Here is a 72,089-nt window from a genome sequence, read left to right as displayed (position 1 = left end):
GAGTACACGACAACTAAATTTAAACTATATATTTAATGCAGGCATGTTCTATCACTTATCTAGTATGTGTTAGTTGATAGGCTTATTGAACTAATGCTTATTAGTGTTGATTTGTTTTTTTAATGTGTTGATTGCTATTAATTGAAATAGATATATTGCAGAGGGTGGCCTAACTGGGGAGCGCAAGCGATGGGTGCCTCGAAGAGGTAAAACACCTCTAGATGCCAGGAGGAGTTGAAGTTGTACAATAAAAAGCTTATAAAGATGTTGCAGAATGAAGGACTTGCAGCTTTAGGGGATGGTGTATCTGAATCTGATTATATTAGAGTGCTGCAGAGGCTAAAGAAACTCATAAAGGGGCTCTGTTGTGGCTCTATTGGTGCAAAAATAAGCTTAATTTTTTTTATAAAAAAAATGAAATCTACATCGGTTCTCCAGAGAACCGATGTAGATTTGAGAACAAATCTACATCGGTTCTCTGGAGAACCGATGTAGATTTATGCTTAAATCTACATCGGTTTTTCAGAACCGATGTAAAAATGTATATATTTTCTACGTCGCTTTATTCTACATCGGTTTTAGAACCGATGTAAATACCTTTAAAGAACCGATGTAAAATATGCGTATTGTAGTAGTGAAGCAAGAAATTAAGGCAAATTTAGAAAGCTAGCACACAAAGGATAACCTATCAAAGGCACTAGAATGGATTACAAAATCAAAGCAAAGATTAGAAACAAAAATAAGACACAAAATATGGGGCTGGACAGAAAATTTTAGAGGCAAAACTTCACCAAAACCGAGAGCTAGTTACACTAGGTTTTTCACTCCTTTTGGCTTTTTCTTTTGCTATTTTCTTTCTTTTCTTTTTGCAATATATTTTTCACTTCTTTTTCTTTCAATCATCAGGATTTTAAATGCCTTTTAACAAATATAGGTCTCAGTTTTAGGCTAATAAAACTGCTACCAAAATATTTTCACAAAACAAGAGGTGTTCACATGCATATTCTAACTAGTGCTTCCAATTTTGTAGTATTTTTAGGTCAAATTTTTATGCACTATTTTCTTTTGTTTTTCTCATGCATTAAGAACACATACACCTCTGTTTTGTCTCTGTTTTAATGTTTTAAAAATTGAACTAGGTTTCAGCCACACACAAGAGTCAAAGAAACCTAATAGCAAATTAGTGTTTAACAATTTTTTTTTACAAAACTTTTAGCAAGACATAATAGAAACCTAACTCTAAGAAATTTGCTAGAACTAATAGCAAATAATGAACTCAAACATGTAACACAAAAGCACATATAGGTAAGGCTCAGATTTAATAAGAAAATGGCACAACACACAATGATTGAAGAATAACACAAAAATTAGGGCAAACAAGCTAGACTAGGATTTATCAACATTCAAAGGACTACACATGACTTCTAAGACAAAAAAAATGATTCAAAAATAAAACTAATGCAATGTGAATGATGTCCAATCACGGACACATGTTATAGAATGGAGAGACTCAATCAAAAACAAAACGCACAAGTATAGGAACCTAGGCACACAACAAAACCGGTTTGATTCAAGGATTAGAAGAACAAGTAAATGTGAATCAAACAATTATCATGTGACATTTTGGATCCATCAAAACATCTATAAAATCTAGATCCATTCAGAAAAAACAAGAAGACATGTAATAGAAGGAAGATACAACACAGATTCACACAAAAAAGTTAGAACACAAAACCTCAAGAGCACTAGGCTCTGATACAAAAAATGATGGAGCTACTTGGAGAAGAATGTTGATTCTTCAAGTTCTCCATGCAAGGACCGAAGAACTCTTGAGGAAACCTTTAAAAGAAGCTTGAATCTCCACGAAGGAACCTTCAATGGAGGTTGAAGCAAGGAAGGGATTCGGTTACTCCTTAGCTTGTTCTAGAAGCTTGAGGAACCAAGGTAAAGGTTGAAGAACCTTTGGTGAGAACCTTAGAGAGAAAATTCTCTTCAGTTTTGGAGAGACTCTTGAGAGAGAAATCTGAAGTTTATTTCTCAAAATGTTCAAAAGTGAATACAAGAGTAGAAATTACAAATATATAGGGAGAGGTAGCTTGTAGTGTAAGCTAACCTTAACCATGGTTCACTAGGAACCATGGTAAGGTTTAGTCTAACCATCCATGGTTTCTAAAACTTGTAGGAGAAGCTAACCTTGACCATGGTTCACTTAAGAACCATGGTAAGGTTAGCCTAACCTACCAAGGTTTAGAAGCTTGGAAGGCAAGCTTCAAAGCTTGAAGGAGAAGCTTCACAATTTCGGCCAAGAACAAAGAGATGAGCTAGGCGGCCAAGTCTCAAAATGCTCACTTGATTTATTTCAAAAATATTTGATTTGGTTTAGTTAGGTTCATCATATGATGATGAGACCTAGCTAAATCAAATCTATGAAAAATTAGGAGCAAAATGAGTCTAATATGCAAAATTTTGCCTAGGCCCAGTTCTGGCCCAATTGCTAGTCACACCCTCAAGCATTGCTAAATGCCACCCCTTTTTCCCTATTGAAAAATAAATAAAATGAATGTATCAACAAAGGAGGTTAAATGGAGTCTAAGTTCCCAAGTAACCTACCCTAGAAACATTATATATTGACTAATAAAATGTAATAAAGTGCCTCACAAATACAAAGGCAAAATAAGCCTATACAAAGAGACTACTATATGTACAAACATATCAAAAGGTCTTTAAGATCATCTCATTCCTCTTGGTTCTTGTAAGATATCACCTCTTCGATTCCTTGGCCTTAGCCATAGTCTATCACAGTCGAGGATTTACACTTCATCACGACCCCATGGCCCTTCTCGGTATGGGGCATGGATATCTTAGGGCCCTTCCTGCCGACAAAAGGTTAAGTCAAATTCTTGATAGTGGTCGTGGATCACTTCACAAAGTGGATCGAAGCAGAAGCGATTGCCGTTATCTCAGCAAATAATGTACAGAAGTTCTTCTGGAAGAATGTCATCACCCGATTCAGGGTGCCCCACGCTCTCATCACTGACAACGGCCTCCAATTCACAGATCGTCGTTTCAATGAGTTCCTTGACGGACTTCAAATCAAACATAGAATGACATTGGTAGAACACCCCCAGTCCAGCGGTCAAGCTGAATCGGCAAATAAGATCATCCTAAGAGAGCTAAAGAGACGGTTGGGGCAAGCTAAAGGATAATGGCCCGACCACCTGCCAGAAATCTTTTGGGCTTACAAATGCACTCCAGAAAGCTCTACCAAAGAAACGCCCTTCCGACTTACATATGGGACGGACGCCATGATACCAGTCGAGATAAGGGAACCATCTCTAAGGCGGAAACAATTTGAAGAGGAAACCAACGCTGAAGCGCTCAACGTGGAACTTGACTTGATCGAAGAAGCACGAGAACGGGAACTCATCAACATGGAGGCATGCAGATTAAGGGTATCTCGCAAACACCAAACCAAAATCAGGCCGAGAGAGTACCACCAAGGCGACCTTGTGTGGAGAGTTGCCGGAGAAGCAAGGAAGAACAGGGCCCAAGGCAAGTTGGCCGCCAATTGGGACGGCCCCTTTCGAATACTACACAATCTCCATAATGGGGCCTACAAACTCGAAGAGCTCAATGGAAAGATCATCCCACGAACTTGGAATGTCACACACTTGAAGCACTACTTTAGTTAACAACCATTATGTTATTGTTTGGTGCACTCTTTTCCTTTCCCAGGTTTTATCCTCATAAAAATGTGAAAGAGGTTTTACTGAGGAAAGGTTTTTAACGAGGCACCACGTCAATGAAACAAACCCTTTTGAAGGAATGTCTTACATTTGCTCTCAAATTAATCTTAAAAGACTAACAAATTAAATCCCTCCCGAGTACCCCTACTCGGCCAAGGTCGAACAACTTAATCCCTCCCGAGTACCTATTACTCGGCCAAGGTTGAACAACTTAATCCCTCACGAGTACCTACTACTCGGCCAAGGTTGAACCACTTAATCCCTCCCGAGTACCTACTACTCGGCCAAGGTTGAACCACTTAATCCTTCCCAAGTACCTACTACTCGGCCATGGTTGAACAACTTAATCCGTCCCGAGTACCTACTACTCGGCCAAGGTTGAACAACTTAATCCCTCCCGAGTACCTACTACTCGGCCAAGGTTGAACCACTTAATCCCTCCCGAGCACCTACTATTCGGCCAAGGTTGAACACGTAACCCCTACCGAGTACTCCTACTCGGCCAAGGGTGAAGTATCAAGTCCCTCCTGAGTACCCCACTCGACCAAAGATGAAGTATCAAGTCCCTCCCAAGTACCCCACTCGGCCAAGGATGAAGTATCAAGTCCCTCCCGAGTACCCCACTCAGCCAAGGATGAAGTATCGAGTCCCTCCCGAGTACCCTACTCGGCCAAGGGTGAAGTATCGAGTCCCTGCCGAGTACCCCACTCGGCCAAGGGTGAAGTATCAAGTCCCTTCCGAATACCCTCACTCGGCCGAGGATAAATTATCAAGTCCTCCCGAGTACCCCACTCAGACAAGGATGAATTGTTAAGTCTCCACCCGGCCAACGATAACAAACTTAAACCCAAGTATCCTAAACTGACCAAGAATGGCAAACTTCAAACCCTAAACTCGTTTGGCCAATATAGAACCGGGATGGCTCGGTCACCTAACAAACCAACTGATAGAACATACAGGTAATCAAATGCAAAGCAGAAGACAAATATGGAGTCCGAATATGTCAAGAAAACACTTCATTATAAGGCTCTAACGGCCGAAATGACACTAATGGCCGAGGGTACAATTCATTCTCGGCTCTAATGGCCCAAAAAATACAAACCAAAAAGTATACCCTACATCTATACATCATCATCAAAACAGATGTACGATCAAAAAACAAAAAAATGCATGACCCCTCAGTCGGCACTGGTAGTCCGATCATCCCCGCCTTGCGTCTCGTCATCATTGTTCACAGTAGCGCCGGGATCTTCAGGGGCCGCTGACCGGGGTGGAGCCACTTCATCCGGCTCTACATCAGGAGCGTCGGCAAAATCCATATACACCCCTTGAAAGAAATCTTTGCTCAACTCAAATGAAAAATTCTGAGGAAAGGTGCCGAAGTGGGTAGCCTGCCAGACTGCATGCATAAAACCAGCTTCGTGTTCCTTGATGATCTTGTTCTCATAGTCGGTCTGGAAGGTAGTCAACGAAGCCTCGACATCGATTTTAATTTTAGCCTTGCGAGCCAAGACTTCCTGCATCTCCTGCACCCTCATCCTCTCGGCACCCTCGGCCGCTAGGGCTTGGCCTTCCATCTCGCCGAGAGCTTCCTTCAAACGATCCACCTCGGCTTCCAAATTCAACTTCTCGTTTGAAGTCACCTCGTGCGCCTCCACCGATTCCTGGAAGGCCGCCTTCGTTTCTTCCAAGCTTTTCCGAAGGTTGTGGATGTCGGCCATGGGTTCCAAGGGAAGTTTTCGAAGGATAGCCGTGGCCCGCACCTACAATTCACAAGCCATGGCCCATTGAGCCGAGGGGGCAGCAGAATCTAGCATGCGATGCCCTGTTCGGATAGGAGGTCCGAAGACATCATCCGTGAAGGGCGAATCTCCTCGGAAAGGAAATCCCTTGCCACAATGGCCGATGGAACAGCCAAATCTGACGACCCCTCAACACGCCGATGTTTAGGCCGAGCTGCTTCAGAAGCCGTTGCATCGACCTTTCTTTTTCCCTTGTTCTTCTTTTTCTTGTTGTTGTTGGGGTCGGACATTTCGATGACTTGGGGAGGGGGCTGCGACTCGGTAACAATGGGAACTTGGTCGATGGCAATGCTTCGGTGATCATCGGCCGAGGTCCCGGCAGGAGCCCGGTTTCGAAGAGCCTGGCGGTAAGAGAGGCCGAGTCATTGCTGAGCCATCCAACCTGCAAACAAAAAATAGTCACACATCAACTTAACATAAACGCCGAACGAAGAAAGCAAAAACATACCATATAATTCAAAACGGAGCCGAGGTGATTTCGGCAAAACAACGAGAAACTGGGCGGGAATCCCCCGGGGTAGAATTTTTAAGTAGTCTAGGGCCGACAACTCCGCCTCGGTCAGCATCTCGACCGGATACTCTTCATACTTCCGAGGTATCTGGGTCCAATAAAAAGGAAATAAGGGTTGCCCAGCCGAATCATAGAAGTAGTTGCGACCAGCAACAGGCTCTATGATAACTTTCAAGAAGCTGGCCTTGAAACCCTTAAAGGACGGGGTAAAAGGTTTCAGAAGGGGTCGGTCTGGGTGCCTAACTAAGGATAACCACTTAACCGTTTTATGGGAAGGACGCGTGCAAAAGAAATGTAAAAATAGGCCGACACTAGGCTCGATGTAATGATATTTACAAAGAACACCGAAAGCTTGCATGGCTGCCCACCCATTTGGGTGTAATTGCGTCGGCGCAACATTAAGCACACGCAACACGCCCATTTGAAAATTGTCAAAAGGCATAGACAGGCCGAGCTCTTTGAAGAGGCACTCATACACATAGAAAAAATCACCCTGGTCCTCTCGCTTCGCGAGGAAGACCAAGTCGGACCCCCCAGGGCCCTCGGCCGGCAACAACGCAACATAACCGGATAAGGATCGCTATCTTCCCACCGGGCTAATTGGCAAACCCCCAAGAGGCGTTCCACGACATCCCTTTCATAAAAAACGCGAGAAGTATGCCGCAACCTCACCATCCACCCACTCATATCCCGGTATCTCACAAGACGGGAACTTTTGCCTATAATCCCGGGGATCCATCTCAGTTTCAGGAAGGTCCGAGCCGGACGAATCCCCCGAGGAACCCCCACTAGAAACCCCCGCTTGCTTGGACGAACCCTCGGATAACTCTACGTCGACGTTGGGTGCCGACCCACTCGTTTCAGCCGAAGCCCCTGAAGACAAAACTACCTCAGCCATTAAATAGGAATTGACCGAACAAGCTAAACCTACCTTGACGAGTACTCGGATTAAGCCCGGGAAAGGGATGTCGGGGTAGAGAATAAATGATAATACGGGCGCGAGGGAGACCCACACCCCACTCCCATATATATATGCAAGCATAGGGGAACATGAAACACCCCTCATAAAGGCCTTGGGAAACGAAATGCCATGCCTGTACGATAGGGCACACATCCCTAAGACGGCGCAACATGCAATGGTCACATCAGGGGGGACACGACTCCCGAGAACTTCTTACTTGAACGACCGACCACACCCCTCGGCACCTCAAACCCCTTCGTCTTCAATCCTTTGGCTTGGGGGGGCAGTGTACTGTACTGAGAATAACCCCTTCGGCCAGTACAGAGGCCGAACACCCAATCGACCTAGAAAAGGGGCCAAGAAAGCGTACTACCCTGAGAACACCCCTTCGGCCAGTACAAAGGTCGAACACCCATTCGGCCTAAAAAGGGGCCGTGAACCCTTCCAGCCAGAAACAATCGATAAACCACGATACATGACCAAAAACTCTAGTGAGGGACCGACCGTGTATACGGCCAAGGGAAAGGCCGAAAACCTATTCGGAAAGTGGGCATGCCGAACACCTATTCGGCAAGTGGGTCATCCAAACACCCATTCGACCAATAAGGAGGCCGAACACCTGTTTAGCCAGTAAGAAAGACGAGCACCCATTTAGTCACAAATCTGAATGACAGGTCAGCATGCAATCATGGAAAACCTTCTGACTAATCAACGATTAAAGATTAATCAAAAGACAATAAGCTCCAATTACCCATATCCCAAGACAGAAGGCCCATCAGGCCCAAACAAGCCCAAACATGTCATTATAAATACATGGGTGATGGGACAGGAACAATTATGATTTATCTAGTATAAAAGTCTTTATTGCTCTGTACCGAACACTTACTTGAGCGTTGGAGTTCCTTTGCAGGTACCCTCCCCACCCTTTGGAGATAGTATTCGGTTGGCACCGAAGACTTAGAAGACTACGAAGAAGGAGTGACAAGAGGAGTGTTTCTAAGCAGGAACATTTTATATCATGGATTTAAGTCTAATTCTTTTTGAATAGTAGATAATTCTGATACCTTCTTAATATAGTAAATTTGAACATAATTAAATTTTATAAAATAAAAATTATTTTTATTTATATATATATTTTTTAATTGTTTCATAGTCTAATCAATATAACACTCAAACTTTTTCGAATATATAAACTTATATAGTACCACGTTACTTAGTTCCACGAGTATTCTTTAATTTTCAAAATTTTGAACTCGTTTCTTAAATTTAGAAAACAAATATTCGAAGAGATAGTCTTAATAACACAGTTACGGATATATATATATATATATATATATATGTAGTTATAATTACACTGGTGTAACTTTATTAAGTATTACATCACTTAATAACTTTATATTAAATGTGAATTTTATAAATCCAACCGTTAGATTGAAAGTCCATATCATTTTATATGTGTATATCAAATTTTGTTAAAATTGAACAACATCTTGAAGGTAATTAAAGTGTTCATCTTTTAGTGTATTTTGAAATGAATATATTACGTCAATTTTCTTTTATAAGAATGAAGTATCAAATCATCTTGGATTAATATAAAATTTTGTATATATGATCTAAGAGTAAAGAACTTTCAATCTAACCGTTGGATTTACAAAATTCATATTTAATATAGAATTATTGAGTGATGTAATACTTAGTAAAAGTTACACCGGTATTATATAATATATATATATATATATATATAATAATAATAATGTTCACATATATAATTTAATATATTAAAAAAATAATTTTTGATAAAATAAAATTTGCAACATGCATATTTATCTTTTGTATTTTTTATTTATTGTATACATTGATTAAAAAATCAAAATAGTAAAGATTTTAAGATTTATGTTTTATTTAAAATTTTTATTATAAAATATGTTTTTAAATAAATTATCATCTAAAAGTTTATATCGGATATTAAAAACATGTTTATATCATAAATAAATTAAACTTGATTTTTATAAAGTTTAACATATTTATTTTATGTTTTTATTAGTGTTAAATTATTATAAAGTAGGTCTTTAGGGTTGTAGTTTAATCAAATATTTAAAAAATGTCTATGATAGATAAATAAGTTATATTTAAGACATATTTTTAACAAAATTTTGACCCATACCTACTAAATTATATTATAATCTAATTTGACCTAGTTTATTTTCACCCCTAATCATAATCGTAAATATAAAAGCTTATAGAAAATAATTATGATATATATTTATATTTTTAAAAGTTATGTATAAAATTTTTAATACTACGTTAGATTTTTATTTTGATTTTATTATTATAATTCTTATTTTTATTTTAAAAAATTCTTATTCTAATCTTTTTATTTTAAAGAAGTTTGATATTTGTAACGACCCGTCTGGCCGTCACACTACAGAACGCCACAAATAAGTAGAATATGCATATCAAGGAATATATAATATATATATATATATAACCAGCCTGGAGCTCAACAAGTCAAAGCACAACTAAACTAACAAAATGCTACACCAAGTAGCCTACACAAAATCAGCTCCTACCACCACCTGCAGCCTTGCTACTACTCTCCTGCCTATCCCTGCTCTGCTCCCATACATAGTATGATCATCGCAGTCCAAACCACATGGAAACATGCAAGGGTAAGCTAGTGAAAATAACCAACATATAGTATATATAAGCAACCTTCAACTTAACAGCACCATCATCAGGTTCAACATGCAATACATAATAACACACAACTCAATCACAGCTTCACAGCACAACAACACATATACAACTCACATCAACATCAATTAAACACATCAACAGCTTATGCGTCGTCACGCATTTTGACTCGTAGATCTCCTACAACATGGGTGAGTAGTTTAAGTGGCTAGGTCCTACAAAACCGACAGCAAAGAACCTTTTTGGGCTTGCTAGGTAAATAGCAAATTTGGATGCCAATCCATAGCACGATAATGATTTCTCAGACTTTGTCACTTAAATAAGGAAGTATAGTGCTATGTCAGGATAGAACAACTGGATTTCAGGCCTACCATGACATTAGCTAGCTGAACTAAGCCTCCTATGGAATTAGCCTACCGACTATCCTCCAAATACTACAACCCTCCGATACTCAGTTAGGAACTAAGTTCCGGACTTCGTACTTTACTCGATCGGCCACTTGTAATAAGTATAGCTCGACCTGACCCTTATACAGTGGTCGCTTTGTACACGTGTGGCTCGACCTTGCCCACGCACGGGACCAACTAAGTCCTAGAGGAGAACAACACAACGTCCACTCCAAGGGACAACTTCTCAAGGAGGGTTTTCAACAATTTGGGCTCTCTGAGCACCACAGCTTCTCAATCCTCACAATGGGATGAGAAACTTCGAAAACATCTCCCATAGTCCTAGTGATCAATAGCTCATCATCACAGCTTAATCAGCTTACAACTCAACAACACAGCTCAGTTCAACAACTTAAACAGAATGATCAACTTACAACACAGCTCAACTCAATGACTTAAACAACATGATCAACTTACAACATAGCTCAACTCAACAACTTAATCATCATAAAATAACATCTTCTCATCATATACAAAATTCAACATTTTATGAGTCATAGAGTAAAACACTTCCATTCCCGACGCAATTAAACTCGCGCCCGGCCTGAACCCAACCCAAGAGCTCTAAAGCTCTTAAATGCCCGACATATCATCATTACGCCCGGCGCATTAGGAGGCAGAGACTTCCAGGAGTCTCTCAAGCCCGATGTACCAAACTCGCGCTCGGTGCAAATAAGGCAAAGACCTCACCAGGGTCTCACGCCCGGCGCATTCATTCTGCGCCTAGCGCCACCCCAAGCAGAGACTCCCACGGAGTCTCTACGCCCGACGAGATCAAATCACACCTGGTGCCATATCAGTAACTCAAAATTTTGAGCCACTATCTGATATTACGCCCAACGCGGTTCTCCCCACGCCCGACGTCATTCATCCAAAGACTTTCATTCCCAACCTCGCCCGACGCAACCAATGTAGCGCCCGACGTGCTTGGACAATGGAGTTCTCTAATGAACACACGCCCGGCGCCAAGAATTACGCCTAACGCAAATTCAAACAACAACCCTCACAACTTCGAAATTTTAAACAAAAACTTGCAAATCAGCCAGCTCAAACACATGCAATCCACGAAATGAACTACATTTACATCATACGACTCAAAAAGAAGCTCTATTTCAACATGCAACCATCAAACACATCAAAATCACCATTTTTCCCAATTTTCCCGAAACCCCGAAAATGAGAATTTCTTCAAAATCAATCAACCATTCTCAACATTCTTACTCCCAATGAGTTCTAGAATTCCTACACAGCAAACAAGTTTACAATCTAACTTCCCTTACCCTGAAAAAGAATAATTCGAGCTCCGGGGAAGAGAAAGAAAAGAAGAAGAACAAGGAGGTTCACACTTCCGACTAGCCCCTCATGTCTTTACTCAACACCTTCAACCACAACAATCACCACAAGGAAGCTTAAGAATTTTGAAACCAAGGAATAGGAAGTGAGGAGAAAAGGAGAGTGTTAAGGGGAAGGAGGAAGAAGAAGCATGTCTTACAACCTCCCCAACAACAGGAATTTTCGTCCCTAAAAATAGAGTTACTTGGGAATAAGGAAGGATATTGCTCTCTACACTGTTGTTCAACTTCCCAAGTAGCCTCACCAATAGCTGGATCCCAAAGAACCTTCACTAAGCCAATAGACTTTCCTCTCAACTCCTACAACTTGTAATCAATTACAGCTACAGGCGACTTCTTATAAGTCAGGTTCTCCTTTACTTGAACTTTATCCAACTCAACTACATGACTTGGGTCATGGGCATACTTCCTCAATTGGGAAACATGAAACACATTGTGTAGGTTGGAAAGAAACGGTGGCAAAGCCAACTGATATGCGATCGGATCTACACGATGGATGATTTGATAGGGGCCAACAAACTTAGGTGTCAACTTTTTAGCCCTTAACGCCCTTCCCACACCAGAGGTTGGGGTCACCTTCAGAAACACATGTTCCCCTTCATCAAACTCCAAAGGCTTTCATTTTTATCAGCATAAGATTTTTGCCTACTCTAAGCAGTCTTCATTCTCTCCTGAATCAACTTCACTTTCTTAGTAGTCTGTAGGATTAACTCTGGCCCCACAACCACTGATTCACCATCTTTATACCAACACAAAGGAGTCCTACACCTCCTACCATACAAGGCTTCAAACGGTTTCATCCCAATACTAGCATGAAAGCTATTGTTGTACGTGAACTCCACCAGTGATAAGACTTCCTCCTAACTCCCCAAGGTTTAACACACAAGCCCTCAACAAATCCTCTAAGGACTGGATTTTCCTCTCTGACTGACCATCCGTCTGTGGATGATAAGCAAAACTCAACCTCAGTTTCATGCTTGAGGCTTGATGTAAACTTTGCCAAAATCTGGAAGTGAACCTTGGATCTCTGTCTGAAATAATACTAGAAGGCACCCCGTGCAACCGTATTATTTCCCTCACATACAACTGAGTCAACTTCTCCAAGGACCACTTGATATTGACAGGCAAGAAATGTGCGCACTTGGTTAATCTTAATAATAACCCAAATAGCATCACTATTCCTAGCCGACCTAGGCAATCCTATAATGAAATCCATAGTGATACTATCCCACTTCCACTCTGGAATCTCCATCATCTATAACAAACCACTTGGCTTCTAGTACTCCACTTTTGCCTTCTGATAGGTCAAACAGGCCGTCACATATTCAGCAATGTCTCTTTTCATACCAGACCACCAGAAAGTTTTCTTGAGGTCTTGGTACATCTTAGTCATACCAGGATGTATGCTAAGTCTACTCTTGTAGCTTTCCTCCAAAATAGCTTTCTTCAACTCAGAATCATGAGATAGGCAAATTCTGCCCTTAAACATTAAAATTCTGTCTCCACCCAATTCAAAACCATCTGCCTTCTCGGTTCCCAACAACCCAAAAATTTTCACCAACTCCGGATCTTGCAATTGTTTCAACCCAACTTGCTTCAAGAACTCACTAGTTATGGTAGTCATCCCACAACTAATGTGATCTTGAGCTAACTCCACATAGAGATTCAAATCCCTGAATTCCTCCACCAGTTCCAACTCTTTTACCATCAAACCAGACATGTGGATGGATTTCCTACTAAGAGCATCTGCCACTACATTGGCCTTCCCTGGGTGATACATCAACTGAAAGTCATAATCCTTCAGAAAATTCCATCCACCGTCTCTGCCTCGTGTTTAGCTCCTTCTGATCAAACAAGTACTTCAAACTCTTGTGGTCACTGAATACGCTGAACCTGGCACCATAAAGATAGTGCCTCCATATCTTCAAGGTCAAAAAAACTACTGCCAACTCCAAATCATGAGTAGGATAATTCCTCTCATGGTTTTTCAGTTGCCTTGAAGCATATGCTACCACTCTCCTGTTCTACATCAACACACACCCTAATCCCTGGTGAGAAGCATCACAATACACTTCAAAAGGCTCACCGGAATCAAGCAACACCAACACAGGAGAAGTAGTCAACCTCTTCTTCAATTTTTCAAAAATCTGCTCACATGTATCTATCCAAACGAAAGGTTGATCCTTTCTAGTCAACTAGGTTAGAGGCATTACTATTTTGGAGAATCCCTCAATGAACCTCCTATAGTAACCTACTAAACCCACAAAGCTCCGAATGTCCGTGATAGTTCTTGGACGCTCCCACTACAACACCGACTCCACCTTAGCCGGATCAACTACAATCCCCTCTACTGAAATCACATGGCCTAAGAACTTCAGCTCTTCCAACCAAAACTCACACTTTGACAACTTGGCGTACAATTGTTTCTCCTTCAAAATTTCCAACACCAACCTCAAGTGCTCTCCATGTTCCTCCGGGGTTTTTGAGTAAATAAGGATGTCATCAATGAACACCACCACAAATTTATCCAAGAAAGGCCGGAAGATTCTTTTCAAGTAATCCATGAAAACTGCCGGGGCATTGGTCACACCAAACGGCATCACAACGTACTCATAGTGACCATACCTAGTTTTGAAAGCAGTCTTAGGTATGTCACCCTCCTTCACCCTTATCTGGTGATATCCTGATCTTAAGTCAATCTTTGAAAATACTGATGCTCTCTTCAACTGATCCATCAAGTCATCTATCCGGGGAAGTGGATATTTGTTCTAAATGGTCAATTTTTTCAACTGTCGATAATGAACACACAGTCGACTACCCCCATCCTTCTTCTTCACCAATAACACAGGAGCACCCCATGGAGATACACTCGGCCTCACCAACTGCTTCTCTAATAACTTTTCCAACTGTCTCTTCAATTCAACCAACTCTGCTGGGGCCATCCTATAGGGAGTAACCGACACTGGCCCCGCACCACGAACCAAATCAATACTGAACTCCATCTCCCTAGTAGGAGGTAACCTAGGCACCTCGTCCGAAAACACCTCTAAAAATTCCTTTACAACTTCTATGTTAGCAATAACCTTCTCGGTCTCCACACTCATTGCAACAAGCAGAATACAACACTCTGCTCCATCTCTCACCAATATTTCAGCTTGGCTAGCTGAAATCAACGACTCATTCTCCGCTTGAGGAAAAACCAACTTTCTATTGGCACAATCTATAAAGATGTGATTGGCAAACAACTAATCCATCCCTAAGATTATGTCAATAGCCACTAAAGGCAAACACATCAAGTTCACCTTATATTTCCTCTCACCCATCTCTAAAGGACAACCAACACACATCTCGAATGCAATAAAAGAAGCAGAAGCGGGCATCGACACAAGCAGTCTCAACCCCAAATCGCATACAGGAAAACCTAACATCTCAGCACATGCATAGGAAATAAAAGAGTGGGAGGCTCCAGAATAAAAAAAAAATTATCACATCCTTACCAGTAGCTTTACCCTTCCCCTTCACTAGATTAGATGAAGTGGAATCTTCGGCCCCGATCAAGGCGAACACCCTCCTAGCTGTAGTAGGTCTATCACCTCTCGGAGCACTCCTAGTCTATCTAGCCCTGGTAGGACAACTAGTCGACTCGTGACCCATCTGGCCACACCTGAAGCACCTATTCTCGGTATGATGGCAATCTCGAACGAAGTAGCACTACTACAAAAACACTATTTAACATCGCCATATTTACATCGGTTCTAGTAGAATCGATGTAAATAATAAACGCGGTGGAAAACTTGTAAATAAATAGAAAATATAAACATATTTACAACGATTTTTCTTATGATCGATGTAGATATGAAATCCGGGAATTGTTCTACATCGGTTTTACTTACGACCGATGTAGAAATGAGTCCTAATTTTCTCGCGCAACCTTCGAAATTCATCTTCTCTCTTCCGCCCCCAAACCCCTTCTCCCTCCAAAAAAACATTGTCCCCCAAAACCCCCCAAACAAAACCAATCCCCTCCCCCTCCCCCTTTCGTATTGACCACGCGCCGTCTTCATCGATCTCGAACCCACTGTCATTGACGAGGTCCACGCCGGCACCTACTGCCAACTCTTTCACCCGGAGTAACTCATCTCCGGCAAGGAAGACGCCGCCAACAACTTCGCCCGAGGCCACTACACAGGTAACCTCCCCCCTCTCTCTACATTTCCCTTTCTTTTTCCAATAACCTAACCCTAACCCTAATTTCCATTTCTAGTCGGCGAGAAGATCGTAGATCTGTGCCTCGATCATGTTCGCAAGCTCGCCGACAACTGCACCGGCCTCTAGGGCTTCCTCGTCTTCAACGTCATGGGCGGCGGCACCGGCTCCAGCCTCGGCTCCCTCCTGCTCGAGCGTCTCTCTGTGGATTACAGTAAAAAATCCAAACTGGGCTTCACCATTTACCCTTCTCCTCAGGTCTCAACCGCCGTGGTGGAACCCTACAACAGTGTCCTCATTAACCTTCGTAAGACATGGGAGAAGCTTCAACTTGCTGCTAGGGTTATTGTTGCAATTGAGAATCCTCAGGATATCATTGTTCAATCCGCGAGGCCTTATGGTCAGAGAGCGATTCTGAAGTTTGCTCAGTACACTGGTGCTCATGCTATTGCTGGAAGGATGTTCTGTGCTTTGTTAGTAATTTGTATGGTGTCATTTTGTTTAAGATGGGTTAGTTTGGGGGTGGGCTAACATCTTGGTATGGTTATGTTGGAATTCCTTGGCTTAATTTTTTCGTTGATGCAGGTGGACTTGTTCTTCTATAGAGAACCAGAGGAGGCGAAGCAACAAGAGGAGGAGGAAGTTGCAGCAGGTGATTATGCCATCACGGACTTCAATGCTGGTGCTATTGTTGCTGATGGGAAATGGCCTGGTGCAATTGATCAAACATGGATTGATGCAGTTTAATCTATGGGCTGGCACCAGTTGTCATTCATCTCATCTATCCCCTTATTGTAGCCAAATGATTTTAATCTGAATTTCATATCTACGAATTTGCTTTTTAGGTATACAAAGTGTCAGATATGGAACTTGTTAGGGTGCTTCCTAGTGTAGAAGATGAGGTCAATGTGGCATGTTTTCATCCTTTTGCTGGGGGAGGACTAGTTTATGGAACAAAGGTATGGCTTTGCCGGGGGAGATAAATGAGTATGATTTTGCTTACATTATTTAATTGATGATCTTTTACCTGTGGTTGTAGGAAGGAAAGCTTAGAGTCCTCCAGTATGACGGTGCTCATGCAGTGAGTGGGATTGGACCAAGTTACTTTCTTGAGGAGACCATCATTGGGGTCAGTCAGTGAGTAAGGTTATATATTAATTCTTCTAGGATTTATTATGTTTATTTGACAACTAGATAAGTAGTAATGGGTGGTTTTGATTCTCGTCTAGATAAATGCTTGATGATTAATAAAATCAATGTTTGATGAAGATTAGGGGTATGCTATGCAGATAATGCAATCCCCAAAATTCATGGTACTAATGCAAGGATCTTGGCAGAAACGTTTTTGTTGGTTGGGTGAAACAACCATGACATTTGACCTTCTATTTTAAGGACAAATTAGAATAATTGAAGCCAAAATTGTTTTTAAATTATATTTTCCACAGTAGTAGTCAATTTGAATGCTTCATATTGCCTTTTTTATGCAAAATGGGTCACCTCTAAAATTTAGAGGACCCGTGTTAGATGTAAAAAGGAGTATGGGTGGGGTTTGTGATGTGTGAATTTGGTTGGAGTAAAATGTAAGAATGGTTTCTGAGGAAGAGATGAATGAAAAAATTGTTTGATTGTTTCAAGTAAGTATCTTTGACTTGCAGTATTCACTTGTAGGACTATAGCACACTCCCTTGTCCTTATTTATTTAACTCTTTTTTGAGTGAATTTAAAGAACATGCTAGATTTTTTGTTTTTTGTTTTTAACATGGCAATTCCTTTACGTTGTTGTGATCTGGACCACAATAATTGACATTTTGTTTATTTATCCTTATAAAGTTACTATCTAATTGTAGGTTTAGACAAATGATTGGGAATGGATATGAAATAATAAAACTTTTACTTAAAGGAATAACTTTTACTTAACATGATAATATATTTATATTGATAATATATTTATATTGATATGCCATGTTTCATAATATATAGTATAACATCCGTTAGTTTTAATTTTCTACTTTGAAAATTGTAAGATGTGATCATGTAACAGCAACATGCGTGCATAATATTCATTTTTTTAATGTTTTGTCTAAATAAGCTGGTCTTAATTGAGCTAGGTTCATGCCTAAAAATTTGTCAGACCAATATGTTGGCAATGCCAAATTATAATAGTATGCATGGAGTGTTTACTTATTTGATTTCATGCTCCAAGTGTGTCCTGAATCCTGATGTAAATCAAATAATAGTATTGCTCTTTTTTTATGTTCTACATTAACAAATAATAATAGTATGCATATGATTGAGTACACTTTAATTTGTATATTTTTACCAATTTAGAAGTAAATCAGAAATCATGTGTTTATTTGCACATTTTGCATTCTTTTGATTAGTTGTAAATTGAGTCAGCAAAGAGTGGTGCATTTATCTGAGAATGTTACAGATACAATCTTTTGAAGGTTCTCGGATCTGTTGGGCATCAGATTCATCAAGCAGAATTCAAATAAGCATGATTTTTAAAAAAAAAATGCAATCTACATCGGTTCTCTTGAGAACCGATGTAAATTTAAGCATAAATCTACATCGGTTCTCTGGACAACCGATGTAGATTTATGCTTAAATCTACATCGTTTTTTCAGAACGGATGTAAAAATGTACACATTTTCTACATCGCTCTATTCTACATCGGTTTTAGAACCGATGTAGATGACTTTAGAGAACCGATGTAGAATATGCATCTTGTAGTAGTGTAGGGTCCACCACATCTATAACATCTGAGAGTGGCACCTCCACTCTAATTCCCACCTCTAGTTGTGTCAGTATGTTTCCTTGTGACAGGACCCCCTTGCTGTGATTGGGGCTTATCATAAGGCTTCCTCTAAGCTCCACCTCTCTTAGACCCAACTGGTCCCTCAGCATTGTTCACCACCCGGTTACTACCTTCCAACCGTTCAACAAATTTTGCCTTCTCAACTAAGGCCAGAAACTCAGTGATGGCCATAGGCCCCACCACCCTCTTCAAATCCTGCTTCAAACCTTCAGCAAATTTTCTACACTTCCAGGCTTCAGAAATAGTCTTGGAATAAAAACAAGCCAAGCGCTCAAATCTCATCGTATAATCAGAGACTATCAAACTCCCCTGGTGCAACCTCATAAACTCTAACTCCTTGGCATGTCTCACACTCTCTGGGAAATACTTCTCGAGAAACACCCTCTTGAAGCACTCCCAATCAACCACCACTCCTCTAGTAACTAACATCTGATGAGTGCCCCTCCACCAATACTCAACTTCCCCAACCAGCATATAAATTGCAAAAGCCAACCTCCTTTCTTGAGAACATCCCAGCACTGTAAATATTTTCTCCATCTCACAGATCCAGTAGTCAGCTACCTCTAGGTCTACATCACCCTTGAATTGTGGAGGATGGCACTTGCAGAACTCAGTTAAATCCCGACTCTCCTGTGACCCAACTGGTCTTGCTGCACCAGTTGCAGCTCTCTCAGAATCCATCCTAGCAAAGTAGGCATTCTACTTTTGCATAGCCATAGCAATCATCTCCATGGCATGGGTTATCTGCTCATTGGCTCTAGTCATCGTCTACAAAAAGTAACAACTCCTTCAGCACACTACATCTAAATCACTCAACATAAATCAACACAACATTCAGAACAACACATAATTCAACACAACAAAAGCCTAAAGGAACCACCCCCACAGAGTGTCCACTAGACTTGAACTGCTCTGATCCATAAAAGTGTAATGACCTGCCTGGCCGTCACACTACAGAACAATGCTACAAATAAGTAGAATATGCATATCAAGGAGTATATATATATATATATATATATATATATATATATATATATAACCAGCCTGGAGCTTAACAAGTCAAAGCACATCTAAACTAACAAAATGCTACACCGAGTAGCCTACACAAAATCAGCTCCTGCCACCACTTGCAGCCCTGCTACTACTCTCCTGCCTATCCCTGCTATGCTCACATACACAGTATGATCATCGTAGTCTAAACCACATGGAAACATGCAAGGGTAAGCTAGTGAAAATAACCAACATATAGTATATATATAAGCAACCTTCAACTTAACAGAACCATCATCAGGTTCAACATACAATACATAATAACACACAACTCAATCACAGCTTCACAGCATAACAACACATATACAACTCACATCAACATCAATTAAACACATCAACAGCTTATGCGTCGTCACGCATTTCAACTCGGAGATCTCCTACAACATGGGTGAGTAGTTTAAGTGGCTAGGTCCTACCGAATCGACAACAAAGAACTTTTTTTGGCTTGCTAGGTAAATAGAAAATTTGGATGCCAATCCACAACATGATAACGATTTCTCAGACTTTGCCACTTAAATAAGGAAGTATAGTACTATGTCAGGATAGAACAACTGGGTTTTAGGCCTACCATGACATTAGCTAGCTCAACTAAGCCACCTATGGAATTAGCCTACCGAATATCCTCCAAATACTACAACCCTCCGATACTCAGTTAGGAACTAAGTTCACGACTTCGTACTTTACTCGATTGGCCACTTGTAATCGGTATAGCTCAACCTGGCCCCTATACCGTGGTCGCTTTGAACACGTTTTCCTCAACCTTGCCCACACACGGTGATAGACTATGGCCAAGGCCAAGGAATCCAAGAGGTGATATATTAAAAGACCAAGAAGAATGGGATGATCTTAAAGACCTTTTCATATGTTTGTACATATAGTAGTCTCTTTGTATAGGTCTAATTTTGCCTTTGTATTTGTGAGGCACTTTACTTGCTTTTAATTAGTGATTGTATATTGATTTTAAGGTAGGTTACTTGGAGAGTTTAACTCCATTTAACCTCCCTTGATGATACATTCATTTACTATTTTTTCAGTAGGGAAAAAGGGGTGGCATTAGCAATGCTTGAGGGTGTGACTAGTAATTGGGCTAGAACTGGGCCTAGGCAAAATTTTGCATATTAGACTCATTTTGCTCCTAATTTTTCATAGATTTGATTTAGCTAGGTCTCATCATCATATTATACCTAACTAAACCAAATCAAATATTTTTGAAATAAATCAAGGAGCATTTTTGAGTCTTGGCCGCCTAACTCATCTCTTTGTTCTTGGCTGAAATTGTGAGTCTTCTCCTTCAAGCTTTGAAGCTTGCCTTCCAAGCTTCTAAACCTTGGGAGGTTAGGCTGACCTTACCATGGTTCTTAAGTGAACCATGGTCAAGGTTAGCTTCTCCTACAAGTTTTAGAAACCATGGATGATTTGGCTAAACCTTACCATGGTTCCTAGTGAACCATGGTTAAGGTTAGCTTACACTACAAGCTACCTCTCCCTATATATTTGTAAATCTGACCTAAACTCTCACTTTTGATGAATGAATTCAGAATTTCTCTTATAATTCTCTCTTCTCTTAAGTCACCAAAACCGTGGAGACAAATTTCTCTAGTTTCTCTCAAAGGAACCTCCACCTTTGAGCAAGGTTCCTTAAGCTTCTCCATTCTCAAGGAGTGGCCGAACCTCCTCCATTGTTCAAAATCCATTGGAGCTTCTTCAAAGGAGTTGTTCAAGATCAAAACGTGTCAACCTCAAGAACATTTTCGGTCCTTGCATGAAATGCATTGGAAGAACATCAATCTTCTCCAAGTAGTTCCATCATTTTTGGTATCTAGAGCCTAGTGTTCTTGAGGTTATGTGTTTCTAATTTTTTTCATCATTGAATCCGTGTTGTTCCTTCCTTATCTTTGTCTAAATTTGTGTTGCTGTATGGATCTAGTTTTATTTCATATTTTGATGGATCCTATATGTCTCATGAGAAGTAATTGATTCATATTTTGCTTGTTTCCAATTCTTGTGAATCAATTCGGTTTGTGCTTTTAGGACTCTTGTTCTTGTGCGTTTTTTTGATATTTTCTTGAGTATCTCCATTCCTTCACATGTTTCCGTGATTGGAAAACATTCATACTGCATTAGATTTGTTTTTGAATCAATTGTTTTGTCTTAGAAAGTCATGTGTATTTCTTTGTATGTTGAAAATTCCTAGACTAGCTTGTTTGACCTAACTTTTGTGTTGTTTGAGAATCATTGTTGGTGCGTCAATTTTCTTATTAAATCTGAACCTTACCTATATGTGCTTTTGATTTACATATTTGAGTTCATGATTTGCTATTAGTTCTAGCAAATTTCTTAGAGTTAGGTTTCCTTTATGTCTTGTAAAAAGTTTGTCAAAAAAAAAATGTTAAACACTAATTCCTATTAGGTTTCTTTGAGTCTTGTGTTGTGGCTGAAACTTTTAACAGTTTTTAGGCACTTAAAACAGAGACAAAACAGAGGTGTTTGTGTTCTAAAAACATTATAAAAACAAGAGAAAGAGTGCTAAAAAATTTGACAAAAAAATAGTACAAAATTGTGAAGCACTAGTTGAACATTGCATGTGAACACCTCTTGTTTTGTGTGAAAATTTTTGCAGCAGATTTTTATGCTTAAATCCGAGATTAATACTTGATTAAAAGGAATTAAACTCCTGTGTTAACAAAGAAAAAAAAAAGAACAAAAGAAATCACAAAAGAAAATAAAAGAAAAGAACACAAGAAAAAGCCAAGGAGTGAAAACTTTAGCAAAATAGTGCTCTCGGTTTGGTAACATTTTGTGTGCCTTATCTTCAATTTTCTGTCCAGCCACATATACAATCTTTTGAGTCTTATTTTTGTTTTTAATCTTAGCTTTGATTTTGTAATCCATTCTAGTGCCTTTGTTAGGAATTCTTTTGTGTGCTATCCTTTCAAATTGTGCTTTAATTTTTGCTTGTCAATTTTTTGGAACTCCTTCTAGTTTGTCTCATTTCTTTCCACCAATTGGTGTAGCCATTCTAAATTGTTCCTTTTCAGCTTTAGTCTTAATATTCCAGCAATGGATGTGTGTTGAGTGCTCTTTGAAGGTGTAGAAGGCCAAGCTCAAAGGAAGTCACATTGAAGGCTTTTGGTGGTGACCTAGAGTTTGTTCTCCATTGAATTTGTGGCTTGAAGTTTCTAAACACCTAGAAGTATCCAATATCAAGGCTACTTCTACAAAACAGTGGAGTGATACACTTGAGAGGGCAGCAACATTGGTGGTTGGAATTGGAAGAAAAGAAGCAACAAATTTTTTAGAAAATTTTGTGAACTTTAGAGACTAATTTTAGTGACGGAAATTTTTGTCTCAAAACCAATTTTCCCTACAAAATCCGTCTCTAAATTTGTCTCTAATTAGTGGCTAATTTTGTTTTCTTTGAAATTAAGTGCAGCCACTAATTTCATTTGATTGTGAATTTACATTTCATTTGGTGTGAATTTACATTTCATTTGAGTGTGAATTTGCATTTCATTTGGTGTAAATTTGCATTTCATTTTCTTGTAACTTTTTAATTCTTCATTTTTATTAAGGAGTGTCTTGGAGTGCCTTTGGTGTATCTCCATCTCTCCTTAAGTGTTTCAAGTAGTAAGCTCGTTAGTACTTGTGAAAGGGTCCTTGGAGGTCTTTGGTGCTTTCCAAGCTCTCACCTAGGTTTAATTTATTTCAACGCCTAGTTTATGTTTTCTTGTCTTTAAGTTTTCATGCAATTTATGTTTTTAGCAATTTAAGTTTTCAAGAAATAAATCAAGGAGCATTTTTGAGTCTTCGCCGCCTAACTCATCTCTTTGTTCTTGGCTGAAATTGTGAGTCTTCTCCTTCAAGCTTTGAAGCTTGCCTTCCAAGCTTCTAAACCTTGGGAGGTTAGCCTGACCTTACCATGGTTCTTAAGTGAACCATGGTCAAGGTTAGCTTCTCCTTCAAGTTTTAGAAACCATGGATGATTAGGCTATACCTTACCATGGTTCCTAGTGAACCATGGTTAAGGTTAGCTTACACTACAAGCTACCTCTCCCTATATATTTGTAAATCTGACCTAAACTCTCACTTTTGATTAATGAATTCAGAATTTCTCTTAGAATTCTCTCTTGTCTTAAGTCACCAAAACCGTGGAGACAAATTTCTCTAGGTTTCTCTCAAAGGAACCTCCACCTTTGAGCAAGGTTCCTTAAGCTTCTCCATTCTCAAGGAGTGGCCGATCCTCCTCCATTGTTCAACCTCCATTGGAGCTTCTTCAAAGGAGTTGTTCAAGATCAAAACGTGTCAACCTCAAGAACATTTTCGGTCCTTGCATGGAATGCATTGGAAGAACATCAATCCTCTCCAAGTAATTCCATCACACGGGACCAACTAAGTCCTAGAGGAGAATAGCACAACGTCTACTCCAAGGGACAACTTTCCAATGAGGGTTTTCAACAATTTGGGCTCTCTAGGCACTACAGCTTCTCAATCCTCACAATGGGATAAGCAACTTCGCAAACATCTCCCCTAGTCCTAGTGATCAACAACTCATCATCACAGTTAATCAGCTTACAACTCAACAGCACAGCTTAGTTCAACAACTTAAACAACATGATCAACTTATAGCACAGCTTAACTCAACGACTTAAACAACATGATCAACTTACAGCACAGCTCAACTCAACAACTTAATCATCATAAAATAACATCTTCTCATCATATAAAAAATTCAACATTTTCTGAGTCATAGAGTAAAACACTTCCACGTCCGGCGCAATTAAACTCGTGCCCGGCCTGAACCCAACCCGAGAGCTCTAAAGCTCTTACATGCTCAGCGTATCATCATTACGCCCGGCACATTAGGAGGTAGAGACTTCCAGGAGTCTCTCAAGCCCAACGTACCAAACTCGCGCTCGGCGCAAATAAGGCAAAGACCACTACTAGAAAAATTAATATTTGTGACGAATTTTGTGACGGAAAAAATAGTATCGCTAATAGTGATGCATTTTGTGAGGAAATTTTAAGTTTTGTGACGGACAAGAATTTATTGACTTTTGTGACGGATTTTGTGACGGAATATATTCCGTCTCTAAAAATCCGTCACAAATTTCGTCACTAAATCAAAAAAAAAATATTTGTGACGGATTTTGTGACGGAAAAATTTTCGTCTCTAAAAATCCGTCACAAATTTCATCACTAAATAAAAAAAAATGTTTGTGACGGATTTTGTGACGGAATGAACTTCGTCTCTAAAAAATCCGTCACAAATTTCGTCACTAAAATGAAAAAATTTAGTGACGGATTTTTCCCTCTCAAAATTCTGTCACAAATAGGTTAAAATATTTTGTGAAAAAATTTGTGATAAATTGTTCCCTCTCAAAATATTAAATTTTATTTATGAAACTTTTATATTTAAGAATTATGCATAATTAAAGAAAATATGTTAAATTTTTTTTAAAAAAATAATAAAATTAAAAATATTTTATTTCATTAAAGGACTGAAAAAATTATGAAATTCATTTAATTAAATAAAAAACTGTCAATTTTGAACATAAGAAACTAAGACATTCATTAAAAATATTTTTCAAAAAAATTGTGAAATACAAAAAAAAGAAGATTAATTTAATTTTGGCTTAATTACATTTTTTATCCCTCAAGTATTGTAATTGTGCAATTTTGATCCCTAAGATTTTAATTGGATAATTTTAGTCCCTAAAAGAATTGTAATTGTGCAATTTTAGTCCTTAAATTTTTAATTGAACAATTTTAGTCCCTCAAAAATCATAATTGTGCAATTTGAATCTCTCCCATTAAAAATTTAATAATTTAATAATTTTAATATATATATATATATATATAATAATTAAAAATTATACAATTATTTGCTTGTTTAAGTTAACATATACTATAATTTTTATTAATGTAACAAATGATATATATTTATTATTACTAAATAAATAAAATTTATATATTATTAATAATTTAATATTGCTAATAAATTAATATCAATAATATTTTTAGTATATTTATAGATAAATTGATAATTTGATAAATATAACTTAGTATATATTAATATACTTTTACAAAAATATAAATATAGTAGATAAGATATGTATATTTATATTTTTGTAAAAGTATATTAATATATAATAAGTTATATTTATACTTTTGCATAGTTTATTTGTTTCTCTCAGGGTTCTCTTAAGAACCCACAGAGTACTCTAATCCATACAATAAACATCTTACTCATATAATTGTCTCTTACAATTGCATTCCCTTATGGTGTGTTTGGATGAGTAATTTTACAAATTCAAGGAATTTAAAATTCTTGGTATTTGAATTACTTTGATTTCAATTTATATCATTGTTAAAATATTTTGTTTAGATAAGTCAATTTAATTTTTTTTTAAATTTTAAATTGTTAATTTGGATATGATAATTTGATTCTATCATGATAAAATTGCTTTTAAAAATATATTTATATGTTGAGATTTTTAAATAAAATTTTATAAAAAAATGTTAACCAATTTTTAAATATTTAATAATTTTAAAAATTAATTTAGATAATATTTAATAATTTTTAAAGTATTTTTTAATATTCAATAATTAAAAATATGAAGATATAAGATAAAATATATAAGTGAAATAAGGGGAAAAAATATGAGGAATTTCAAATTCTTACATTTTTGGGAGAATTTGAAATTCTATTATTTCAAAGAATTTGACAAATGCTTGGAATTCAAATTCTTTGTAAATTCTCCATCGAAACAAAGTATTTCACCTCAAAAATTTAAAATTCTTCAAACAAATGAATTACCCCATTAAAATTCCTCATCCAAACATACTCTTAGGTTTCTCATAGGAACCATAGAGATATTAAAATTATACATTTATAATTAAATATAAGAAAAACAACAAAAAAACATGTATATCCAGAACGGCCCGTTCTGAAACCAGAACGGTCCGTTCTGAAATCAGAAAGGCCCGTTCTTACACCAGAACGGCGCGTTCTGGAATCAAATTTTAAGGTACAACAGCCACGTATGGAACGACCCGTTTCGCTTTAGTTTTAATAGGCTATTTTAGTATTTTAGAACGGCCCGTTCCACTTTGGGAACGGGCCGTTCTGTATTTGCGTATTGATCATAAATTTATGTGTTAGAACGGGGCGTTCCGATTTAATTTTAATAGGGTATTTTAGTAGTCTAGAACGGCCCATTCTAGTTTGAGAACAGCCCGTTCTGGGCTATTTAAATATGTGATTATTTAATTTTTAGATCAAGTGAAAATATGTGACTAATTAACTATGTATGAAATGTGTAACTATTGACTTGTATATACATAATAAGATTTAAAAATATTAACCATTATTAGGCTCTAGATATCTATTTTATAAATATTAACCTTTATAGGTTATAGATATCTATTTTAATTTTAGAAGTCTACATCTCTAAACTCAGCCTTAATTAATGAAAATATATTTTTATTAATATTCTTAGGGATTTTTGATTTAGTTAGATGTTAAAAAATGCCTAATACAGTAACTTTATAAATTAATGTAGTGATTAAATATTTTGCGGTCACATATTATAATTTATTTTAGTAGAAAATTTGCCTAGCAAAAAAAAAATTTAGTAGAAAATCTTGTGTTTAATTTTAATGTGTGCAAAATATTTTCATATGACAAAGAAAAAGTTTCCAAGACAATAAATTTCAAACAAATAGTCAATTTATCTCCTAGAATTGAGGATTTAGACAATTTTATAATTTGTCACACAATCTATTATATTTTTCATTTATTTCATTCATTGTCAATATAAATTTAATTATAACATTATTTCCAATTATATTATTTTTATTTTCACTATTTTTTTCTTAAATTGTTATATGCATTATAATTTGTCACATACTATATTATATATTTTCATTTATAGTAAAAAATATGAATTTAAATTTTAACAAAAATATTCATTTTAGAATTTGTTTGACCTTTCTAGATTTGTTTTGATTTCAATTTCAATGTTTACTTAAATGAGTGATGAGTATCCTCGATTTCCATATTTCTTTTAGAATTAGGCTATAAATATAACAAAAAATTTAGAATTAGATTGATTTTCTAGATTTTATCTTCTGAATTTATTTATCTTGATTTCGTTTTCAATTTTTATATAATCGGGTGATAAATATGAATAAAAAATTATATATAGTTGGCTTTAATTTTTCTAAATTTATGTGTTGTTATATATATATATATATATATATATATATATATATATATATATATATTATTGATAAAAACTTAGATTAGGACAAAACACGATTTCATGTAAGATTAAAATAAATCATTTTAAGATTTTCTGTTAGATTATAAATCCACTATTTTATCTACAACACAAGTCCTCATTGAAGGATGATATAAAGTTGAGATGCTATTTAAAGTAAAGAATCAATTCTATAATTTATGATATATTATAAAAGAATATTATATATATATATATATATATATTAATATTTTTCTTTATATATTTTAAATTTCACAATGAAGATAAAAACATATTTAACAATTACTTTGATCTCTTGACAATTTCACAATGTAAATAAGCTTGTTTAGTATGGGTGTTTATAATTTATTTTTATAAATTAATTGAAATAACTCAGTTTGTAAGTCTTTTTTTTTATTCTTTTTACTTTTTTATCCTTATTATTTTTTTGAAATTATTTTTTATTCTTTTTAATTTAAAAACTACTTTATCTTTCCTGTCATTTTCTCATCCTTGTTATAAGAATTATTTCTTGACATTTTATAATTATCAATTAGCCTACAAAAAACTTCCAATTCAATTAGCTAGTTCACAAACTTATAATTTTTCAGTTCTTAACTAATAAGTTTTCAGTTTCCAATTTATAACTTATAAATTTTCAGTTAGTTTATGAGCCAATTTTACTAAAAACCTTTAATTAACTTTATAATTCTTGTAACTTTTTTTTACAATATAACACTGCTTATTAAATAATTAGTAGAAAGTATTTTTTTTTTAATTATAGTCATTTTGTACTGGTTATCTAACTCTTGCTCGTATCAGTATATATAAATTTAATACATTTAATTATAATATTATTTTTATTGTTCAATTACATTTTTCATTTTTGATTTTAATTATTTTTCATTTCCCGCCCCTTTTTTTTATCAACTCAATCATTTTTCCCAAACCCTCTTCGAAATCGCGCGTAACCCTATTTTTCCCTTTCTCCCTTTCGTTCTCTTCGAAGTCAGCGAAGCGGGGTTTGCCCTTGAGGGTGAGGGACTTGACGCGAGTGAAACGCGAGGTCGCACGGTTGGGGGAGAGGGCGTAGCAGTTCCGGTCTCGCCGCGAGGTCAGGAAGTGGAGCACGTTTTCTAGGACGTTCTCCAGGATCTGGTTCGGGAAGGGGCCGTGGGGCGCCGACAGAGCGCAGGTTCGGCTCTTGGAGGTCGAGGATTCCGCGATTTTAGGCTTGGGCATTTTCGTCGTCACCAAAACCCTACCGTTCGCCGCCGCGTTCTCTTGCTGGCGCTGGCGATTCCCTCGGTGTCGACGAAGGCGAGGGGATTTTCCTGCCGCTAGTAGCGGCGCTCCTCTCCGACGTTGCCAAACAGGTGAGTATCCTCGAGTCCACTTTCACGTGGTATAAAGCGGATCGATCTGCGACCAAGCGCGCCACTAACGCACTCGTCGATCTCGCGAAGAACTGTAAATCGACGCCTCCAATCTCGTTGTGTGTCGCTGCGTTCATTTGGATTGTGGTTGGGTTTGGTGTTTCTTCTTCAGTGTTTCTCCATCCACCAATTCAATCACCGCTCGCAGATCCGACTCTTCCATTTTCACTTCCTCGATCTAAGCCACCATGGCGGCCGCGAAAGCTCCGATCACCATGAAAGAAGCCCTAATTGTGAGTTCTCCTTTTCCTTCTATTTATATTCCCGCGAGCTTCTTTTATTCGGATCAATTCACACTTGTAGCTCTGGAAGCGAGAGTAAGAGCTCTCGCTTGTGATAATTATTCATGTTTTGCAGTCAATTTTGGTATCCGAAGTTGAGTATGCTGCAATTTTACTTTACTAGTTTGCTTACGGTGAAGTATGTGCAGATCTGAGTTTTTTCTTGAACTGGAGAGTGAGAATGCCAAATCAACCTTTGAAGAGGCCTATCACTGCTGATTCCGCTCTTATGAATCCAAATTCTAGAATCCTTGCTTTGAAAGGTAAGATACATGTTTCATAATCATCTCTCCAATTTGTGAGTTGTGTTTTGTTGTTACTAATGTTATCGATTCTTTATCTATTGAAAGCTATTGATGTTTCTACCTTTTTTTTTGTTTTTCGTTTAGTCGTATTATTTTTTGTTGATTTGTTAGATGAGACAAATCAAATTGCTTAATTTTGTCTAGTTTGACCTGAATCACTGGAACACGTCTAGTTATCGTCCACAATATATCTACTTCTAATTTTTTATTCTTAATTTGTTAGATTTTTATATGTTTTAGAATTTTTTTCATGATGTTATGGGGAAAACGCATTTTTGGATGCAGGGTGTTTGCTGAAAGGTGGAGATTCATTCATGGTAACTTTTGCAATCAATTTTTTTTTTTGCTGAAACTAAAATTATTTTGTAAATTAGATGAGGTGGTTCAATTAAACAGAGGGTCCCACTCCGTGACATAAGCTGGCTGTTGCTACGGTGGTGGGCATGAAGGATCACAAAACTGCATGCTACGCACAAAGGAGTTTTATTAAGTGGAGAAAACTAAAATTAAATGTGACTATATATACATAAGTTGCCACCACGTTTTCATTATACAGTTTTTTGTTTTCTTTGAAAACATTGAAAACAAATTTTTATTTTCGGTTTTGTGCTTCATTTTGAGAACACTTCTTGAGAAAATAGTTTCTAAAATCAAACTAAATGTATTTTCACTACAAATTTCATTTTTACTGAAAATGAAAACAGAAAATAGAAAACAGACCATACCAAACAACCCCATAATTTTCTGTGTCAATACATCATTGATTTAATTTTAAATCTTTTGTAATCTAGATTATCTTAAGATGTTCCCTAAGTGAAGTTCTGTTGCAGGGTGCTATTGGGCTTCTAGTTCCAGGAGGTTTTGGTGAAAGAGGAGTGAAAGGGAAAGTTCTTGCTGCTAAGTATGCTCGAGAAAATAGAGTTCCATTTCTGGGCATTTGCTTAGGGATGCAAATTGTTGAGTTTTCAAGATCTGTTCTGGGTCTTCATGATGCTAATAGCATAGAATTTGATCCAAAAACCAAAAACCTGTGTGTCATATTTATGCCTGAAGTATATTTCTGTCTACTCATTATGGTAATAGTCTTCCTTGGATAATTTAGTTTAGGTGTGCTTGCAAAGATTCAATCTCTTCTCCACCGTTTTCGACCCATTCCAAAATCAGGTTTCTTCGTTTCCAACTCCCATGCATAAATATATCCATTATATCTCACATTTGCTTGTTGTGTTGAAAATGTCTGTAAACTGAGATCCATTTTCCTATATGTTGCCACTTGATCTGTGAGGAATTGAAGTACTACTTTCGGTCTTTTCTGGAATGTAGTGAATGAATCTCTTTCCCTTTGTTTTATTCATTTATTATCTTTTACGATCTATGAAATTTCAGGTTATTGAATTTGTTAAGAGACATGTTAGTGCATACACACCTCTCTTAGCCGGAAATTCAATATATGTTGATTTTCAATTTCTGAAGGTATTGATTCTTCCATAGTAATTTCTAGATAGTGGCTTTGCTGAAGTGTAGTTAATTTCTATATTCTAATAATCATAATGTTTTTCGGCTTGAGATTTTGGATCAGTTGCAGTGCTTATGTTGAAGTTGGGAATTCCCACTTATCATATTTTTGAACATCATTATGCATACATTTTTTTTAAAATTTATTCAGTATAATAGAATTTTTTATAATTGGATATTTATTCTAAATTAATGGGATATTTTTTTTTGTGCTTATCAGGCTGTGCGAGGGCGGAGAATTACTTGACAGAATTCTAGATAAGTAAATTTGAAAGGCTATTTTTCATTTGTACCATTCATAGTTTTGTACTTTTGTGGTCAACACTTTTAGATTTTGAAATATTGATAGTGTAATGGAGGACTAGTATTATTATTATCCTAAAAAAATAGTAGTATTATTATTACTGTCTAACTTGCTCTATTTTTATCATATAATTATCAGTTATCTACGGATTTTCATCATTATCTACGGATTTTTTCCGTAGATAATGTTGATTTTTCTTGTAGTGAATCCTGTGCTAATTGGTGAGCCTGGTGTTGGAAAGACTGCAATTTCTGAAGGGTAAGTACTTAGGTCTTCATCCTTGCTGTTTACTATAATTTATTTCTGATATGGTGCTGGCCAGCGTTCATTTCTCCACCTTATTCGTATGCATGTGCAAACTCTCTTTTCCATTCTTTCTTTCTAAATCTTAAATCTTTCATATTTCTTCTGTTTCACTAATGCAGTTTATAACTTCAGTTCTGGTTCTGGACAACCACAATTCATTTCCAGCACTGGGAACAGAAGCCTTTCCAATGCGCCACTCATTGAGAACTCAGATACTAATCAAATTGTTGTGCCTGATGTGAGTCTCGGTTCTCATTTATTTTGCCTATTTGACAAATGTTAAATTAGTAGCATTGACTTAGATCATGTATTGACTGAATGATAATTACTCTGAATGAATTTGATGATGGACTTGTGCTCGATTTATTAAACATAATCACTAAGGACCCATATAAGTATGTGCTATTTTAGCCCTTTTTTCGTTTATAGGTTTCGTTTTATCATTTTGATATGCTTGGTTCCCTTCACTTCGTTGCGAAAGCTTTCAGTTTTTTCTTTATATTAATGGCTTTGCTAGTGCTGATATTATATGCAATGTAGTATGTGTGATGATGTATTCATTAGAACCTATGGCCTAAGACAGAAATGGAATCTATTTTTTTCATTTCACAGCGATTAATGTCTTTTTGCATAGAAAGGAATGATGCTAATGGAGTAATGGACCAAAATATCTGTGATATTTGGCTGCTATAAAATGTGTTTTAATTATAAAGGTTAATGGATATATGAGTTTTGTGACACTGGTAATCGATTACAAGAAATAGGTAATCGATTACCAGAGAACCTTTTAATAAGTAAATTGCGAACATATGATTTTCATTGTCTGGTAATCGATTACATGTATAGGTAATCAATTACCAGACTCTTAAAACAATAGTTTCCTCATTAAAGACGCCCAGTTTGTGAGGGATTCAACCCAGTTAGTGACGAATTTTATCCGTCGCAAATTGTGACGAAATTATGGCGTCGCAAATTGTGACGGATTCTACTCAATAATAGGCATCACAGTTTGTGACGGATTTTCTTCGTCCCAAATTGTGACGGATTCATTCATCACAATTTGTGAGGGACTCACATACCTCTCAATCCCTCTCAAATTGCGAGGGGTTTAATCCCTCACAAATTGCGACGGATTTTTATTAATTTCTAAACATTTATTGTTAGAAATTAGTGACGAAAATTATACTGTTTGTGATGCCTTAATTCCGTCACTAATTGTGACGGAGAAAATAATCCGTCACTAAATATTTTGTGACGCCAAATTTTGTGACGGAATCAATTCCGTCACAAATTCCGTCACTAATTTATTTGTGACGGATTTTATGAAGATTAGTGACGGATTTGTTCCCTCTCTAATTTTAATTTTTCTAGTAGTGGACCTCACAGGGTCTCATGCCCGGCGCACTCATTTTGCGTCCGGCGCCACCCCAAGCAGAGACCCCCACGAAGTCTCTACGCCCGGCAAGATCAAATCACACCCGACGCCATATCAGTAACTCAAAATTTTGAGCCACTATCTGATATTACGCCCGGCGCGGTTCTCCCCACGCCCGGCGTGATTCATCTAGAGATTTCCATTCCCAACCTCGCCCGACGCAACCAACCTAGCGCCCGACGTGCTTGGACAATGGAATTCTCTAATGAACACACGCCCGACGCAAATTCAAACAACAACCCTCACAACTTCGAAATTTCAAACAAAAACCTGCAAATCAGCCAGCTAAAATACATGCAATCCACGAAATGAACCGCATTTACATCATACGACTCAAAAATAAGCTCTATTTCAACATGCAACCATCAAAGCATCAAAATCACCATTTTTCCCAATTTTCCCGAAACCCCAAAAATGAGAATTTCTTCAAAATCAATAAACCATTCTCGACATTCTTACTCCCAATGAGTTCTAGAATTCCTACACAGCAAACAAGTTCACAATCTTACTTCCCTTACCTTGAAAAAGAAGAATCTGAGCTCCAGGGAAGAGAAAGAAAAGAAGAAGAACAAGGAGGTTCGCACTTCCGACTAGCCCCTCACGTCTCTACTCAGCACCTTCAACCACAACAATCACCACAAGTGTACCTGTCTAAAGGATACACCAATAATCCTTTCGTATTCTGAGGGCCGAACGAGTGCTCCGAACCAATATTCCGGTGTGGGGGAGGTACCTGCAAAAGGCACTCCGACGCTCAAGTCAGGACAAAGCGCAGATATCGATGGCAATTAATGAACAGTGACCTTACCTCGTGACAAGAGCTATTTATACTGACATTTATGGGCCCGGATTCCCATGGGCCTTGGGACGTGATTACCGGATTAGGTAATACGCCTCTAATCGGCTTACTGGTGTGCTTAACTCTTAATCCTTGATTATCTCCTTATTAGTGGGAACCCGGGGTTATAGATTATCTGGTGGCCGAATGCCAATCGGCTTCCTGGTTCGGACATTCGGGTGCCGATTGGGTTTCGGTTACCACGTGGCCGAATGGCCGAACCAGATAGCCGATTGGCCGAGCTAGGTGGCCGAATGGCCTTGCTAGTACACTTGCCCCCTAGCCTTGCGGAAGGTATACCTTTGGCAAGGGTACAAAAATAGGGTTCGAAGGGTGATGTGGGAAATCGAAGGGTCGGATGGATATCCATCGTTGGATCGCGAAGATCTGGCGATTACACCATTTCAAATATTTTGAATTTTCCCGCCCCTCTCCCTTGCTATATATAGTGATGTGTGGTAGGGCCTCTCACGCTTACTACTCGCAGCCGAACAGTGTCATCCGAGCAAGTTTACGGGCTAAACGACGTACGCCGAGTGACCATCTTGAATTTAGATTTTTGGTGAGTCTCATCACATGGCTATTTCCTCCGAAAGCTCTTCGGCTAGTGTGGCTCGGCCATCATCATCTGAGGGGTCGTCGTCTGAAGATTCGGGGCCGAACGCGGATAGGTCTGATGGAAATACAGGTGCGTCCGAAGAGGTTTCAACTAGTGGGAGTGCAGAGATGCCCTTTAAAACTAAGCGTATCTGGAATCGGCAAAGATATGGGCCGTCTGAGGTACTTGATTACGAATGGGTGAACGGGGAGGTTACCTCGTATTATTCACGCTACCGAGACACAGACATGATTACCAACTTGTTATCTTATACCAAATGCCTTCGATTTAGTGCCGAAGAAGACCCGTATCCGATTGGGATTCGTTCGTGCCGAAACGACGCATTTCCGAATCCCGACATGGTGTGCTTAAACAAAGAGGCCGAGAGCATGGCATCTTTCTATGTGTACGATTGTCTTCTTCGAGACTTGAAGGTGAAACTGCCGTTCGACACATTCACCATGGGGGTTTTGAGAGTCTTGAACGTGGCTCCAACACAGCTACATCCGAACAGCTGGGCCCAGCTGCAAGGGTTCAAACACTTGTGCATGTGCTTGGCGATTAAACCTTCTCCTCTACTTTTTCTTTCGTTTTATTCGTCTCGACCATCAGATTTAGCCAAATGGGTTTCCCTTAGCCGTGTGGCGGATCGGCTGCTTTTGGATAGTTTTACCTCATCTTACAAGAATTTCAAAGCTGGATTTTTTCGGGTGACCATTCGGCCTAATGGGAGACGTTTCTTCTTCGGGACCGATGGGAGGAGCCTGTTTCCCTTGTACTGGACGCGTGCCCCTCGGCCGTATGATGTGGTGCCGAATGAGCTGCTCACGGCCGAAGAGCAGCGGAATTTACAGTTTTTGCTTCGACTCCCTAGGCGCTTGCCGACTAGGTCGCTAATAAATGTGGTCGAATCCTCCCGATGGGGAGATGACTTGATAGGTGCGTGACTTTCCTGTTTCGGCCTTTAGGTAAAATCATATTGATGTTCACTTGTTTGTTTGTGCAGGAATCATGGTGACGAGTGGTGCCGATGAGTTCAACATCCGCGACCTTCTGGCCGGTCGGATTCAGCAAGCTCGAGCATCGGGGATCGTAGGCAGCTCGGCCGTTGCACACGTACCAGGTCCGAACCAAGACAACCGAGTGCCCCCTACTCCGGAACGGAAGCGGAAGAAGGTCAAGAAGGGGAAAGAGGTGGTTCAGGAAGGGCCGAAACGAAAGAACAATGAGGAGCGGCCTGAAAAAACAAAGAAAGCTAAACATGCTTCGTCTTCGCCGGGTGGGACGACCATATGCGTGCCCCCCATGATTATGTCTAGGAACTTTCTGAGTGAAGAAGTGACTGCTGAATCGCTGGTTCGGCCACATGCCGTTTCTGAACAAGGGCGCGAGTTCTTAGGCCAATATGATGTCGTAGCCAAATGGAAGTACTTTTGTGAGGTGCAGGCTCGGTCGTTAGCACTCGCACAGCATCTCATGATGGAGCCCATTGGTGAGTTAGTGCAACTGAGGCGAAGGGTAGAGAATGCCGAAAGGGAAATGGCCGAGGCTGTGGCGACCGCCGAGGATGCTCAACAAAGGAATCGGCAACTCGCGGCCGAGCTAGATGTGCAACGGCGCAATAACGACACTCTTCGGCTAGATATGCAAAAGGCTGTGAACGAAGAGAAGCGCCGCCTGGAGGAAGCCGAGGCGGAACTGAGCAGGGTGAAGGAACAGGCCAAGGAGCGGATTGTTGCCCAACATGAAGCTGGGTTTCGCCATGCTCTTCGGCAAGCACAACAGTTCGGCCGTTTCGAGGAGGGTTTTGAATTTGACATGTCGAAAGACTTTTACCAAGGGTCGTTCATGTCATTTCAAGACATGCCCCCGGGGGCCGTTCCTGATAGTGATGTGCTGACAGAGGATCCTGAGGCCGAGGAGACGCAGGACGCTTCGGATGGTGAGACTGAAATCCACCAAGAGTCGCGACCGGAGCAGAATGCCGAGCCGGAGGCGCAAGTGGATGATGAGAACAATGCCGAGGAGTAGTCATGTAGGGGACTTGTTCTTCCTTTTTTGTATGAAAGGCCGATAGAGCCTAGTAGTCGTTGGAATTTTAATTTTTTACTTTGCTTGTAGCCGTGTTCAATAGTGTTTAATGCTTATTAATGAAAACACTTCGAATTTATAACTTCATTTCGGCTTTACTTGCTTTCGCTTTTACTTGCTTTCGACTTTATTTGCTTTCAGGATGAGCAATGCCAAGTGCATTCACCGAAATATTTTGCCGAGTGGGTTCACTCGGATTGCTTGACTTTTTGAGCAATGCCGAGTGGGTTCACTCGGATTGCTTAGCTTTTTGAGAAATGCCGAGTGGGTTCACTCGGATTACTTGTCTTTTTTAGCAATGCCGAGTGGGTTCACTCGGATTACTTGCCTTTTTTGGCAATGCCGAGTGGGTTCACTCGGATTGCTTTGCTTTTTTAGCGATGCCGAGTGGGTTCACTCGGATTACTTGCCTTTTTTGGCAATGCCGAGTGGGTTCACTCGGATTGCTTAGCTTTTTGAGCAATGCCGAGTGGGTTCACTCGGATTACTTGCCTTTTTTGAGCAATGCCGAGTGGGTTCACTCGGATTGCTTAGCTTCTTGAGCAATGCCGAGTGGGTTCACTCGGATTACTTGCCTTTTTTGAGCAATGCCGAGTGGGTTCACTCGGATTACTTGACTTTTTGAGCAATACCGAGTGGGTTCACTCGGAGTGCTTGGCTTGTTGAGCAATGACGAGTGGGTTCACTCGGATTACTGTGCTTGTGTTGTCATTTCGAAGGCACGTCCTTGGCCGAATGGGTTATTCGGGAGGGAAGCCTTTTTGCGTGATCCCGAAGGCACGTCCTTAGCCGAATGGGTTATTCGGGAGGGAAGCCTTTTTGCGTGATTCCGAAGGCACGTCCTTAGCCGAATGGGTATTCGGGAGGGAAGCCTTTTTGCGTGATTCCGAAGGCACGTCCTTAGCCAAATGGGTATTCGGGAGGGAAGCCTTTTTGCGTGATTTCGAAGGCACGTCCTTAGCCGAATGGGTTATTCGGGAGGGAAGCCTTTTTGCGTGATTCCGAAGGCACGTCCTTGGCCGAATGGGGTCATTCGGGAGGGAAGCCTTGTTGCGCGTTTCCGAAGGCACATCCTTGGCCGAATGGGGTCATTCGGGAGGGAAGCCTTATTGTGCGATTCCGAAGGCACATCCTTGGCCAAATGGGGTCATTCGGGAGGGAAGCCTTATTGTGCGATTCCGAAGGCACATCCTTGGCCGAATGGGGTCATTCGGGAGGGAAGCCTTATTGTAATCAGTGGAAGATAAAACGTGTTGAGTTAAGCTGCTTCTCATTAATAGGTGCCTCGTTAAAAACCTTATCGGCCAAAACCCCTTTTCACTTTTTTGTAAGGGGAAAAAAGACCGATAAGGAAAAGAGTGCACCGAGAAGATATGTTGTGATTACAATGTTTGAATTCAAAAACCTAGCTAAAATACACTTTCAGGTGAGACGAATTCCATGTTCTTGGAACGACCTTGCCCGACAGTTCCTCGAGCTTATATGCTCCATTGTCAAGGTTATGGCGAATACGAAACGGGCCGTCCCAATTAGCCGCCAGCTTGCCTTCCCTAGGATTGCGTCTTGCCGACCCTTGAACCCTCCACACGAGGTCTCCTATCTGAAACTCCCTCTTGACGAGTGATGAGTTGAATCGCCTTGCCATTCGCTGTTTGCAAGCTTCCACCATAATCTGAGCTTGGGTACGAACTTCATCGACCATGTAGCCCTGCTAATAGCGCCTCGTATTCGGCCTGATTGTTGGAGGCTCGGAATCCGAAGTGCATTGACTGCTCAAGGATAATCCCCTTTGGTCCTTCAAGAATTATGCCTGCCCCGCTGCCAACGTTGTTCGAAGAGCCATCAACGTGCATTGTCCATTGATCGCTTTGGAATTGACCACTAGGTTGCAACTCATTAATGAACTCAGCCCAGTGTTGTGATTTAATCGGCCCCCTTGGCTCGAACGATATGTCAAACTCCGACAGTTCAACGGACCATGCCATCATCCGGCCTGCGAGCTCGGGTTTCCGTAAGACCTTAGCGATAGGGCAGTCAGTTCGAACCACAATCTTATGTCCCTGGAAATATTGCCGCAATCTCCGAGCAGTGTGAACCAATCCGAGTGCCACTTTTTCAAGTAATTGGTACCGACTCTCCGAGTCTTGCAACATGCGACTGATAAAATAAATGGGCACTTGAGTTTCTTTTTCTTGTATCAAGACTGAGCTAATGGCTTCCTGGGAGACACACAGGTATACCACAAGGGCCGATGATGGGTCGGGCTTAGAGAGTATTGGGGGCGTTCCGAGACGCAACTTCAACGCTTGAAAAGCCGTTTCACACTCTTCGGGCCATGCGAATTTCTTTGTTCTTCTTAGAAGTTTCAAGATTGGTTTTGCTACTTCTGTGAGGCATGGGAGAAACCTTGACAGAGCTGTAAGCCGACCAGCCAATCGTTGTACTTCTTTGACACTTTGAGGACTTCGCATTTCGATCACGGCTCGGCACTTATCAGGGTTGGCTTCAATGCCTCTGGCCGAAAGCATGAAGCCAAGGAATTTGCCGCCTGCGACTCCGAAGACGCACTTTTCTGGATTGAGTCTCATGTTATAATGCCGAATTTGGTGGAAGATCTCACTCAAGTCTGTGATGTGATGATTAAGGTTATTGGATTTGACAACCATATCGTCCACATAAACCTCCATATTTTTGCCGATCTGACTTTTGAATATTTTGTTCATAAGTCGTTGATACGTTGCACCGGCGTTCTTAAGGCCGAATGGCATTACTCGATAACAATAGTTAGCCGAGTCGGTGATAAAAGCCGTCTTCTCCTCATCCTGTGGGTGCATTTGGATCTGATTATATCCTGAATAGGCATCGAGAAATGTCAACATGTTGTGCCCCGAGGCACCATCAACCAGACGATCAATGTTGGGCAAAGGATAAGCATCCTTTGGGCAGGCTTTGTTCAGGTTGGTGTAATCCGTGCACATTCGCCATTTTCCGTTTGGTTTTTTGACCATAACTACGTTAGCGAGCCATGTTGTGTATTGTACTTCCCGGATGAACCTCGCTTCAAGTAGTTTGGCCACTTCATTTTCAACCGCTAGTTTCCTTTCGGTGCCCATCTTCCTTTTTCGTTGGGCTATAGGCTTGGCCTCTCGGCAAACAGAGAGCTTGTGGCACATAACCTTAGGATCGATGCCTGGCATATCTGAGGGGATCCATGCAAAAAGATCTTCAACAAGGAGGTTCGCACTTCCGACTAGCCCCTCACGTCTCTACTCAGCACCTTCAACCACAACAATCACCACAAGGAAGCTTAAAAATTTTGAAACCAAGAAATAGGAAGTGAGGAGAAAAGGAGAGTGTTGAAGAGAAGAAGGAAGAAGAAGCGGGTCTTACAATATTTACAGAATTTTATATTTAAACTTTAATATTATTTATTTATTTATTTTTTAGATTACAGAGAAGATGCGTAAATTAAACTCTAAATTAAAAGAATAAATAAAAGATATTTGATATGTTGAACTGGAAGAAAAAAAAAGAATGGGGAAAGAATAAGATTACGTAAATATGTGAGATAATATTTATATTATAAATTAAATTAAATACAAATTACATACTTATATGAATGAATTCGCCTTAACTTAAATATGTTTTAGATACTTATAAAAAGAGTGACTATTTTTTATAATGGTGAAATAAATAATTTGATTTTAGTTCTTCTAATATTTTTTAACTTTTATTATTCTGAAATATCAAATTACTAGTTATAGTTTATAATGATTATTTTAAAGTAAATAAATAAAATTTATTTTAAATATAAAAAATTTTGTGGAGGAGTTACTTGATAGATTACAAACACTAGTAAATGAAATTTGAGATGATTATTTAAATTTTTATTGAATAAATAAGTAGTTATTCGGGACAAAAAAAATAACTTCATATTTTGAATGATGAAAACTAAAAAAAATATATATAAAAATAATAATATAGTAAATTTTGGGACAAAAGATAATAATATATAATTTAAACTTATAATGATAAAAATAATATATTTAAAATTTAATAGGTGAAAACTTATGCAATCGGATGGATTGTATAATTTTTTAAGTAGATCATAATAGATTGGATAAAAATAATTTGTTTAGATCTATTAAAAATACATAAATATTTAATTCATCAAATCTATTTAAAGTATAAAAAAAAATCTATCCGTTAACAATTTTTTCATGAATGGATATCTAATTCATCTATAAAAATATTAATTTAAAAATTAAATAATTTTTATATTTTTAAATATTTTATTATTTTATTTTTTTATAAGTCATTATATTCTTGTAAAGTCTTTTAAAATTTATAAGATTTTTTTATGTGAAAATAGTCTTTTAAAATCTCAAATTAATAATATTTTTAATTGTAATCTAATAAATTTTTAAAAATTAATAAATAATTAATTAACTGTCTTTAAAATTAAATAAAAAATAAATTTAATTCATTATTTATTTTTATTAAAATAAATAATAAATCTAATCGATTATTCATTTGGCGCCTTAAAAACTCGTGAGAGGTTGGTGTGGCTTAATTACTATCTGTAATAAGTTGGTATTGTTATTTGTTTATGTTTTTCTATTCAATAATTAGTTCGCAGTGGGCCTTTTACTGTTTTGCCTTTTTGAATTTTGCATATAAAGTCCGGAACCATGTATCTGCATGGTATGGTCATGATGAGAATTCCAATTGCAATTTTTCTTAGATTTCTCTATCTAGAGTTAGTTAGCTAAGCAACTTTCTATGGAGGTTTTTTGTTTCTTTGTATTAAAAATTATTTTACTTTTGCATGTCTCGCTCTTTATTAGGGTGAAGTATGTGATAGAGCACTTATACAAGTGGTGCATGATGCACCATGAATCTTTATCATTAGATGCATTTAATTTAATAATTTATTATATACTCTATCACACAAAATCTAAGTTTCTAAATTTTTTATTAAAATAATTTATAAAAAAAAACAATGTACCCAAAAAATATATATTTACGCAACTGCCACTCTTCGGTATTCACGTTCAGAACGGGTCATTATGAAATTATAATGGGCCGTTCCAGATGAAAAAAAGAACACATGATGAATGGATCAGAACGGCTCGTTTCAAAATCAAAACGGACCGTTCTGAATTCGGAGCGGACCGTTATAACTACATATTTATCATAAAAACTTTTTTTAAGCAAAATAATTTTTTTTCACTCTACTAAATTACATCTAAAATTTAAGTATAGTTTTTCAATTGATAATGTTTTTCTATTAGAATTAGAGGTTTACATTAATTATATGCATAAATTTCTAATTCTAATTAGAAAATAACACCAAACAAAATTTTCTACTATAAATATAATTTTCTCTCATTTAAATCATTGCAAAAATTTGTTAGTTTTAGTTTTACATCTCAACATTTTCCTCTTAAAAAAATTATGTTAACAAATATTTTTAAATTTGATTTACATTAGTTTAATTTCTTTTAAGATGCATAGACTTTCTTCATTTTGTTGCCAATGCCACAAACATTAGGCGTTGATTAAATGTCACCTAGTGTGAGGAGATATACTCATTTTCTGTTTGAATTTGCATTGGGTGCTAATGTATGTGGCGTTAAACATGAGTTAGACAAAGACCCTCTGCCTAATTAGGGTCGGGCGTGAGTTTTGTCATACCAGAGACGAGAGAATAGGAGACTCTTTATCTCAATCACATTAGATGCGGGTAGTTTGGTGCTAAGCGTGAGTGAGATATGAAGCCCCTTCTTCAATGACATCAAGCATCCTATGAATGAAGCCCAAAACTAGGCCTAATGAGCTTAAAACCCAAAAAGTCTTATACTAAGGCCCATAATACAAGACCAAACAATATAAACTCTTATATTACCAAACATATGAGAAAGGTGGTCATCCATGTAAAGCCCAAGTAAAGAGAATCCTAGGCCCACCAAATCCATTGGGCTCACTAAGTTCTGAAGCAGTCAAAAGCCCAAAGGCCCTTGAAGCCCAAAACTAGGCCCAATAAGATTAAAATCCCAAAAAGTCTTATACTAAGGCCCATAATACAAGACCAAACAATATAAACTCCTATACTACCAAATATATGAGAAAGGTGGTCATCTATGTAAAGCCCAAGTAAAGAGAACCCTAGGCCCACCAAACCCATTGGGCTCACTAAGCTTAGAAGCAATCAAAAGCTCAAAGGCCCATGAAGCTCAAAACTAGGCCCAATAAGCTTAAAACCCAAAAAGTCTTATACTAAGACCCATAATACAAGACCAAACAATATAAACTCCTATACTACCAAATATATGAGAAAGGTGGTCATCTATGTAAAGCCCAAGTAAAGAGAACTCTAGGCCCACCAAATCCATTGGGCTCACTAAGCTCTGAAGCAGTCAAAAGCCCAAAGGCCCATGAAGCCCAAAACTAGGCCCAATAATAATTGTTAACATAATTTTTTTAAGAGAAAAATGTCGAGATGTAAAACTAAAACTAACAAATTTTTGCAATGATTTAAATGAGAAAATATTATATTTATAGTAGAAAATTTTGTTTGGTGTTATTTTCTAATTAGATTTAGAAATTTACACATATAATGAATGTAAACCTGTAATTCTAATAGAAAAACATTATCAATTGAAAAACTATACTTAAATTTTAAATGTAATTTAGTAGAATGAGAAAAAATATTATTTTGCTTAAAAAAAGTTTTTATGACAAATATGAAGTTAGAACGGTCCGTTCCGAATTCAGAACGGCCCGTTCTGGTTCAAATGGTCATGTGTTATTTTTGAAACTGGGACGGGCCGTTCTAGTTTATTCGTTATGTGTTATTTTTTCATCTGGAATGGCCCGTGTCGAATGTAGAACGGCTCGTTCTGGTTCAACTGCTCATGTGTTATTTTTGGATCTGGAACGGACCGTTCTGGTCCATTCGTATGTCTTATTTTTTTCATCTAGAATGGTCCGTTCTGATTTTAGAATGGCCCGTTCTGAACGTGAACACTGACGTGTGATAGTTGCGTAAATAAATTCGAACAGATGTTTTTTGAGTAATTTTTTTTATAAATTATTTTAATAAAAAAATTCAGAAACTTAGATCTTGTGTGATAGGGTGTATGATAAACTAGTAAGATTAGATGCATCTAATGTTAAATATTCATAGTACACCCATATACCACTTGTATTAATGGTCCATAAGAGAATTTACCTTTATTAGAAAGAAAAAAAATGTTGATTATGACATTGTACTCCACTAGTGACGTGGATTAGTGACTTGATACTGATATGAAAATGATGAAATTCATATTTATTTAGAAAATGTTAAAAAAAGTTTTCTCCATTTTTTAATAATTTAAATTGCTTTTAGTTTCGGTAAAATAAATTAGATTTGATTTTGATTTTTGTGAAAATGTTTCATTATTTTTTATTCTTTTAAAATTTGGATATTTTTTTAATTAGTTTCTAATTTTATGTAATTTTTATTAATTACTTATATGTTTATTAGAAGATTAAGTGATCATTTGAGGTTATACCTACAATTATCTATTATATTTTGTCAAAGTATGAAACTTCTAATTTTTTTTTTATAATTCTTAAAACAATTGTTAGTAATAAATTTTAAAATGATCACTAGAGATAAAAAAATAATAACTTTACATTTTAGAGAATGAAAATCAAAAAAAATTATTTTATTGGATCAAAATCCATTTTACATATTTTATAGGAATAAAATATAGTAATTACAAAATTTAGAAGGATAAAAACGCAGAAATTATTTTAATGCTAACAAGGATCAATGATTTGGTATAGTATTCTAGTAGTGGAATGGATAGTAACATGGATGACATGATTAGGAAATTAAAATTTATCTAGAAAATGTTAAAAAGTTATTCAATGAGGATTAGAAAACTCAAAACCATAAATTTCACTATTTATACCATTTACCCTTTTAATTTAAAATTTGAACACTATATTATACTCACTTCATCCCTTATTATAAGGTAATGTTTTTAAAAAAATTAGTGATGTTTTTTATAAGGAATTTTAAATTTTTTATAAAATATTAATTTTTTTATTTATCATTCATATTAAAGATTATGAGTATATATATTTCTTATTATTAAATAATAATAAAAGAATTTGCTAAATAAATATATTTTTTTTATTTTCTCTTAAACTTTCCAATTTTCATTTATCAATTTTATTGGTATTGATATATAAACTTTGATATGAAGTAATATTTTCACATCTTTCAAGATAATTTAATAATAAGTAATAAAGGTAAAATTGGTACATATATCATGATTCCTTTTTATAAAATAAATAAAATCAACCGAAATAAAATAACTACTTATATTGACCTATGTAATTATTCTATAAGTGTTTTATAATAAGGATAAATATCTCTAGTTATTTCTTTACTATAAAAGTATAAAATTATTGAGTTAGTTAATTTCTTTTTTAAAGTTCTTATATAATTTTAATATAGTTTTTTTTTGTACCATTGTAACACCTCGTTTTTCTTAAAATATAGTATAAGTATTAATTAATAATTTTGGTATTTTTATTTTTATTAATAGGAGTTTTTTAATATTTGTTTTAATTATTTGATATCTTTTTGAAGTATTATATAAGGTGTTTTAATTAAAGATTTTATTTAATCAATTAAAAGTAAGAGAATTAATAACTGTATACACCTAACAATCTTGAATACTGAGGCCATAATACTATTTTAGAGGACAGAGTGAGTAGAAGAGAGACTTTACTACCATGGAAACTTCTACCTCAGACACTCAACCCGCCTTCCTAAACACCTCCTTATCTTTACCTAACCATGTCTCTAGAACCCTAGCACCAAAGATTGAAAACCTAGTTGAATTTTCATATGTCCCTGAAGATGCTCAGATCTCTGAGAGCACTGCCCCCTTCTAAGTCCATATAATATATTCAAACGCCAAAGATCTACTCTTAGATCTATCAGGCAGTTGGTCAGAACCACCCGACCACATGAAAAAGAATATGTTCAATCCTCCAAGATGGAACAATGTTCTTTAATGGCCACTTCTGAAGAACAGTATGTTACTATTGAGATCCCAAAGGAACTCATCCGGCACTGGAGAACAAATGGATACACCCATCTTCACTATGGGGCCATTAGGTTGATGCTCACACTCCATGGGAGACGAGGACTTCCTGTCTCCTCAAGGATCTCCCTGTTAGATACTAGCTATCTCCACTACGAAAATGCTGTGATAGGTACGGTCTTGACTACACTTCATGCCGGAAGTGTCGTCCTAACATTGTTCCCCAATTATAATGTTAGTTTAAGAGACCCCACTGTACCAGAGAGACTAAAGGTCCAAGTCCAGATAACTGGAGCTGCCCAGACCGCTGATGTTGTTTGTGCTACTCTCCACTACCAAATCATATATAGGCTACAGACCCATGCGGTTAATTTGGCCTTACCTAGCAGTAATGATAGTTCCTTGTTTGTTCTTGCAAACCAGGCAGAAGAAAGTCCATCTATCGTTCAGGTTCCCAGGAATATTTCCAGGGAATAGGTGAAGGAGCTCATCCCATTACAATGGGTGACAAATTATGAGAATCTCCACAAGCATCATGGAAAGCCAATCCAAACGAATCAAGCAACTTTCAGAAGATCCGTCGATGGAACGGTCAGGACAATCTTTCAACAACCTGAGACAGCCTCAGGTCCAATTTTTCAAACAATGATGTTAGAACCTTTCGTCAAAGAAAAAAGAATTCCTATCTTTGCAGTACATGCAGATGGGAGAGAAATCTATACCGACAGGATCAATGGTCATTTTATCTGGGATGTTTCCCCAGAAATGTGCGATCCTGAGTGCGATTGCTGGATGCACTCAGGAGACACCAGTGAAGAAGAAGATAGTGAATCAGACAGTGACTACAGTGACGATGAGGAGTGGAATACACCTTGTAAACCACCACCTCGACCTAACAGGAGGTCAGATTCACAAAACAAGTATTCCTTCAACAGACAGCCCAACCAACGGAGCAAGTCTTCTTACAGCATGACCTCATCAAGATGTTCAGATGAGGTGAAAAGATTTTCTCCCCCTACACCTAAACCAGTACCATGCTTCATGTTTTCTGAAGCAAACAAAGATGTAGAATTTCCTCCTTTGGAAAGAAAAATAAATCCCAGTACGAGGTATTCTACCAAACCTACCATCATTCCTTCGGAGATTGGTACTGACGGAAAGCCAAAGGTACTAAGTCAGGCAGAAGAAGTTCTCAATTGGCAAACAGAAAATGCTCAAGCACAGAACTCCCTATTGAAGAAGATTGATGACAAGGTTACAAAAATGTCGAGTAGTATGCAAAAATCAAAAGATAAGCTAGATTATCTCTCCTCCAAGATGAAGTCATACTACCAAAAGTTAACTACTGACATTTCCAGACTGGAGAATGAAATAAAGAATATCCCATTTGGTGCAGCACTAAACGAGAAGGATCGAGAAATCAGGAGTTTAAAAGCTCAACTCTTCCAATTGGAAGAACAAATAGAACAAAAGAAAAAGGCTTTACAGCCTTAGCCAGTTGCTGCAGATCCTTACGCATTCTTGCACCCCCCTGCACCTGTGTCTCATTCTCTGTTCAAAACATCATCAGTCTCATGGTCTAAACCTGAAAGACCACATTACAACATTCCTACTGCCTCTGCAAATTGGCAATGGAGAAAGTCACAATCCAGTTCACAAAAAATCTCTAAATCAATAGAAGATGATTCCAAATCTTCTACCCCGGTTTCATCACCCAAAAGGCATGATACGGGAAAGGGTCATTACTTTCAAGACTCACAAGACCCTTACTCCCAGATGATGATCAAAGAGAACGAACAACTTGCGACTCCAGAATCCTCTGTAAACACTGGATCAGAAGATGATCTCCTCACAAACTTATCTAACGAAGATTCCATTACTACAGCTTCCTCAGAAGCACAATTAGCAGATCTCTCTGTTTTGATGGTATCCACCGGACCAGATCCTATTTATGAATCCCCTTATGAGAGCCCAATACAAAGTCCTAGAAATAGGACCACTAAACCAACTAGGGGACCTTGGTTCACTCTTGATGATGTTGACCCAAGTCAATGGAGATCTCGGCTAATTGAATTTGGAGCTTGGCTAGACACCAGATTCATGAAAGGAGATATTGAATCCTACAAAATCATTGAAGAATTTGGATGTAGGATGACTGGTATCCTAAAAGAATGGTATGCTAATTTAGGTCCAGTCGGTCAAAATACATTTCATGAACTGGGAAATGCGGCGGCTGTCCTAGGTGCACTCCACGAAGAATTTATAGGAGATGGAGCTCTCACAGACAGGAAAATCAGACAAGAATTCTTTGAGATGAAGTGTTGTTCACTCAAACTAAAGGATCTTGATAAGCATTATTTAAGGATGCTTAAAAGATTCTATCTTCTTAATGGTCTGAATGATCCGAGCTTGAAAAGCACCTATGTAAGTTCACTTCCCACAGAAATCCAGCCAGAACTTGCAAGAATGGCTGCTGCCATGAATAAAGATTTCACAGGTCTGACAATGGGTAGAATCCATCAGATGACCCAAGAGGCTATAGACAAGCTTTGCCGACAACATGAATACTTCTCCAATATGCTGAAAGATAAAGGAAAGTATGCCAAAGCTTGCAGAAAACCTTTCTTGGAAATCAAGTGCAAAGACAAGGATCGATGCCACTGTTCAAAGAAAAATTCAAAGGCAAGAAGTTCCCATCTCATTTCAAGAAAAAGAAGTATAAAAAACCTTATAGGTTTTTTAAGAAAAGAGAAATTCGTGGGAAAAATCCAGGACAAAGATGTTACATCTGTGGCAAAAGAGGACATTTTGCTAAGACATGTCCAAATAAAGCTCAAAAGGCCATAAAGATGATTACATCCTTACATCTGAATGATAGGGATGAAGTAGAATCCCTTTACTCCGAACAAAGTTCTGCAGATGAAGATACTGTATTTGCTCTACAAGATTCTTTCTCAGACACCTCTAGTAGTGATGCAGATGACTATAGCCAAGAGGAAGATACAGTCCCAATCTTCGCTGTTGATCAATGTAATAGTATGACAACTATTGTTCCTCCACACCCTAATGTGGAAATTGAAATCCTACCATCCAAGTATGAGAAACCTATTAAGGCTATAGGCTTTCTTGATACAGGTGCCTCTAAGACTATGATGAACCCAGAAATCTTGCCACCACATTTCTGGAAAAAGGAAGATACCTTCTTGTCGCCACCCGCCGAAACGGACATTGGCATTCGCGACGATGGTCGGACTCTTTTTAAGTTTTGGAAAAATGATGGATTGTTAGAACGACTTATTCTCAAACTGAGACCTCATCGAACTAACCATTTTATTAAATGATTCACCAATCCATGTTAATCCCAAGCGGGACCCTCCATGGATTAGTGGTTTTCACAAAAAAGAAGGGTTCTTGGAGTCGCCACCAATGTTTTACTCAAAACATTGGAAAAAGGGATAAGGCAATTGATTTTTGCAAATCAACCTTGGCCATTACAACCAGAGTTGGGTAAGGGAGTCGGTTACGTGCGGGGAAGGTGTTAGCACCCCACAACGCCCCTTTCGGGTTCCCTATGACGGATTATTTCATAAATAACAGTGTAAAATTACTAAATTACCCCTATTTATTAGAAACGATTATAAGCGGAATATTTACATGATGAAAATTCTAAATATGCAATGCAACAATCAGAAAGCAGTAAAAGGAAGGATTTTGAAAAAGAAACCTTTGAAGCGTGCTTTTATATATTTAAACAGACGTTAGGAGGCTTTTTGGCGCTCCTTCCCACTACACGCTTGCTCGCTCCTTCCCTAAAAATTAATTTTTACTATGGAAATCGAAAAGATTTCCCTTCGACTAGTTTGAATCCTCAAGCTAAATGCTCAGAACTCAAGAACTTCGTCGGATCGGCTCTCGGAGAGACTTCTAGGGCAGAACACTGCTCAAAAACCCCAGAATGCTCAACAAGAGGGTCCAAGAATCTGGAAAAAGTGTCCAAAATGTGTGGAATGACGTCCAAATGACGTCCTATATATAGGAGTGAGGCGCAGTACGGCCTCTGACATCAATACGGCCCGTACTGAAGTTTTGAACTACAGTACGACCGTATTGAATTTGGTACGGCCGTATTGAAGTTCAAAAACTTCAGTACGGCCGTATTGATTTCACTACGGCCCGTACTGAAGTTTTTTGAACTACAGTACGGCCGTATTGAATTTGGTACGGCCGTACTAAAGTTCAAAAACTTCAGTACGGCCGTATTGGTTTCAGTACGGCCGTATTGTAGTTCAAATTGTTCAGTACGGCCGTACTGAACTTCTAGGAGGCCGTATTGAGCTCCAATCCTCCCACATCCTTATTTTAAGCTACTCTAAGACTTCTAAACCTATGAAGAATCATCCTAGGGTCTTCCAGGGTCTTCCAGGAGTCTTTTCGGCTGACTTTCCTTCGGTCTTCGAGAGTCTTCGAGTCTTATTTCCGACCCGGACAATTTTAGGGGTCTACAGCTGCCCCCCCTTTACTTAATCAAACGACTTTTTGGTGTACCGGTTGACAAGTAAAGGAGTTGACCCAATTGTCCGGGGAATAAGCCATCCTTCCGACTTGTAGTGTCTTCCGGTGGAAAATTGTTGAGTAGCCTCTCCAGGTTGAGTATTAGTCGTCGCCTCTCCAGGCTCGTGCATACCTCGGTGTTTCTGACAACCTCGGTAGCTGAGTACCGCCTCTCCAGGCTCTGCCTCCGTGTTTCTGACGACGTTAGCAGTTGCACACCTCCGTGTTTCTAACGATGTTGGTGGCTGAGTACCGCCTCTCCAGGCTCTGCCTCTGTGTTTCTGACGACATTGGCAGTTGCATACCTCCGTTGTTTCTGACGACGGGGTAGCTAAGTACCGCCTCTCCAGGCTCTGTCTCGGTGTTTCTGACAACCTTGACAGTTGCATACCTCCGTTGTTTCTGACGACGGGGTAGCTGAGTACCGCCTCTCCAGGCTCTGCCTCGGTGTTTCTGACAACCTTGGCAGCTGAGTTTGCCCTCTTCAGGGTCTGCGGTTTGCCCTCCCCAGGGTCTGCCTCCGTGTTTCTGACGACGTTGGCAGTGTGAGTTTGCCCTCTCCAAGGATTTGTGATGATTTTGTCTCCACAGTCCACGATGCTGCTTCGACGATTGTTTTTGATTTTTGTGCCACTGAGGGCTGGATAACGCAGGGATCCGTCTAGGGGATGTGCAGTTACTCATAGGTTCTTGTGTCCCAACTTTCCATTGCGTAGTTGGTGCCCACTGGGGAATTTCTGATTCCTTGGGGGTGTAGACACAAAGATGCTCTTTCTGATGTGAGCGGTGCCTTATGGTTGGCTGACGTCCTTTCGAAGGTGGTGGAGTATCCCGGTTATCCTTATTCGGGTGACTCATTTTGATTTTCTTGGTTTTGTTGCCTCTGCGTAGGCTGTCATCTGCTGGGGAATTTTGTCGTTAATTTTGATTAGCCTCTTCTGTTAGGCGGATCATCTTGACGTTCAATGATTGGCTGAATGCCGAATTCCGCTTGGGGAATGATTATTGATCTTTTTTGGATTTTCTCTTTTTGAAGGAGTGCCTCTGAGTAGGCGAATTATCTTGATGTTTGGTGTTCGGCTGAGTGCCGGATTCCGCTTGGGGAATGGTTATTGATCTTTTTGATTTTTCTCTTTTTGAAGGAGTGCCTCTGAGTAGGCGAATGATCTTGATGTTCGGTGTTCGGCTGAGTGCCGGATTCCGCTTGGGGAATGGTTATTGATCTTTTTGATTTTTCTCTTGTTGAAGGGGTGCCTCTGAGTAGGCGAATGGGGATTGAAGATCTTATGTATCCCAGAGTATTATTTAGAAAGCCTCTTCAGGCTTAGCTTCACTCGTCGCTCGAGTTGGAAAGCTATCTTCCACTGAGGAAGTCTGAGTCCTTTGACTCGGATATTTCGTTTGGATGATCATTGCTTCCATTGGGGGGATCTTACCGATCTTGCTTTGATAGCTCTTACTGGGGATTTGGTCCAAGAGTGTGAGCTGAGAAGTCTCTGGGGAGTATTATTTCGGCAAGCCTCTCCAGGCTCAGTTATTCTGTACGATTGGGGAGTATTATTTCGGCAAGCCTCTCCAGGCTCAGTTATTCTGTATGATGAGGGAGTATTATTTCGGCAAGCCTCTCCAGGCTCAGTTATTCTGTATGATGAGGGAGTATTATTTCGGCAAGCCTCTCCAGGCTCAGTTATTCTGTACGATGGGGGAGTATTATTTCGGCAAGCCTCTCCAGGCTCAGTTATTCTGTATGATGAGGGAGTATTATTTCGGCAAGCCTCTCCAGGCTCAGTTATTCTGTATGATGCGGTTGATTTTCTAAATTTTTGCCTTTTTTGTCATTTTTTGGCTTTTTCTGTTGACTGCTGTCATACACAAGCAATTTTTTTCTATTTTTCTATTTTATGTGATTGCCTCATGATAAGGTCTTTAAATGTGCAACTAAAGGCCAATACGGCTGTATCCATTTCAGTACGCCTGTATTGAGTTAAAAATTTGTTCATAACCCTAATTTTAGTACGGGCGTACTGAACATGGTACGTGCGCATTGTTTTTTCTGAAGTTTGATTTTTTTTTATTTTTGGTTTTTTCAATAAACAGAGAATAAGTGATCTTCCAGTACACCTATCATATGTATGCATGTATGCGGTATGATGCACCTAATTCTATTTGATTTATTTTTTCAAAAGAATTAACCGATGCGTTTCTTTGCTTGGATTTTGCCATTCTTCTAGACGGGCTGTGCGCTGCCAATTTCTGTAACCGAGGAATGATGCGTGTTATATCGAGATTGGTGTCATCAACCAAGTGATCCTTCCCTTCCTTTAGAAGACATGTCAACCCTCCTAATGACCACTATATCTTCATGTTTCCACTAGATTATTCTAAAATCGTTTGGGACAAGAGAAAAGAAAGGAAAGATATTCTTTTTGTTCAAAAGTTTGTGTTTTAGAGGGGATTATTATTATTTTGAAAATGGTTTTTGTAAGAATGGCTGGCCAAGGTAGGCTCATGTGTTTAGGCTTGTTTGATTAAACACTTATGAAGTTAAGAAAGTCTTGTTATTTGACGTTGTGATTTGACAACTTAGATAGCTTTCCTTGAACCTTTCTTTTTGAATTCGGTTCATGGTACCATCATGGGTTTCTTTTGCTTTTTTGATTGTCCTTATTTTTTGCCTAAAACACCTTTTTGTGGCGTCTCAGCGGACCTTTGTTTTTGTTCTTTTTTGCAACCCTAACTTTTGCCTAGGTCACCCTTTCGTGGGATTCCTAGCGGGTCTTTTGCTCTTATTTTTGCGCAGCCCCCTTTTTGGGTTTCCTGCCGAGCTTTTTGTTTTTAGGATTTCTTTATTTATCCATGATGGCACCTGTCGAGGCCAAGGAAATGTGCTCCAAGTTGTCACACACTTCCACATAAAAATGATGCGGGTTTATTGTTATTAAGACGATTTTAACCTCATTTATGCTTATTCAAACAGGGTTAAAAATAATGCGGTCTAGAAATTTATTGCAAGCAAGAAAAGAAGCAATAAGAAAGAATAAAGAATGATTTTATTATAATCATAATGGAAACATGTGCCCTGTAGACCCCTAAAATTGTCCGGGTCGGAAATAAAGCTTGAAGACTCTTGAGGACTGAAGGAAAGTCAGCCAGAAGGACTCATGGAAGGCCCTAGGAGGATTCTCTGTAGGTCTAGAGGTCTCGTAATAGCTCAAAATAAGGAAGTGGAGGGAATGAAGCCCAATACGGCCTCCCAAAAGTTCAGTACGGCCGTATTGAACATTTTGAACTACAATACGGCCGCACTGAACTCAATACGGCCGTATTGAGGTTTCTTGAACTTCAATACGGCCGCACTGAACTCAATACGGCTGTATTGAGGTTTCTTGAACTTCAATACGGCCGCACTGAACTCAATACGGCTGTATTGAGGTTTCTTGAACTTCAATACGGCCGTACTGAATTCAATACGGCCGTATTGTAGTTCAAAAACTCAATACGGGCCGTATTGACCCCCAGAGGCCGTATTGCGCCTCATCCCTATAAATATGACGTCAATTGGACGTCATTTGACACTTTTACACTAAGTTTTAACCCTCTTCTTGAGTATTCTGGGTTTTTTTGAGCAGTGCTCTGCCTAGAAATCACTCGGAGAGTTGATCCGACAAAGTTCTCGAGTTCTGAGCTTTTTGCTTGAGTCTCGAACTGAGTCGAAGGGAAATCCTCCGGATTTCCATAGTTAAAATTTTCTAGGAGGGAGCGAGCGGGCTTGTAGAGCGAGGGAACGCCAAAAAGCTTCCCAGTTTTACTTGAATATAAAAGCACGCTTCAAAGGTTTCTTCTTAAGTCCTTCCTTTTACTACTTTCTGTGTGTATATTTAACTGTCATCATGTAGATAGTTAAGTTATAATTGTTTAGAATAAATAGGGGTAATTTAGTAATTTCGCACTATTATTTTTAGAAATAATCTGTCATAGGGAACCCGAAAGGGGCGCTGTGGGGTGCTAACACCTTCCCCACGCGTAACCGACTCCCTTACCCGACTCTGGTTGTCATGGCCGAAGTCGATTTTTGAATCGATTGCCTTAAACTTCTTTTTCCAATGTTTTGAGTAAAACATTGGTGGCGACTCCATGAACCCTTCCTTTTTATGAAAACCGCTAATCCATGGAGGGTCCCGCTTGGGATTAACATGGATTGGTGAGCCTTTTAATAAAATTGCTCGTTTGACAAGGTCTCAGTTTGAGAATAAGTCATTCTAGCAATCCATATTTTTAAACAAATAAAAGAGTCCAACCATCCTTCGCGAATGCCGAAAGCCCGTTTCGGGCCGGTGGCGACAGATGGCGACTCCACTGGGGAAGCCTCGAGAGTCAGTCCCATTTAGTGACAGATTATTTTTAACAAATAATAGTTAAAATTACTTTATTACCCCTTGTTTGTATGATAACATGCTTTATTTATATGGCTTTAATAACTGTTGTATGTTTAGTTTCTGCAATTGTTTGAAATATAAATTGCACACAAATCTTTGCACACAACAGTTCCCTCTATACCCGGGGGCATGAGTGGTAAGCCATAGGGAGTGGATGTTAGTACGGCCGGTTGTCGAATGGGTCTATAGGTGCCCGTAGACCGTTGTCGGAAAACATCACTCAAGGTGATAACCATGAACTCAAGTCCGACAGTGCGTTGGAACTTTCCATCGACTTACGACGAGAGGAATTGGGTCCCTATAATGGGGGCACCTTGGGGGCCTCAGACCGGTGAGAACAGTTAGAACCACCTTGAATATGCACCTTTCTGCAGGATACCCCTACCTCGTGATTCGCTCGTGACTGTTCGTGGATGAGTGAATTGTTTGTGTAAATGCTTATGTGCAATTGTTTGTGCATTAATAATAAACCTCGTGATAAGGTCTAAAGAATAATCCCCATGCATGAAAATACCATGACATGAGAGGAAAGACCATGTGCGAAAATATAATAAAAGTGAGGAGCATGTGCATCATTACCAATAAGACATCATGCATCCTCATAAACCATGCATTTTAGGTTCACCAATACCTCTTGACATGAGTAAAAGAGACCCATAATTATCGAGATTCTCCGTTGAGGAGAGATCATAAGTCAAGGAGGGTAGTAACACTCTGTTTTAAAAAGGCAGCGCCTTAAAAATGAAGGGTTATCAAGCTCATGTTAAGAGCGTATTCATTCCATAAATTAATTAGATTAAATATTCATTTTTAGAAAGTGGCTGGTCATCTCTCTGTCCTCACGCGCGCGCAGAAAATCAAGAAGATGGACGCGTTGGAGGAACAAAATAAGAAGCTTACAGCTGAGCTCTCACAGCTCAAGGAGAAAATGGCGCAAATGATGGAACTCATGCGTCATCAAAACATGAATGGGGCTCACCACAGTGACCATGAGTCCCATCATGAGGAGGATCATGATCACTACAAGAAAATTCAGTATTTCAGACGGCAAAAATCCGTGGGAAATGCCCAAAATCCGTGGGTAATGAGGCATTTCCGACGGATTACCGACGGACACTAATCCGTCGGTAAATTGGTCGTCTGAAATTTACCCACGGATTTTTATCCGTGGGTAACTTTCCCACGGATTTTCCCACGGATTTATCCGTGGGTAATTTCCCACGGATTTATCCGTGGGTAACTTTCCCACGGATTTTCCCACGAATTTATCCGTGGGAAATTACCCGAAAATTATAATTTTTTTTTAATTTTAATAAATTTATACGGATTTATCCGTGGGTAACTTTCCCACGGATTTATCTGTGGGAAATTACCCGAAAATTATAATTTTTTTTTTAATTTTAATAAATTTATTAATGTAACAACCCTCGTATTTGGCCTCTCAAGGGTTCTATTTCACGATATTTCATTGTTTAGTGTGTTTTAACCTTACTTGTGCAATTTCTGGGAAACTTCCCAGAAGGTCACCCATCCCTGTACTACTCCAGGTCAAGCACGCTTAACTGTGAAGTTCTTATGAGTAAGCTACCGAAATGTATATGTATATTGTCAGTATAACTTGTATAAATTAATTCATTTAAGTCATCCTCAAATATACAATCTCATATTTATACTATAATAATAATATATAATAATTTTATATTACAAATAATAATAATTAATAATAATAATATATTTAATTATTATTTATTTATATGTACTTACTTTTATAATTAATGTCTACTTATTTTTATTTAAAATTATAATTTAAATTATTTAATTTTATAATTTATAATGCTAATATAATTTAAAAAATTATAAATATTTATTTAATACATACTTATAAATTAAATTTTAATATTTTAAATAAAATATTAATTAATTTAATATATTTATTTACCTTAAATCAAACATATAAAATTCAAAAAATGTATTTATCCTTGTTTTTTTTTCTTCTAATTATCAACTATTAATAAAATACTAACTTAAAATCTTATCTAATTATATATAATATTCTCATATCAAATTTAAAATCAGATATTAGTTATATAAAAATATTAAGATCATATAGTAAAACCAGATATTAATTATACAAAAATATTAAGATCATATAGTAAATTATCAATAAGATTTTAGTTAAATAATTTAAAATAACTAATGTTTCAATTATATTGTTAATTCACAAATAATTTATTCCAAAACTAATTAATTTTTTATATTAATTATTAGTAAAATTTAGTAACTTTTAATTTAACAATTAATTATATCGATAAAATTCAACACACGTCATGAGTTACTGAGCGGAATAACTTTATCAAAGAGTTATTTTATAAGTTATCTTAAATCAAACATATAAAATTCAAAAAATTTATTTATCCTTGTTTTATTTTTTAATTATCAACTATTAATAAAATACTAACTTAAAATCTTATCTAATAATATCATAATATTTTCATATCAAATTTAAAATCAGTTCTTACATTTTCAAAAAAATATAAATTTGTCTGAAATATTTCATCAATAATATAGCTTTTCCTACAAAAATTTTCTCATCAAAAATATAAATTTTTCAATAGATTTAATTTTGTTTTATAAGAAATCATCTTCGATTAATATAACATTTTGTATATATGATTTAAGAGTAAAATATTTTTAATTTAATGGTTGAATTTACAAAATTCACATTTAATATAAAGTTATACGTCATCTTGTAACTGATTTTGTCTAAAAAATAATAGATAATCATACCCTTAACTGATTTTTATTTTATATATTCTAATTTTATTTGTAATAATATGATTATATATTTAAATAATTTAATTTTAATAATTTTTTAAGTACATTTTTGTCTTTTCACTTAAAATATTTAAATTTCCATATTTTAATTTGAATTATTTTTTAAGTATAATTTTGCCTTTTTGTCTTAAATTTTTGAATTTCTATATTGTAATTTAAATAATTTTTTATTTCTATTATTTATTAATTCTTTTCTTTTTTAATGTTTTATAACATTATTAAAATATTATAATTTTAATCTCTCTAATTTTATCTTACTTTTTATTTTATAAATATAATTTGGATTATTCATTTTATAATTAAATTAATTTTTTAAATTTTTTATGAGTTTACATTCTAAGAATGTATTGAAACTCCTCAATTTTGAATTAAAAAAAAATAATTTTTCACAGAATTTCCCACGGATTTCCCACGGATTTATCCGTGGGAAATTACCCACGGACTAATCCGTGGGTAATTTCCCACGGATTTGTCCGTGGGTAATTTCCCACGGACTAATCCGTGGGTAATTTCCCACGGACTAATCCGTGGGAAGTTACCCACGGATTAGTCCGTGGGAAATTACCCACGGATTAGTCCGTGGGAAATTACCCACGGATAAATCCGTGGGAAATCCGTGGGAAATTTTGTGAAAAATTATTTTTTTAAAATTCAAAATTTTATTAAATAATTATCTTATTTAAATATATTAAATTAATCATAATTATGTAAATCAAAACAAGTTCATTCATACAAAATAAAATGTCATACATAACAAATAAAGTTTAGGAGTTCAAATTTAAAAATAACATATAGTACGATCAGTAGTAGAATTATAACATAATGTCTAATAATCAGAATATCCATGTTGTTGCTATCTAATAATCAAATATTGAGGAACTTCAATAAATTCTTAGAATGTAAACTCATAAAAAATTTAAAAAATTTAATTTAATTATAAAATGAATAATCCAAATTATATTTATAAAATAAAAAGTAAGATAAAATTAGAGAGATTAAAATAATAAAATTTTATTAATGTTACAAAATATTTAAAATGAAAAGAATTAATAAATAATAGAAATAAAAAATTATTAAAATTAAAATATAGAAATTCAAAACTTTAAGACAAAAAGACAAAAATATACTTAAAAAATAATTTAAATTAAAATATAGAAATTCAAATATTTTAAGTGAAAAGACAAAAATATACTTAAAAAATTATTAAAATTAAACTATTTAAATATATAATCATATTATTTCAAATAAAATTAGAATATATAAAATAAAATTTAGTTAAGGGTATGATTATCTATTAATTGTTAGACAAAATCAGTTACAAGATGACGTATATTTCTCTTTATCTATTATATAGATAATCAAACAACTATATATTTAACTATTTTTCTTCTATTCATTTTCTCTGTCTTTATCTCTACTTTCTATATATAGATTCATTGAAGTTTTAAATACTCATATTTATACTCGTTACTTTGTATTTTACTGATTTACTTAAATATAAAATTCAGAAATCAATAAAATGTAAATTTAAGAAAATACTACAACTTAAAGAGAGATTTTTAAATCAATCAGTTATTAGGAACAAAAATAATTATTTAGTGTAATTATTTTAACTTTAATGTTTTAAGTTTTAAATAAAGAAGATTTAATATAGAAAAAATTCCATTAACCCCTACTTGAAGTTTTTCTCAATAACGTCATACAAATATCTCTTCTCAAATTTTTAAGTGAGTATTAATTTTCTTATTTATTTATTTAAGTGGCACATACAACTACTTATATATGATAATACTGTTTATATACTATTAAGGGAAAATAATTTATTAATACAAATATCAATAATTAAATGAGATTTGATTTCTTATTTCATTATTTCAACTTTTTTGAAATTTATTTTAAATATCATGCACACTGTGATTTAAAAAAATATATTAAATTTAAGTAATAATTTTAAAAATGAATTGAAAAAAATATTATTTTCAAAATTGAAGATCAATGAAAGTTTTCGTCAAAATGACATAGTATTGGATGTAATTTAGAAATAAATGATAGATACATATATATGATTTGCAGAACATAATTTAACTCTTTTCCCCCTTATTTAATTAATAACGTTATTTTCAAAGAGATGAGTGATTTTTAAAAATTAAAGAAAAGATGTGTTATTCTTAAATTTGAACGTCATGTGTTGGTATTTTTCAAGATAATAAGTAACAAAAAACACATTTACGCTAATTAGTTTATAATTTATAATAACCTAAACATATAATTATATAAAGGTAATATAAGTCATACCTCACACACTTTGATTTATATTTCTTATTTATATTTTGAAAACACCCATATAATAATGAAAATATTATATAGTGCATTGTTGTGTGTATTGATGCGATTAGGATTGGTTGCATTTGAAAAATAATTGGCTTAAATTTTATTTAATAATTTCAGAGGTGGGAAACTATGTCAGAAATTTCAGACGGATTTTAATCCGTGGGAAATTCCGTCAAAAATTTCAGACGGATATAAATCCGTGGGAAATTCCGTCGGAAATTTCCCACGGATTTAAATCCGTGGGAAATTCCGTCAGAAATTTCCCACGGATTTAAATCCGTCGGAAAGTCCGTCGGAAATTCCTTCATGTAAAAATCCGTCGGAAATTCCGTCGGAAATTTCCCACGGATCTAAATCCGTGGGAAATTTCCAACGGATTTTGGTCCGTGGGAAATAATCCGTGGGAAATTTGACTTTTTCTTGTAGTGTGAGGAAGAACAAGACCCTCCGCGAGCTGTACCCCTTGGGGCGGGGATTACGATTAGAGAGCCTGAAATTTCAAAAGACCAATTCCGCGCTCTAGAAGACCGGCTGAGGGCTATGGAGGGGCATGATTTTGATATTAAAGATGCCGCCGACATGTGCTTAGTGAGGGACATCCAATTCCCTCCCAAATTCAAAGTGCCCGATTTCCCAAAATATGTGGGATCGACTTGCCCCAAAAGTCATCTCACCATGTATTGCCGAAAAATGGCTGCATATGCTACCAATGAAAAGCTCTTGATCCATTACTTCCAAGAGAGCTTGGCTGACACCGCACTCAATTGGTATATGCAGCTGGATGGAAGTCAAGTGTGCACATGGAGGCAGTTGGCCGACGCCTTTCTCAAGCGCTATAAATATAACATCGACCTAACACCCGATAGGTCCGATCTTCAAGCCTTGAGTAAGACAAATGATGAATCCTTCAAGGCGTACGCCCAACGATGGAGGGAGTTGGCGGCACAAATAGAGCCCCCGCTGTCGGATAAGGAGACGGTGTCCCTATTCATAAACTCGTTGACCGGTCCCTATTATGACAAGATGATAGGGAACACGACAACACTCTTCTCGGACATCATCACCATTGGCGAAAGAGTGGAACAAGGGCTGAAAAGTGGGAAGCTAGCTGGGCTTTCCCAATCATTTGAAGCCAAGAAGACCTACGGGAAGAAGAAGGAGGGAGGAGTCAATGCCGTAAATATTTCTTCATCTTCTTCCACTTCGAAGTCAGGAAAGTCGCAATACAACCCTGTGAAGAAGTTTGATAAACTTCCGACCACATATAGCGACCTCCTGCCGAAGCTAGTGGAAGCACGTCTTCTAGCTTATGTTCCACTAAAGAAGATTGATCCACCTCATCCCTATTGGTACAAACCGCAAGACAAATGTCTATACCATTCGGGGGCATTGGGGCATTCAACGGAGAAATGTAGAGCTCTCAAAAATAAGGTCCAAGACCTTATCGATGCAGGGTGGATCACTTTTGATTCAACAGCGCCCGACGTGAGCAAGAATCCTCTGTCGAAGCAGGAGTAGAGAGAAGAGCAAGCCACAATAGGGCCCCTCCATATTCTTCTTTTAGGGACTCATGATCAGTACCCGAGATCATGAGAACCTTTTCATGTAAATAAGGGTTTTTGTACAGTTTTAATACATATCAATAAAGAGGCATTTTTCACATATCATTCTCTCTTTTGTTCTTTTCTCTCTTTCCTCATTAACATTAATAATTCTAAACCTAAACAGAACCAATAAAATAATTATGTCTGTAATTGTTCGCTCTGACCAGGATCCGAAAGTGAATGGGTTGAGTTGGAGAGTGATGAGGAGACCATCTCTCCGGATCTGCAAAGACTGCTAGATCAAGAAGCTCGTCTACTCCGACCGTGTCAAGAGAAATTAGAGACTGTGAATTTGGGGCCAGGCCGAGAGATAAAAAAGGTCAACATCGGGACCCATATCAGTGATGAAATAAGGACACATGTTTCCGCTATGATTATAATAAAATCATTCTTTATTCTTTCTCATTGCTTCTTTTCTTGCTTATAATAAAATTCTAAACCACATTATTTTTAAACCTGTTTGAATAAGCATGAATGAGGTTAAAATCATCTTAATAATAATAAACCCACATCATTTTTATGTGGAGGTGTGTGTGACAACTTGGAGCACCTTCCCTTGGCCTCGACAAGTGCCATCATGGATAAAAATAAATCCTTTAAAATAAAAGAAGCTCGGCAGGAAACCCAAAAAGAGGACTGCGCAAAAATAAGAGCAAAAGACCCGCTAGGAATCCCACAAAAGGGTGACCTAGGCAAAAATTAGGGTTACAAAATAATGAACAAAAACAAAAGCCCGCTAAAACTCCACAAATGGGTGTTTTAGGCAAAAGTTAGGGCAATCGAAAAACAGAATAAATCCATGATGGTACCACCAACTGAATTCAACAAAGGGGCTCAAGAAAAGCTATACAAGTTGTCAAATCACAAACGTTAATAACCAAGACGTGCTTAACCTCATAAGTGTTTAATCAAACAAGCCTAAACACTTAAGCCTACCATTGGCCAAGCCATTCTTACAAAAACTATTTTTGAAAAATAAATCCCCTCTAAAACACAAACTTCAGAATAAAAGTATCTTTCCCTTCTTTTCTCTCTTGTCCCAAATGATTTTAGAATAATCTAGTGGAGGCATGGAGAAATAAATCATCACTGATAATGGATCTAATCTGAACAACAAAATGGTGGAAGAACTGTGCCAAGAATTCAAGATCCAACACCATAACTCTTCCCCATATGGCCAAAGATGAATGGGGCAGTCGAGGCAACCAATAAGAACATCAAGGAAATAGTGCAAAAGATGGTTGTCTCATTTAAAGACTGGCACGAGATGTTACCCTTCGCTCCTCATGATTATAGGACTTCTGTACGCACATCTACAGGAGCTACTCCATTCTCCCTCGTCTATGGGATGGAGGCAGTTCTACCCGTCGAAGTCGAGATACCTTCTCTAAGGGTAATCATGGAAGCGAAACTTTCCGAGGCAGAATGGGTTCAAAGCCGATACGACCAATTGAACCTCATTGAAGAGAAACGGCTGAATGCCATATGCCATGGTCAAGCCTATCAAAGGAAGATCAAAAAGGCTTTTGACAAGAAAGTCCACCCTCGAGTCTACCATGAGGGAGAGCTGGTAATGAAGAAATTACTACCAGCCCAAAAGGAAAAAATCGGAAAGTGGGCCCCGAATTACGAAGGACCATACGTGGTGAAGCGAGCCTTCTCCGGAGGAGCATTGATCCTCACAGACATAGATGGAGAAGAACTTCGATACCCAGTCAACGCCGACGTGGTAAAGAAGTATTATGCTTGAAGACGTTGCTTGCATAAGCCCGCTAGGATGAAAACCCGAAAAAGGGCATCCTAGGCAAAAGTTAGGGCAAAACAAAAAGCCCGCCAGTACAAGGGTACTAGGCAAAACAAAGGCAAAATTATCCCCGCTAGGATACGTCCTAGGCAAAAGTTAGGGGCAAAAGAATAAGATACAAAAACAAAGCAAGCAACGATCACTTGAATCGAAAACTGAAAGGCGGCTCAAGTGATTATCTTCTAGAAGCAAGCGTCTTGCAGTATCTACACTCCTGGCTCAGGCATCTCACCCGAAGCGATTAGGGGAACGGGAAGAGCGACAATTACAGATATAATTGTTTAAGCCAAAAATGTATAGCCTACCTTGGCCAGCCATTCTTCAGAAAATCCCTTTGTAAATCTTTCTGTAAAAAAAAAAACATTTGAATATCAATAAAATATCCATTTGTTTCTTTTCTCTCTTGACCATGTGATTATGCCTTTAAATTGATGATTCAAAAATTGTACGAAACTCTGTTAATAATCGGTCAAATAAAGAAAATTGGAGGGGTTCCTATAAAAATCAGTAATCTCCTGCATTAAAAGGCTCACGAAAATACTCCCTCGCGTTAATAACAGAAGTCCCTCTAAAAGAATAAGAGGATAGGGAGAGCCATTCACTTTTCTAAATAAAAGAACAAAAATAAAAACTTGCATCGCGTGCATCACACACATTAGTTGCACATTTAAAGACCTTACCACGAGGCAATTGCATAAAATAGAAAAAAATAGAAAATTGCTTGTGTATGACAGCAGTCAACAAAAGCCGAAAACGAAAAAAGGCAAGGATACAAACAATACTCCTCAGTTTGTACAGAATAACTGAGCCTGGAGAGGCTTGCTTAAATAATACTCTCTCAGAATAACTGAGCCTGGAGAGGCTCGCCGAAATAATACTCTCTCAGAATAATTGAGCCTGGAGAGGCTTGCCGAAACAATACTCTCTCACCATACAGAATAACTGAGCCTGGAGAGGCTCGCCGAAATAATACTCTCTCAGAATAACTGAGCCTGGAGAGGCTCGCAGAAATAATACTCCCCAGAGAAACCTCAGCTTAAGCTCATGGAACAAATCCCCAGCGAGAGCTATCAAAGCAAGATCGTCAAAATCCCCAATGGAAGCGCGATCATCCAAGCAAAATATTCAGTCAAAGGACTTGAAACTTCCTCAGTGGAAGATAGCTCTCTGACTCAAGCGCTGAGTGAGGCTAAGCCTGCAGAGGCTTCCTAAATAATACTCTGGGATACATAAGATCCCCAAATCCCCAGTCGCCTACTCAAGAGGCACCCCTACAAAAGGAGAAAAATAAAAAAAATCAATAACCATTCCCCAAGCGGAATCCGGCACTCAGCGGAACACCAAACATCAAGATAATTCGCCTACTCAGAGGCACTCCTTCAAAAAGAGGAAAAATCGAAAGATCAATAATCATTCCCCAAGCGGAATTCGGCATTCAGCCAATCATTGAACGTCAAGATGATCCGCCTAACAGAAGAGGCTAATCACAACAAAACGACAAAATCCCCCAGCGGATGATAGCCTACATAGAGGCAACAAAACCAGAAAAACAAAAAGAGTCACCCGAATAAGGATAACCGGGATACTCCACCATCGTCGAAAGGACGTCAGCCAATCATAAGGCATCGCTCACATCAGAAAGAGCATCTTCGTGTCTACACCCCAAGGAAACAGAAATTCCTCAATGGGTACCAACTACTGTAGACCCCTAAAATTGTCCGGGTCGGAAATAAAGCTTGAAGACTCTCGAAGACTGAAGGATAATCAGCCAGAAGGACTCCTCGAAGGCCCTAGGAGGGTTCTCTGTAGGTCTAGAGGTCTTAGAATAGCTCAAAATAAGGAAGTGGAGGGAAAAAGCCCAATACGGCCGTACTGAAGTCAATACGACCGTATTGACACTTCAATACGGTCGTACTGAAGTCAATACGACCGTATTGACACTTCAATACAACCGCAGCGAACTCAATACGGGCGTATTGAAATTTCTGAATTTCAATACGACCGTATTGAACTTCAATACGACCGTATTGAAGTTCAAAAATTTCAATACGGCCGTATTGCCCCTGTAGGCCGTATTGCGCCTATTCCCTATAAATATGACGTCAATTGGACGTCATTCCACACTTTTTCACTCAGTTTTGACTCCCTCCTTGAGTATTCTGGGGTTTTTGAGCAGTGTTCTGCCCTAGAAATCTCTCTGGGAGTCGATCCGACGAAGTTCTTGAGCCCCGAGCCATTTTGCTTGAGGATCGAACTTAGTCGAGGGGAAATCTTTTGATTCCCTTAGTTAAAATTTTGTTCTAGGAGAGCGAGGAGCGGGCTTGTAGAGCGAGGGAACGCCAAAACGCTTCCCAGTTCTTTGCAATATATAAAAGCACGCATCAAGAGGTTTCCTTTCAATCCTTCCTTTTACTGCTTTCTGTGTGCATATTTAAACTGTCATCATGTAGATAGTCAATTTATAATTGCTTAGAATAAATAGGGGTAATTTAGTAATTTTATACTGTTCTTTTAAAAATAATCTGTCATAGGGAACCCGAAAGGGGCGCCGTGGGGTGCTAACACCTTCCCCACGCGTAACCGACTCCCTTACCCAACTCTGGTTGTAGTGGCCAAAGTTGATTTTTAAATCAATTGCCTTATCCCTTTTTCCAATGTTTTGAGTAAAACATTGGTGGCGACTCCACGAACCCTCCTTTTGCGAAAACCACTAATCCATGGAGGGTCCCGCTTGGGATTAATATGGATTGGTGAGCCTTTTAATAAAATTGCTCGTTTGACGAGGTCTCAGTTTGAGAATAAGTCATTCTAGCAATCCACATTTTTAAAACAAAAAACGAGTCCAACCATCCTTCGCGAATGCCGAACGCCCGTTTCGGGCCGGTGGCGACAACTACGCAATGGAAAGTTGGGACACAAGAACCTATGAGTAACTGCACATCCCCTAGACGGATCCCTGCATTATCCAGCCCTCAGCGGCACCAAAATCAAAAACAAATCGTCGAAGCAGCATCGTGGACTGTGGAGACAAACTTATCTCAAAACCCTGGAGAGGGCAAACTCACCCTGGAGAGGGCAAACTCACCCTGGAGAGGGCAAACTCAGCCACCCTGGAGAGGGCAAACTCACCCTGGAGAGGGCAAACTCAACACCCTGGAGAGGGCAAACTCAGCCACCCTGGAGAGGGCAAACTCACCCTGGAGAGGGCAAACTCAGCCACCCTGGAGAGGGCAAACTCACCCTGGAGAGGGCAAACTCAGCCACCCTGGAGAGGGCAAACTCACCCTAGAGAGGGCAAACTCACCCTGGAGAGGGCAAACTCAACACCCTGGAGAGGGCAAACTCAGCCACCCTGGAGAGGGCAAACTCACCCTGGAGAGGGCAAACTCACCCTGGAGAGGGCAAACTCAGCCACCCGGGAGAGGACAAACTCACCCTGGAGAGGGCAAACTCACCCTGGAGAGGGCAAGACTCATGCTACCAAAGTGACTAGAAGCGCGGAGGTATGCACCAACCTGGAGAGGCTACTCAACAATTTTCCCACCTGAAGACACTACAAGTCAGAAGGATAGCACATTCCCCGGACAATTGGGTCAACTCCTTTACTTATCAAACGGTACACCAAAAGGCCGTTTGACTAAGTAAAGGGGGGGCAGCTGTAGACCCCTAAAATTGTCCGGGTCGGAAATAAAGCTTGAAGACTCTTGAGGACTGAAGGAAAGTCAGCCAGAAGGACTCATGGAAGGCCCTAGGAGGATTCTCTGTAGGTCTAGAGGTCTCGTAATAGCTCAAAATAAGGAAGTGGAGGGAATGAAGCCCAATACGGCCTCCCAAAAGTTCAGTACGGCCGTATTGAACATTTTGAACTACAATACGGCCGCACTGAACTCAATACGGCCGTATTGAGGTTTCTTGAACTTCAATAAGGCCGCACTGAACTCAATACGGCTGTATTGAGGTTTCTTGAACTTCAATACGGCCGCACTGAACTCAATACGGCTGTATTGAGGTTTCTTGAACTTCAATACGGCCGTACTGAATTCAATACGGCCGTATTGTAGTTCAAAACTCAATACGGGCCGTATTGACCCCCAGAGGCCGTATTGCGCCTCATCCCTATAAATATGACGTCAATTGGACGTCATTTGACACTTTTTCACTGAGTTTTAACCCTCTTCTTGAGTATTCTGGGTTTTTTTGAGCAGTGCTCTGCCTAGAAATCACTCGGAGAGTTGATCCGACAAAGTTCTCGAGTTCTGAGCTTTTTGCTTGAGTCTCGAACTGAGTCGAAGGGAAATCCTCCGGATTTCCATAGTTAAAATTTTCTAGGAGGGAGCGAGCGGGCTTGTAGAGCGAGGGAACGCCAAAAAGCTTCCCAGTTTTACTTGAATATAAAAGCACGCTTCAAAGGTTTCTTCTTAAGTCCTTCCTTTTACTGCTTTCTGTGTGTATATTTAACTGTCATCATGTAGATAGTTAAGTTATAATTGTTTAGAATAAATAGGGGTAATTTAGTAATTTCGCACTATTATTTTTAGAAATAATCTGTCATAGGGAACCCGAAAGGGGCGCTGTGGGGTGCTAACACCTTCCCCACGCGTAACCGACTCCCTTACCCGACTCTAGTTGTCATGGCCGAAGTCGATTTTTGAATCGATTGCCTTAAACTTCTTTTTCCAATGTTTTGAGTAAAACATTGGTGGCGACTCCATGAACCCTTCCTTTTTATGAAAACCGCTAATCCATGGAGGGTCCCGCTTGGGATTAACATGGATTGGTGAGCCTTTTAATAAAATTTCTCGTTTAACAAGGTCTCAGTTTGAGAATAAGTCATTCTAGCAATCCATATTTTTAAACAAATAAAAGAGTCCAACCATCCTTCGCGAATGCCGAAAGCCCGTTTCGGGCCGGTGGCGACATGCCCTATCGAGGCTCGGGGGTCGGGCTGTCCCCGAGGAGTAATCTCTAATAGTCATCAGGTCTATACATCCCTATCGGAAGGAGAAAAACACTTGATGACGACGACCGACCTTAACGCTTGTGAACCGGCCTTCCTAAAGATCTGGCTTAAAGAACGTCGAGAAGGATCTTTGTTCCTCTTCGTCTTTTGATCTTTATTAGGGTCGTATCCTAACCCTTGTTTCCCCGGATTATCCTTGATAATGGGTAGCTCGGGAATTCCTTGGGAATCCTTGCCAAGTCCTTGTCCAGGCAAGTATCCGTTCTTGGTGAGCATATAGGCTACCTTCTTCATCTCTCGGGGAAACATTTCGACATTGGCGATCTCCAATGCTTGGAAGGCGGTCTCTAGAGCTTCCTCTGCTGCATCCACGTAAGGTATGGCAGATGGCTTGCTGATGAGTATGTCATCTTCAGCTTGTACGGTCACCAGCTTGTCATCCACTATGAATTTGACTTTCTGGTGGAGCGTAGAGGGAACAGCTTTCGCATCATGAATCCAAGGTCGGCCGAGGAGACAGCTGTATGCGGGAGTAATATCCATCACTTGAAATTCGACATTGAAGATGGTGGGTCCAATTTGGATTGGAAGATTGATTTCTCCCACCACTTCTCTTTTAGAACCGTCGAAAGCTCGGACGATCATGTTGCTCGGGCGCATTTGGACTCCCTTGATTGCCATTTGATCGAACGTTCTTTTTGGCATCACATTCAAGGAAGATCCGTTATCCACCAAGACTTTAGCGATGTGATACTCCTTGCATTTTACAGAGATGTGCAAGGGCTTGTTGTGATTCGGTCCCTCAGCGGGGATCTCTTCATCGGTGAAAGAGAGGTGATCACTAGCCGTGATGTGACTAACAATCCCCTCAAACCTGTCTTGGGAGATAGTGTGCGACACATATGCCTCGTTCAAGACTTTCAACAGAGCTTGCCGATGCGGTTCAGAGCATAGGATCAACGACAACAGAGTAATCTTTGCTGGCGTCTTATGAAGTTGATCCATGATGGAGTACTCGCTCTGTCGGATATATTTTAACAGCTCATCAGTCTCCTCCTCGGATTCTTTATTTTCCTCGGTTTTCTCTTTTTCTTTTTCCTTTTCTTTATTCTTGGGAGCTTTATCATGAAGATCTTCGGGAATGTAGATCCTGCCACTCCTAGTCATGCCCCCAAGTCCAGCGATGTTAGAGATATCGCTGTCGGCAGAAGAATGGATGTCGTATATCCACGGCACAGCCTTATTTGATTCGTAGGGGAAAGGTCTTGGAACAGTAATCTTCAACGGTGTCGGACCTTCCCCTTTATTCGTCATGATTACCAACAACGAAGTTGATGTGCGTTCGCTTGGCGCGGTTGTTGGCTTACACTTAATAACAAATGGCGTGCGATCCATTCTGAACATACGCATCGCTTAATCCTTTCTTTTTATTACTATTATTAATGAATTACTAGGAGGGATGTATGAAATGCAAACCTAGATCCCTCCATGATCTTTGATAAGAATGCATGATATGAGATGATGGCGTTGAATATGCATGCATTGTGTTTATTCAACTAAGCATTATCATGTTTTCGGGATGCTCCTAAGATGATGCATGATATTGCTTGGTTTGGATAAATATCTTTTTTTTGGATATTTTTCTTTGGGTATTTTGTTTTTTGTATTTTTCGGGTGAAAAGGGAAACTACCTATATGAATGTGATGAAGGTAGATGTTAACACCATGTAATGGAAGATTTTTTATTCCTATTTATTCTTATTTTAAAAGGGGATGTTGTATGTTTAAATAATGCAATGTATGCTCATACAATGTCACATAAATAATGCACAAACAATTCACTCATCCACGAACAGTCACGAGCGAATCACGAGGTAGGGGTATCCTGCAAAAAAGTGCATATTCAAGGAGGTTCTAACTGTTCTCACCGGTCTGAGGCCTCCAGGGTGCCCCCATTATAGGGACCCAATCCCTCTCGTCGTAAGTCGATGGAAAGTTCCAACGCACTGTCGGACTTGAGTTCATGGTTTTCACCTTGAGTGATGCTTTCCGACAACGGTCTACGGGCACCTATAGACCCATTCGACAACCGGCCGTACTAACATCCACTCCCTATGGCTTTCCACTCATGCCCCCGGGTATAAAGGGAACTGTTGTGTGCAAAGGTTTGTGTGCAGTTTTTATTTCAAACAATTGCGAAAATTTAAACATACAACAGTTATTAAAGCCAGCTAGATAAAACATATTATCATACAAGCGAGGGCTAATGAAGTAATTTTAAACTATTATTTTAGAAATAATCCATCACTAAATGGGACTGACTCTCGAGGCTTCCCCAATGGAGTCGCCATCTGTCGCCACCCGCCGAAACGGACATTGGCATTCGCGACGATGGTCGGACTCTTTTTAAGTTTTGGAAAAATGATGGATTGTTAGAACGACTTATTCTCAAACTGAGACCTCATCGAACTAACCATTTTATTAAATGATTCACCAATCCATGTTAATCCCAAGCGGGACCCTCCATGGATTAGTGGTTTTCACAAAAAAGAAGGGTTCTTGGAGTCGCCACCAATGTTTTACTCAAAACATTGGAAAAAGGGATAAGGCAATTGATTTTCGCAAATCAACCTTGGCCATTACAACCAGAGTTGGGTAAGGGAGTCGGTTACGTGCGGGGAAGGTGTTAGCACCCCACAACGCCCCTTTCAGGTTCCCTATGACGGATTATTTCATAAATAACAGTGTAAAATTACTAAATTACCCCTATTTATTAGAAACGATTATAAGCGGAATATTTACATGATGAAAATTCTAAATATGCAATGCAAATATCAGAAAGCAGTAAAAGGAAGGATTTTGAAAAAGAAACCTTTGAAGCGTGCTTTTATATATTTAAACAGACGTTAGGAGGCTTTTTGGCACTCCTTCCCACTACACGCTTGCTCGCTCCTTCCCTAAAAATTAATTTTTACTATGGAAATCGAAAAGATTTCCCTTCGACTAGTTCGAATCCTCAAGCTAAATGCTCAGAACTCAAGAACTTCGTCGGATCGGCTCTCAGAGAGACTTCTAGGGCAAAACACTGCTCAAAAACCCCAGAATGCTCAACAAGAGGGTCCAAGAATCTGGAAAAAGTGTCCAAAATGTGTGGAATGACGTCCAAATGATGTCCTATATATAGGAGTGAGGTGCAGTACGGCCTCTGACATCAATACGGCCCGTACTGAAGTTTTGAACTACAGTACGGCCGTATTGAATTTGGTACGGCCGTACTGAAGTTCAAAAACTTCAGTACGGCCGTATTGATTTCACTACGGCCCGTACTGAAGTTTTTTGAACTACAGTACGGCCGTATTGAATTTGGTACGGCCGTACTGAAGTTCAAAAACTTCAGTACGGCCGTATTGGTTTCAGTACGGCCGTATTGTAGTTCAAATTGTTCAGTACGGCCGTACTGAACTTCTAGGAGGCCGTATTGAGCTCCAATCCTCCCACATCC

This window comes from Cajanus cajan, chromosome 1 (assembly GCF_000230855.2).
Source record: "Cajanus cajan strain Asha chromosome 1, NIPB_CcT2T_4, whole genome shotgun sequence".
Classification (NCBI taxonomy): Eukaryota; Viridiplantae; Streptophyta; class Magnoliopsida; order Fabales; family Fabaceae; genus Cajanus; species Cajanus cajan.
This window is presented reverse-complemented; position numbering follows the sequence as displayed.